Genomic DNA, 72089 nt, shown 5'->3' with positions numbered 1-72089 from the left:
AATTCGATCAACTTATTACAACATATAGTCCTGATCCACCGGAAGATATACCAGAAACCTCAGAAGCTAAACCACTTCTGGTAACAATTCCTTCTGTAAATCTGATAGATAAAATTATGATTCAAAAATGGTTCGTTCAGGTCACCATAATAGTAGTAGAAGATTATCGTTTTCAAACATTAGCTTTAATAGACTCAAGTGCTGACCTTAATTGCATCAATGAAGGATTAGTACCGTCAAAATACTTTGACAAAACAACTCAGATCCTAAATACTGCAGATGGAAGTAGACTTTTTATCAACTATAAATTATCTAATGCTTCTGTTTGTAATAATCACCAATGTATCAATACACCATTTATTATGGTCAAAGGACTAAGCCAAGCAGTTATACTTGGAGTCCCATTTCTCACAATACTATATCCCTTATCAATCGATCAAACAGGAATATCTTCGAATTATCAAAATGTACCAATACACTTTGATTTTATTCATAAACTAAAATTAAAAGAAATCAATAACGTCAAAAGTCAATTACACAATAAAGAAAAATTTCTTTGTACTTTAAAACCAGAAATCAAATATAAATATATAGAAGAACAAATACAGAATCCTTTGATTCAACAAAAGATTCAATCAATTCAACAACAAATAGAAACTTCTATTTGTAGTGAGCATCCCAATGCTTTTTGGAAAAGGAAAAAGCATAGTATTAGTCTACCATATGAATATGAATTTGATGAAAAACAAATACCTACAAAAGCTAGGCGTATACAAATGAATACTACTTTATTAGATATGTGTAGAAAAGAAATTGCTGACCTCCAAACAAAAAAGTTAATAAGACTAAGTGCATCACCATGGAGTTGTGCAGCTTTCTATGTCAATAAAAATGCTGAAAAAGAACGAGAAGTTCCTCGATTAGTCATTAATTATAAACCCCTCAATAAAGTATTACAATGGATTAGATATCCTATCCCCAATAAAAAAGATTTATTAGATAGAGTAGCCAATGCTTGTATCTTTTCCAAATTTGATATGAAATCCGGATATTGGCAAATACAAATTCAAGAACAAGATAAATATAAAACAGCATTTAATGTACCTTTTGGACAATATGAATGGAATGTAATGCCCTTTGGTTTAAAAAATGCTCCATCAGGATTTCAAAAAATAATGAATGATGTCTTTAATGCTTATTATCAATTTATGATAGTTTATATTGATGATGTATTAATCTTTTCTGAATCTATAGATGAACATATTAAACATATTAATAATTTTATTCATGCAGTCCAGAATGCTGGATTAGTTGTATCGACAAAAAAGATAACTTTATTCAAAACCAATATTAGGTTTCTAGGACACAATATTCATCACGGCACTATAATTCCTATAGATCGATCTATACAATTTGTTGATAAATTCCCTGATCAAATACTAGATAAGAAAGAACTCCAAAGGTTCTTAGGATGTTTAAATTATGTTAGTGATTTTTATCCTAATCTTGCTATAGACGCTAAACCTTTACATAATAGATTAAAAAAGAATCCTTCACCTAGGACGGATATTCATACTAAAGCAGTTCAACTAATCAAACAAAAAGTTAAAACTCTAGTGTGCCTTTCTCTTCCTCATCCTAATGCCTTCAAAATAATTGAATGTGACGCCTCTGAATTGGGATTGGGCGAAATTCTCAAACAACGCATTAATAATCATGAACAACTACTAAGGTATACCTCTAAAGCTTGGAATCCAACCCAACAAAACTATTCTATGGTCAAAAAAGAATTACTTGCCATAGTCCATTGTGTTACGAAATTTCAAAGTGATATTCTCAATCAACAATTCCTTATTCGAACTGATTGCAAAGCCGTTAAAGATATTCTGTAAAAAGATATTCAAAATCTTGTTGCCAAACAAATATTTGCTCGCTGGCAGGCTATTCTGTCCGCTTTTGATTTTACTATTGAACACCTTCCCGGGTCTTCTAATTCTCTGCCTGATTTTCTCACCCGTGAATTTTTGCAGGGGGGCAACACTGACGCCAACGACGATTCACCACTATCACTTGCACTACAGCTCTTTGCAGCCAATAAAAATAATACTACTCTATCCAATCCACCTACTCTCATGGGCTCTCGTAGCAATTCTTCTCGCAATGAGAAACGCCCACTAACTATAATACCATTTGAAGGAAAAAGCCCGCCTTTGACAACCCTTTCACCTTCCATTTCTCCTATTCACCAAATCACTTACCCAGAGGCTAATACATCCACTCCCGCCTATACTCCAGCACAATCAAGACCAAACCAGAGGCCGACTGTTCTTAGATATGCATACATTGAAAGAGCATAGCTTATGGACATCACCATTAATGATCACCATACAAATATGGACCCAATCAAACTTGCTCCATTATACCTGATAAATCATTTGAATCCAACTAATGGAGTCAAAACCAGAGAGTACTATGAAGCAATTCTCATGGAAACAGGATCCATCTCTGTTGTCCACTATTATCAACAAAATACAAGAGTAATTGCATATTCCAAAATCCAGATCAAAAAACTACTTTCTTATGATTAGTGGGGTTGCAATCCTGCTCAAGGGGAAAAACTACACAATCCTGATTTTTCATATAAATACTACAAGTATGCCGAATACATCGAAGCATGGCATAAAATGTTTTATTACCAAAATCCAAACAATACTCATAGTTGGTATATCCAGTTTCGTTTACCCATTTTAGAAAGATTCCCCAACTGGTTTAAAAATTGGTTCTTAGTTTGGGGCTCAACTACTGCAATTTTACCTTCTGCTTTCCAAAAAGTGAAGGAACAATTCGTGATATTCAATAATAGTGATAATAATACAGACAATCACTTATACTTTGTTGCACTATACCAACTCCCGTGGATTATGAAATGGGAATACTCAATCTCTGTCAATAATACAGCCGACCATACCTATATTCCAAGACTGGGCAAAACCATCTCAGTTAAATGCTGGGACATCTTTAATATGGATCTCATAACCATAGTCCCCAAAAGAATACCTCCACAAAAACCCATATATAATCCAAGTCCGAGTGAACATAATACAGCCAATACTTCATTTGACTTCCCCACATATTTACGAAATATGCTCCAATCAAACCCAAAGGCTTCCAAAGAAACCTTGGAACAACAAATGAAAGAAATCTTTGCAGAAGCAGGAAGAAAACCGGTTGCATTAGATGAAACCGTACAATCCTCACCAACACACAACAATAGATACTTCCCACTGGAAGAAGAAGACCCAGAAGAAAAAGAAGACCCAAAAGAAGAAGAAGACCCCAATGAATTCAGTCAAAGACCATAAAGTTGCTACACCAAACCATATACTGTACCAAGATACTTTTAGAACCATATGTCATTCTCAAGCTACTATATACAGATACTCTCCGTACCAAACATTGTGGTTACCCACACATACGACAAAGTAGGTACTGTGCTGCCGACATAGACACTATGGCTGACGACACATACGACAAACCCGACACTGTGCTGTCGACATAAGAAGACAAAAATATTACTGTGTAAGATGCTGCTATAAGCATCTTTCTCTTTTCCTTTTTTGCTTTACGTCTCTTCTTCCCTCTTTAGTCAAATCAAATCACTTTCCTCCTCTTCCTTCCTCGCTAAGTTACCTCAGCCTTCGCCTATATAAGGAAGCACCCTTCTTCATCCTCAGCAGGTCTCGGAAGTCTCAGAGCTTTCTTCTCTCTCTGCTCTCTTCACTTCTCTACTCCCTTCATCTCTCTACTCTCTTCATCTCTCTGCTCTTTTGGTCTCAAGACCACGACTCCCATATTGCTCTATAACTGCTGTCCTGACCTCACAGCCTGAACCTATCTCATGCTATCCAGGTTTTTTCCTATCTTTCTGATGCTCCAAAACCAGGTTCTCTCTCATCCTCTTATCTTATATTTCTTTGTATAAATGTGTGACTGTAACTTCCATAAACTCCCATCATACTGTCCTCACAGCTGGAAGTTATTCTTCAGTTATTGTCTCTATAAGCTGTAAGTTTCTGTTTATGTAAAATCAGTTTGCTTCTATACAAATGGTTTGTAATCCTTCTGTAAACATTTGGTTTGTAATCTAATGCAGTTTAAACTTGTATTTAGTTTAAAAATAGGTAATCACACACACAACTCGTGGTTTGTGATCGATATTTCTGTTATTCCTTTTATCATAATAATCTTATTCTGCCTAAATTATATTCGTATATTACAAGAATTAGTCAAATATAATAGTATGTTTTTTTCTTACCTATTATAAAATACATGCTTTGAAATTACTGTAGATCTTTTTTCTGCAAATAAGTAAGGTAGACCAGCAATAAATTTTTCTTTCCAATGGTCTAGTTGACAATCTTCTAGTATTAATAATCTTGAGAAAAAGACATCCTTGTACCATTTATAATGGGATAATGTAGGACAACGAAGATTAGATAGCAGATCTTCTGATCTTGTTGCCAATAAGGCCGTACTTCCTACAAAATGTAATGTAATGGTAAATATTAAGGTGTTTACTGCATCACTTTCAGTATAAATTATTTCTTGATTTTGTTCATTTCTGGCGGTCCATTGTCTTGTATTGGTAAGGATTCTATTTTTAGTTTCATCATCCACATAGAAATCCCACTAGCCTCTTAACCAGCCAGTGAATCCATTTGCTATTGCTTTAGCAACTTCTTGGTCTGGATTGCCTGCCATTTTGTTTGTTGACGCAAACATTGTCATATGTCTCATGACATCTAATATTTTTAATTCGGATAAACCATCTATTGTCCAATTCACTATTGATCTTCCTGAATATGAAACAGCTTGTTGTATGGCATCTTCTTCAAGCTGTACATCAATAGGTGCAGGTCTCTTATAATATGGCAAAGCTGTGATTGGTTTCCATATTTTACCATAGGCGATTCTGTTTATATCAATAGGTGTAGTATCCATAAAAGCAGATTCTTGGTTTTGTATGGTATCTTCTATAACTGATTCCACTTCCTAGAGCATCATTGTTTCATGCTCTGGTATTTTTTATTTTCCCTTATCTAAAGATTCTAGTAAAGGAACAAGTATATTGGGTATAGGAATACTGAGTTTGGGAGAAGGAATTCCTTTAATGTCTAATTGGGCTAATTTGGCTATTACCGGATCCATTAAGGTTTTATTATTTTCGTCGATGTGGAATTTATTTTTATTGAGTTCTGGAGGTGGTTTAAACAGAACTGCTTTAGGAAGAGAAGGAGTTATTCCCTTAGATTGAGAAGTAACTAATCGTTCTATACGTTCTGCTTGTTTTCTTAAAGATTGCATATATAAATTAGTATAATTGTTTTGTTCCACAATATGCGGTATTAATTCTTGTTTTTTATTTATTTCTTTAAGTAAGACTTTATATGGTGTTGCAATAATATCATATAGAGATTGTGGTGGTTCTCCTTTGCTTAATGGGGTTATGGCACCTTTGAGTATTATACTTTTCTCAGGAGGGTGTGTACTGGCAGTAGTGGTACTATCCGTACTAATATATATTTTTTCTTCTATGGTCTGAAGAGTATTAAATGGAGGAATGTTTATTTTATATTGAGTACATATTTCTTGTGACCATATAAAAAATCATTTTGTTTTTCTTTCTCTTTTCAAAAATTTATTATATTTTTTATGAAATAATTCTATTAACCTAGGTTGGAAGGTTTGAAGCTACCATTCTCTAATTCCTTGATTTTCTGGGGAAAGATAATCTCTTTTGAGATAATCAATATCTATTTTTCTTTTTGATTTGGCGGCTAAATTGGTTGTTATATATGTATTCATTTCTTCTTCTATATCATCTTCTATTTGTAATGTAAGTATTTGAAATTCCTCGATATCAGGTTCAAAAGTATATGTTGGAATAACTACATGATCAGCTGTTCTTTTGACTCCTTGTAGTTGGAAGTCTGAGGATGGTGTAGATATTGAAGAAGAAGGAAGTATGATAACATCAAGAGTAGTATGACAGGATTTTCTAACAGGTATTAATGGTTTTTTATTTTTTTTCCTATTAATATTTATATCATCCTGTATTATAGGTTGCAGAAATTTTATTTCTATATTTCCATCCTGATGTTCTATTATTTTGTTTGGAATATTATTTCTAGGTACTTCCCTGGGCTGGTTTGCATGTTGCAATGCCCATGATTGAGGTAGAATAATATCGGACCAAGTAATTGTTTTTGGTATAATCGCATTTGATTTTTCTATATTTGTTTGAAATAATATAGTTTGATTCTTTTTTATCAGCTTGCATAATATTAGGGCAAAGCGTATTCATTACATTATAATAAATTCTATATACTATTGCTAAATTCTGAGAACCATGTATCATATTGAATCCATGAGTTTTTAAATTTATAGTTAATATATCTAATATATTTGGGTCTGTTAACGAAACAGAAAAATTTGGAAAGCAATTAAAATATATAGGTCCACTACATAGGCTGAATTCTACCATGCTTAGGAGTGAATCTGAGAAATTATTATGTCTTGTATGTCTTAGGCATACAAGCACTGAAGTGTTTAACCCTAGACGGGTTAAAGGTTTAATTGCCATTTGGATTAATCCAATGTGCAAATATTTATAATTATTTTTTTTATGTTTTTAAATAATTTTTCTTGATAATAATTGAAAGTCTTCTTGGTTTTGAGTTACAGATAGACTTTCTTCTACTGTTTTTATAGCATAACCTAATTTGAATTTAAATGATCCTTTCTGATAAATATCTTTTATTGGTACCTTAGGAATATTCCAATTTTGGATATGATGTTCAATATCGTTTATAATAATCTCTTCTTTGTTTTTAACTCTTAAAGTTTGAGATTGAGTTGCAGTATTACCTTTAAGATTCCTAATTAAATTTGCCATCTGTAGGTTGCGGATAAGGACGATCTGGACGATCACAGGTCCAGCGTGTTCCCCTAAGCGGCTCTTCCTGGCCTTGGCGGGTACTTTGCCTAGACTTGTCCGTTCGTCTCTTGCCTTAACTCTCGGACCAACTTTCTTGGATGTAAATTTAAGTAGGTTTCTACAGTAATATTGTAACTTTTACTCTTAACAGTGTATTGTATGGCTCTGATACCAAAACATCTACAGTAATTTCAAAGCATGTATTTTATAATACGTAAGCAAATAGCATACTATTATATTTGACTAATTCTTGTAATATACGAATATAATTTAGGCAGAATAAGATTATTATGATAAAAGGAATAACATAAATATCGATCACAAACCACAAGGTGTGTGTGTGATTACCTATTTTTAAACTAAATACAAGTTTAAACTGCATTAGATTACAAACCAAATGTTTACAGAAGGATTACAAACCAAATGTTTACAGAAGGATTACTAACCATTTGTATAGAAGCAAACAGATTTTACATGAACAAAAACTTACAGCTTACAGAGACAATAACTGGAGAATAACTTCCAGCTGTGAGGACAGTATGATGGGAGTTTATGGAAGTTACAGTCACACATTTATACAAAGAAATATAAGATAAGAGGATGAGAGAGAACCTGGTTTTGGAGCATCAGAAAGATAAGAAAAAACCTGGATAGCATGAGATAGGTTCAGGCTGTGAGGTCAGGACAGCAGTTGTAGAGGTCTCGGAAGTCTCAGAGCTTTCTTCTCTCTCTGCTCTCTTCACTTCTCTACTCCCTTCATCTCTCTGCTCTCTTCATCTCTCTACTCTCTTCATCTCTCTGCTCTTTTGGTCTCAAGACCACGACTCCCATATTGCTCTTCTTTCTTTTTTCAAAAATATATTATATTTTTTATGAAATAATTCTATTAACCTAGGTTGGAAGGTTTGAAGATACCATTTCCTAATTCCTTGATTTTCTGGGGAAAGATAATCTTTTTTGAGATAATCAATATCTATTTTTCTTTTTGATTTAGCAGCTAAATTGGTTGTTATATATGTATTTATTTCTTCTTCTATATTATCTTCTATTTGTAATGTAAGTATTTGAAATTCCTCGGTATCAGGTTCAGAAGTATATGTTGGAATAACTACATGATCAGCTGTTCTTTTGACTCCTTGTAGTTGGAAGTCTGAGGATGGTGTAGATATTGAAGAAGAAGGAAGTATGATAACATCGGGAGTAGTATGACAAGATTTTCTAGCAGGTATTAATGGTTTCTTATTTCTTTTCCTATTAATATTTATATCATCCTGTACTATAGGTTGCTGAAATTTTATATCAATATTTCCATCCTGATGTTCTATTATTTGGTTTGGAATATTATTTTAGGTACTTCCCTGGGCTGGTTTGCGTGTTGCAATGCCCATGATTGAGGTAGAATAATATCGGACCAAGTAATTGTTTTTGGTATAATCGTATTTGATTTTTCTATATTTGTTTGAAATAATGTAGTTTGAACCTTTTTATCAGCTTACATAATATTAGGGCAAAGAGTATTCATTACCTTATAATAAATTCTGTATACTATTGCTAAATTCTGAGAACCATGTATCATATTGAATCCATGAATTTTTAAATTTATAGTTAATATATCTAATATATTTGGGTCTGTTAACGAAACAGAAAAATTTGGAAAGCAATTAAAATATATAGGTCCACTACATAAGCTGGATTCTCAGAATTCAACTGTAAATTTAAAAACTCATAGATTCAATATGATACATGGTTCTCAGAATTTAGCAATAGTATACAGAATTTATTATAAGGTAATGAATACTCTTTGCCCTAATATTATGCTAGCTGATAAAAAGGATCAAACTATATTATTTCAAACAAATATAGAAAAATCAAATGCGATTATACCAAAAACAATTACTTGGTTCGATATTATTCTACCTCAATCATGGGCATTGCAACATGCAAACCAGCCCAGGGAAGTACCTAGAAATAATATTCCAAACCAAATAATAGAACATCAGGATGGAAATATTGAAATAAAATTTCAGCAACCTATAGTACAGGATGATATAAATATTCATACGAAAAGAAATAAAAAACCATTAATACCTGCGAGAAAATCCTGTCATACTACTCCCGATGTTGTCGTACTTCCTTCTTCTTCAATATCTACACCATCCTCAGACTTCCAACTACAAGGAGTCAAAAGAACAGCTGATCATGTAGTTATTCCAACATATACTTCTGAACCTGATATCGAGGAATTTCAAATACTAACATTACAAATAGAAGATGATATAGAAGAAGAAATAAATACATATATAACAACCAATTTATCCGCCAAATCAAAAAGAAAAATAGATATTGATTATCTCAAAAAAGATTATCTTTCCCCATAAAATCAAGGAATTAGGGAATGGTATCTTCAAACCTTCCAACCTAGGTTAATAGAATTATTTCATAAAAAATATAATAAATTTTTGAAAAAAGAAAGAAAAACAAAAGGATTTTTTATATGGTTACAAGAAATATGTACTCAATAAAAAATAAACATTCCTCCATTTAATACTCTTCAGACCGTAGAAGAAAAAACATATATTAGTACGGATGGTACCACTACTGCCAATACACACCCTCCTGAGAAAAGTATAATACTCAAAGGTGCCATAACCCCATTAAGCAAAGGAGAACCACCACAATCTCTATATGATATTATTGCAACACCATATAAATTCCTACCTAAAGAAATAGGTAAAAAACAAGAATTAATACCGCATATTGTGGAACAAAACAATTATACTAATTTATATATGCAATCTTTAGAAAAACAAGCAGAACGTATAGAACGATTAGTTACTCCTCAATCTAAGGGAATTACTCCTTCTCTTCCTAAAGCAGTTCTGTTTAAACCACCTTCAGAACTCAATAAAAAATAAATTCCACATCGGCGAAAATAATAAAACTTTAATGGATCAGTTAATAGCTAAATTAGCCCAATTAGACATTAAAGGAATTCTTTCTCCCAAACTCAGTATTCCTATACCCAGTATACCTTTTCCTTTACCAAAATCTTCAGATAAGGGAAAATAAAAAATACCAGAGCATGAAACAATGATATTCCAGGAAGTGGAACCAGTTATAGAAGATACCATACAAAACTAAGAATCTGCTTTTATGGATACTACACCTATTGATATAAACAAAATCGCCTATGGTAAAACATAGAAACAAATCACAGCTTTGCCATATTATAAAAGACCTACACCTGTTAAAGTACAACTTGAAGAAGATGCCATACAACAAGCTGTTTCATATTCAGAAAGATCAATAGTGATTTGGACAATAGATGGTTTATCCGAATTAAAAATATTAGATGTCATAAGACACATGACAATGTTTGCTTCAGCAAACAAAATGGCAGGCAATCCAGACCAAGAGGTTGCTAAAGCAATAGTAAATTGATTCACTGGCTGGTTAAGAGGCTGGTGGGATTTCTATGTGGATGATGAAACTAAAAATCGAATCCTTACCAATACAAGACAATGGACAGCCAGAAATGAACAAAATCAAGAAATAATTTATACTGAAAGTGATGCAGTAAACACCTTAATATATACCATTACATTACATTTTGTAGGAAGTACGACCTTATTGGCAGCAAGATCAGAAGATCTGCTATCTAATCTTCGTTGTCCTACATTATCCCATTATAAATGGTACAAGGATGTCTTTTTCTCATGATTATTAATACGAGAAGATTGTCAACTAGACCATTAGAAAGAAAAATTTATTGCTGGTCTACCCTACTTATTTGCAGAAAAAGTCAAAGATAGACTTAGAAAGAAACATAATGGAATTATAGTATACTCAGCTTATACACTTGGAGAACTCTCAGCAGAAATATGTGCTGAAGGATTAGCTTTATGTACTGATCTTAAACTCAAAAGACAGCTAGATAAACAGCAAATTACCAAGCGTAAAGAACTTGGTGATTTCTGTGAACAATTTGGATACTATTTAAATAAAAAAAATAAACCTGAAAAGTTATTTAAGAAAAAAAAAATATAAAACAGATAAATATAAATCCAAATCCAATAAAGTACATAAACAATATAAAAAGTCTAAACAAAAAATTATAAACAAATTCTCTCCAAATACAAAAAGTAAAAGAAAACTTCCAGTATGTTATAAATGTGGAAAAATTAGTCATTACAAACACCAATGCAAATTAAAAATGAAAATAGAATCATTACACATAGATGAATCAATCAAATCAAAATTATATAATATAATCAACTATGATTCTATCCCTTCAGATTCTACTGAATCACATATAGAACATATCCAAGATGATGATCTTTTATGGACAAAATCATCTGATTATTCAAATTCTTCTACAAATACAGAATCATCCCATCCAATGAACGAATCTAATTGTACATGCCCAATACCTACGAATCTAATTCTACATGCCCAATACCTACACATAATCTTCATATGCTTACCCAAGAAGATAATCTAATATTAGATCTTATTGAAAAAATTACAGATCCAGAAGAAAAAAGATCTGTAATCACCAAATTTATTACTCTAACTAAAATAAAAGCAAAAACACCTCCTATTAATAAAAACACCTTCTATTCATAGGTCCACTATATAGGTTGGATTCTACCATGCCTAGGAGTGAATCTGAGAAATTATTGTGTCTTGTATCTTTTAGGCATACTAGCACTGAAGTGTTTAACCCTAGACAGGTTAAAGGTTTAATTGCTATTTGGATTAATCCAATGTGCAAATATTTATAATTATTTTCTTTATATTTTTAAATAATTTTTCTTGATAATAATTGAAAGTCTTCTTGGTTTTGAGTTACAGATAGACTTTCTTCTACTGTTTTTATAGCATAACCTAATTTGAATTTAAATGATCCTTTTTGATAAATCTCTTTTATTGGTACATTAGGAATATTCCAATTTTGGATATGATGTTCAATATCGTTTATAATAATCTCTTCTTTGTTTTTAACTCTTAAAGTTTGAGATTGAGTTGCAGTATTACCTTTAAGATTCCTAATTAAATTTGTCATCTGTAGGTTACAGATAATTACAATCTGGACGATCACGGGTCCAGCGTGTTCACCTAAGCGGCTCTTGCTGGCCTTGGCGGGTACTTTGCCTAGACTTGTCCGTTCGTCTCTTGCCTTAACTCTCGGACCAACTTTTTTGGATGTAAATTTAAGTAGGTTTCTACAGTAAAATTGTAACTTTTACTCTTAACAGTGTACTGTATGGCTCTGATACCAAAACGCGCCACGATCTACAGTAATTTCAAAGCATGTATTTTATAATAGGTAAGCAAATAGCATACTATTATATTTGACTAATTCTTGTAATATATATATATATATATATATATATATATATATATATATATATATATATATATATATATATATATATATATATATATATATATATATATATATATGATTTTGAACTCTTTTTTTCTTTTTTTTTTGGCGAAGATCACTATTGCTTCAAAGTAGTCTTATTACAATAAACTATTGCTTCAAAGAAAATAAAACTAGCAAATATAAGATATTTATAATCCTGATGCCACTAAACTAATTCTCTTTAAACAAAAAAAATAACCACGATTCTTATGATTGGGAATATAAAAACAATACAATTAAATATGGTAAGAAACAAAAAGAGAGTATCAGATATTATCTCAATGGGGTTTTTTACACTCCACACCGAGTCACCACCATCCGATGGTGCAAGACCAACAATCAACCTTCAATCTCAATCTAGGGAAAGCAAGTTTAGGTCAAACCCTCCAATGTAATTTTGAACTACTCTTGATCACAAATCTCAAACTTAGGTATAACTCATAAAACCTAGTTTAAGAGATATAGCATCTACGTACTTCTATCCAACCCCTTAGATCATCACAAAACAAGATGAGAGAGAGAGTTCTATCTAAGTGGGTTGTGGCCTTTAATTTTCCAAAAGAGAGAGAGAGAGAGAGAGAGAGAGAGAGCTTTCTAAAAATCCTTTCAAAGCTTCCTCAAGGCAAAGGCTTTCTAAAACATCACATAACTTTTTTTTTGAGCCAAAGCTTGATCCAACAAAATTGGAAGGCTCCTAGGAGTGGGGCGTGCCACCTTAAGTGGCAATCATGAGCCCCACCGACAATGCAATGGTGGGCCCATATAGCTTATTGGGCCTCCCATGCAATACTCGAATCAATTAAAATATTATATGCTTTTTAAAAATTCATAAAACTCAATTTAAATAATTAAATCAATTTAAAATCAATATCTCTGTCTTTATAAAGCCAAATTTGATAGATAAAATATTCAGAAATCTAGAAAAAATTCAAACAACAATTCTAAAAATCATATATCATTAAAACATACATAATTAAATTCATTAGATGGGAAAAGGATTCATTTGGTCTAGGAATTAAATAAACACTGGGGCACTTCGCCTTTAATTATAGACTACGGTTCACACTTGCTTTCTCAAACCAACACAATGTTGCCCATGAATATATATATATATACATATATATATATATATACATATATATATATATATATATATATATATGTATATATATATATATAGAGGATAATCTAAACTTCACAACCCTTCAAATTACAAAGGTTCAAGATAGAGAGAGTTGTAAATGGTGGATTTATTAATTTTGTAGTCTATTTTTTAAAAAAAGTTACTTTTGTGGGGTAATTTGGTAAATATTATTACAATACAAATGATACTTTTGTCCTCTCTATAAGGGGTAAAGTTGTAATTTTAACTAAAAGATATGGGTACTCTACAAATAAAATTTTAGGACACTAACTTCCATAATGCCATTGTACTTTTGTGAAAATTTCAATTTTTCCCTTGCTTGACAAACCTTATATATATATATATATATATATATATATATATTTTACCTCTAAAGCATGGAATCCTACCCAAAAGAATTATTCTACTGACAAAAAAGAATTACTTGCTATTATTCATTGCGTATGTAAATTTCAAACTGATATTCTTAATCAACACTTTTTAATTCGCACTGACTGCAAGGCCGCCAAAGACATTCTACAAAAGGATGTCCAAAACCTTGTATCAAAACAAATATTTGCCCGATGGCAAGCTATCTTATCTGCTTTTGACTTTTCTATTGAACATCTTCACGGTTTTTCTAATTCTCTACCTGACTTCTTAACCCGTGAATTTTTGCAGGGGGGACCATATTCTAGAACCTAAGGACAATACCATCTCATCTTACGGTTTTTCCTCCTACGGTTTGCAACTCTTTTTCTCAAATAAGATACCATCTCATCTTACGGTTTTTCCTCCTACGGTTTGCAACTCTTTTTCTCAAATAAGAATAGCAATACAAATATGAATCCTCATTCTTCAGATCCCAAAGGAAAACATCCAATGGAGTTAGTCCCAAGCAATAGGTATGGGCCTCTTATGCCCATCCATTCCTCTCTCAACCCAACACCTATGTCACCCCTTCGATCCACTAATGTACCAGAATATCTTATACAGACTCCTCCACAAAGTCCATCATCCACTCCAAGTCCGGCATTTTCCCCGGCATCATACCCACAAAAACAAACCTCAACCTCTGCCAAATCCATTTATATAGATACTGCTTTTTTACCAGAGGTAATCATTTCTGATGATCATGCTCAACTCGACCCATATAAAATAGCTATAATCCTCGGCGTCCCTTTTCTTACTCTGTTATATCCTGTCACAGTTTCTCATACTGGTCTTGAAACAAATACACATGGTACAACTATTAGATTTGAATTTCTTGATAAACCAAAGATTAAAGAAATCAATACTGTTAAACAGAATATGAAATACAAAAAAAATTTCTTAGGATCTTTATAACTTGAAATCAAACATAAGCTCACCAGCGAAAAGCTCCAATCTCCTAAGATAATACAAAAAATACAACATCTCAAAAGCTTTATTGAAAAAGAAATATTCAACGAATTACCAAATGCTTTTTGGCATAGAAAACAACATATTGAAGGGTTACCATATGAACCTAGTTTTAGCGAAACAAAAATACCAACAAAAGCTAGACCAATTCAGATGAATACCGAATTATTGCAAACATGTCAAATAGAAATAAATGACCTACTCCAAAAGAAATTAATACGTCCTCGTTCATCCCCATGGAGTTGTTCTGCCTTTTATGTCAATAAAAATGCTGAGCAGGAACGAGGAGTTCCTCGGTTAGTCATCAATTATAAACCTCTTAATAAAGTTTTAAAATGGATTAGATATCCCATTCCAAATAAAAAAGATTTACTTGATAGATTATTACATGCTGTAATCTTCTCCAAATTCGATTTAAAATCCGGGTTTTGGCAAATCCAGATAAAAGAAGAAGATAAATATAAAACAGCCTTCAATGTCCCTTTCGGACAATATGAGTGGAACGTTATGCCTTTCGGCCTTAAAAATGCTCCATCTGAATTTCAAAAAATAATGAATGAGATCTTTAATCCCTTTTATAAATTTATGATTGTTTATATTGATGATGTTTTAGTCTTTTCTGAATCAATAGAACAAAATTTTAAACATCTTCATACTTTTATTCACACAGTTAAAACAGCTGGATTAGTTGTTTCTGCTAAAAAGATAAATTTGTTCCAAACAAAAATAAGATTCCTAGGACATAATATTAATCAGGGAACAATCATTCCAATTGATCGATCAATACTTTTTGCTGATAAATTTCCTGATAAAATCTTAGATAAAACTGAATTACAACGATTTTTAGGATGTCTTAATTACATAAGTGATTTTTATCAAAATCTGGCTTTAGATGCTAAACCTTCATATGATCGGTTAAAAAAGAATCCTCCACCATGGACTAATATTCATACTTTAGCTGTACAGAAACTTAAGCTCAAAGCTAAAGAACTTCCATGTTTAAATTTATCTGATCCAACAGCTTTTAAAATTATTGAATGCGATGCTTCTGAAATAGGGTTAGGAGGAATATTAAAACAATCAATTGCCTCTAAAGAACAATTAATACGTTTTACCTCTAAAGCATGGAATCCTACCCAAAAGATTTATTCTACTGTCAAAAAAGAATTACTTGTTATTATTCATTGCGTATGTAAATTTCAAACTGATATTCTCAATCAACACTTTTTAATTCGCACTGACTGCAAGGCCGCCAAAGACATTCTGCAAAAGGATGTCCAAAACCTTGTATCAAAACAAATATTTGCCTGATGGCAAGCTATCTTATCTGCTTTTGACTTTTCTATTGAACATCTTCACGGTTCTTCTAATTCTCTGCCTGACTTCTTAACCCGTGAATTTTTGCAGGGGGGACCATATCCTAGAACCTAAGGACAATACCATCTCATCTTACGGTTTTTCCTCCTACGGTTTGCAACTCTTTTTCTCAAATAAGATACCATCTCATCTTACGGTTTTTCCTCCTACGGTTTGCAACTCTTTTTCTCAAATAAGAATAGCAATACAAATATGAATCCTCATTCTTCAGATCCCAAAGGAAAACATCCAATGGAGTTAGTCCCAAGCAATAGGTATGGGCCTCTTATGCCCATCCATTCCTCTCTCAACCTAACACCTATGTCACCCCTTCGATCCACTAATATACCAGAATATCTTATACAGACTCCTCCACAAAGTCCATCATCCACTCCAAGTCCGGCATTTTCCCCGGCATCATACCCACAAAAACAAACCTCAACCTCTGCCAAATCCATTTATATAGATACTGCTTTTTTACCAGAGGTAATCATTTCTGATGATCATGCTCAACTCGACCCATATAAAATAGCTCCCCTCTACCTTTCAAATCACATGAATTAATCTTATGGCATTAAAACCCGTGAATGGTATGAAGCCATCCTCATGGAAATTCGTTCCGTATCCATTGTTCACTTCTACCAAGGTACTACCAATGCATATTCGAAATTCCAAATCAAAAAATTGCTTTCTTACGAGGATTGGGGCTGTAATCCCCTCCAGGGAAAAAGGTTATTAAATCCAGAATTTCCATAAAAATCTTATAAATATTCTGAATATATTGAGGCATGGCATAAAGTATTTGCCTACCAAAATCCAAATAATACTCATTCCTGGTATTTCCAATTCAAACTTCCTGTCTTAGGAAGATTCCCCAGTTGGTTTCGCCACTGATTTCTGATATGGGGATCTCAAACCCAAATATTGCCTGATGCTTTCCAGAACCTACAAACAAAATTTGCTCAATATAATACTTGCACCAACCTAGATGATTACCATCTCTACTTTATGGCAATATATCAAATCTCTTGGATTCTTAAATGGGAATACTCCATTTCTGAAAATAATACCAACAACTATGAATATATTCCTCAATTAGGCAAAACTGTGAAAGTCAAATGGTGGGACATTTTTAGAACTAATCCTACCACACTTCCTTTGAAAAGGATGCCTCCACAACCTGAAACCCTCAAACGAGTGTCAAATAATACAGTCAGTCTTCCTACCTTTTCAGCTTACCTCAAAAAACTGAAGCAAACACATCCTAATGCTACATTTGAAGAAATAGAGCAAACACTACTCCATGTCTTTGCTCCTGATACAACCAGGCCAGAAACTTCAGAAGAAACAGTCCAATCCGGGAATCCCCTATTGGAAGATTTTAGCCAGAGGCCCACAACTGAATAGCCCGACCCGATGGTTCGTTTCCCTCCTTCAGCACTGATATGACTGCTACAGTACAAAGATTCCATTTTATCCTTCTGCATAAAACGACAACAGAGTCATAAGCAAAGATGCCTTTTGTCCGACCACGACAAGACAGTAAATAGTGCACGATTCCTTCCCAATAGTAAAAGAGTGAAGCAACTCGTTTAATGTCACATCCAGAAGCACAGTAAAGATTCCCCTTCCGTACTATTCACGAATATGACAAAATAAAAGGCCACTAACTTGTCTCCTTCCCTCTCAAGATGACTCACAAGCACCACTCGCACAATACTAAAGATTCGCCGGTCGCCATCACCGACGCCCAGAGCCTTCCTGCTTCCGCCACGTATCCACCTTCGCCATCAGCAACCTTATCTTCAGATTCTTTCCTCCTCAAGGAACTCATAAGAGCCACATGAATTTCCTTCACCCCGAAGCAATTGTTGCCAACCACATATTCCCCATCAGGAGTCTCCTATAAATAACCACTTCGGCCAGAAGACAAGGCAGACTGCATTCAAGGAAAGACCAAGCCTCTTCAAGCAAGAAGAAAAGCAAGCATAGCTTCTCATACTATCTCTTCTATCTCTTCTCATACTATCTCTTCTCTTCCTCCTTCTTACCTTCTTCACCATTCTGTAGACAGTAGGTTAGATTTTATTCAAGTCATCGACATTTGTACATCATCAAAGTCGGTAACTTCTATGACTTCTTTTAGATAAAAATATAATATGTGTGATTGTAATCTATCTTCTTTACCCTCTTATTATCCTCCTGAGTGGAAGAAATTTGCAAGTCTCTGTATATGTAACCAGTAAGTTATGCAATTCAAATTTGTCTTTACATTTAAAATTTGCGATTATACTCATACGTCGTGGATCATATTTGATATTTCTGTACTTCCGATCTTAATCATTTTATTTATGTTTTTATATTACATCACTATTTTTCAACAGTTAGTAGCCTATAATTCAGCAATCTTTTCATATTTACTGTAATACTAACACGTTGTTACTTAGGGTAGATTTTGGGCAAAATTGGTATATATATATATATATATATATATATATAAGTTCATGTTTGCCAATGTGCATACCGCTACAGTAAACATCCAACAGCTCAGATTGAATATGGGCCGATCAGACGGTCATGGTTGTCTAAGAGTGTTTGAATTTTAATGTTTTTTTTACAAATTAGAATTTTTTGAAATTTGGAGCGTATGTTCATAAAAAATAGGTAAATCTACAAAAAAAATATAAAAGACATTTTACATGAAATAAATTGATCAAAATACCCCTGAAAAATTATAGGGGTATTTTGGTCAATTTATTTCATATAAAATATGTTTTTTATGTTTTTTGTAGATTTACCTATTTTTGATGAACATACGCTCCAAATTTCATAAAAGTTTGATTTGTATATAAAAAATGAAAAATAAAACACTATCAGACATTCGTGAGCGTCAGATCAAATTTGATATGGGCCGTTCAGAATTTATTGTAGTGGTACACTAATCGGCATACTGTAGCATCTTTCATATGTATATATATATATATATATATATATATATATATATATATATATCTAAAAAGTGGACTTGAGCATAAATATAAAATATAGATGTTTACGATGCAAATCAGAGAGATCTTCAGAGGAAGATCCCTTAGATCCTTACCACAAACTAATTTTTTTTAAAAGAGTGATATAGAGTAGGGAAAATCAAATTTTGATATGAAGTCTAATCTACTAAAAAATAAGTAGATCTACTCTTAGATCAGTGACAGAGCCAGCATAGATCTAAAAACACAAAATATTGAATGAAATATGAATAAAAACCTAGATCTAATAAAATAACTAAAAAATAAAGAAAACGATGATGACAAATCCAAAAGCACGAAATATTGAATGAAATAAAGATAAAATCCTAAATCTATCAAAATAATTGAAAAATGAAGGAAAAGATGATGAGAAAAATACCAGGCCGGGCGAGTTGACCTGGCAAACCCGAGGCTTCGAAGCCCTGCCCGTATCAGGACCACGGTGGCTATGTTTACACCTGGGATCCTCTTTGTCTCTCTTTAATGTTGACCAAGCCTTGGCTTGATTGAATGGCTATCTTGGATCTGTTTTAAGTTTAAGGTTGCAAGTTTAATGGCTAGGGTTTAGCTCGAACTTGTCTAGATCTAGTATCTCTCACGTTTTTCTCTTTGGTCTCTCCAAGGCTCAGGTTTATTGGCCTATGGGTTAACAAAGTCCAACTTAAATGGATTACAAAATGTCTTTATGTAAAGGCTTGATTAATACTAGAATGGATGTATATCAATTTCAAACAAATTTGCCAGCCAAATTTCCATTTTGGGGATCAAAGGGAGCTTAAATTTAACAAAAATTAATAGTTGCATTTTTGTGATGTTGTCTACCAAAAATCAGGTAAAAGTAAGTTGTTTTGCTATTTTTACTTGATTTATTATTAAAACAATGGTCTTAATTTTAGATATAATCAAATAATTCTCCAGAGTTATTTGCCTCGAGCAAGGGCTAAGTCATGAGCGTGAGCTGAATATTTAAACATTGACCATAACTGCGATAATTCTTTTAATTAATTTGCATTTCCTTGAGTCTGCTCGCCATGTTTGAGTAAAGTGATCTATTGCTCTAAGTTATTTATTTATTTATTTATTTATTTATTTATTTATTTATTTACTCTATGGTAGTCTTAATCATAGACTTCGGTAATTATTACTTTTACAACTGAGGTCCATTGTGGTTATAATTAGTGTTTGAAAACTAGATTGCCTGGGCAAACCAACCTTCCCAAAATCTAGTCTGGATTGGAAAACTGGCGATCCAGATCGAAGAACCAGACCAATTCTCTGGTGTCAGACTAGGGCCCAAATAAAAATTACATAATAATTTGAATTTTGACAATAGTAAAATGAAAATAACAAAAATATTAAAATTGGTGATGACTCGGTGATCATAATTGCTGGGTGAACTGGTCTTTTGAAAATCTAGTCTGGATCGATGAATTAGTGATTTAGAAGTGATAATATGTCCAATCCTCTATTGTGAGAATCAATCCCCAAAAAAACTACATAGGAATTTTAACTTTGAAAAATGAAAATAAAAATATACTGAAATATAAAATAGGTGAGAACTTGTGTCACTCAAGCAATCCAAATTGCCTGTTTCCCTAACAACTCACCCACTTTTCTGACGGAATGGGGGTGTGAGTCCATCAAAATCGAATCAATTCTCTATTTCAACCAGGAATCGATAGGTCTTTATTGATTTCCTATTTGCATTAGTGAAATTTAATATACTAATAATGATCATAACTATGGATTTGTATGAACAGAGAGAGCGGGACGACCAAAATTTGTTGTGTAGAGAAAGAAGCTAGTAAGATTGTACTTGTATAAAGAGGCATAGAGAAAGGGAGAAAGAGAGAAAAAAGCTTGTAAGATTGTATTTGTATAAAGGGCCATAGAGAGAGGGAGAAAGAGAGAGAAAGATATTGGTACCACTGACTTGTTAGAGATAGAGAGAGTAGGTTTTGTGGGGGGAGAGTAAGAATCTGAGCTGAAAGAGTAAGCAATAAGATTTGTTGTTGAGAGAGAGAGTACAAAATTAAGACAAATAAGGTTTGAAAAATAAATTTGGAAGTCAAGCTCATGTTTATTCATTGGTGCTCCCTTAGTAATGAATGTGCATATAAAAGAAGCAACTCCAGAGTGTCTACACTACAGTTTAATAATATAAAAAAAAGTTTAAAATAAAGAAAAAATATACTCAACCTCTCTATTTTTTATTTTCATATATCAATAGATTCAAAAGTTCAAAATATATCTCCTAACCCCCTAACTAGCTTACCCACTTTTTTTTTTTTTTTTAACCCTAATAAATATAAAAAAAAACTTGCTCATTCTGAACCATTCCTCTCTTTATGTGATATATTCCCCCAAATTTCGCTCTCTCTAAAATTCGTCATCTTTGTCTCTCTAACGGAGGATAGGGGAGAAGAGCGAGTGGGAAAATAGGTAAAAAGAAAGATTTAAGGAAAAATCACGTGAAGAAAGAGAAAGGATGGGGTTTAGAAATGAATATGTTTTTCTTATATTTGTTTTGGAAAAAGAACTAGGTTTAAAAAGAATAAAATTAGCCTAGGGAGTTAAAAAATATAAAACTTAGAATTTTTATGACCTAATGTATGTTTTGAAACTTTAGGTCTATTAAGATATAAAACATAAAAATGAGTGGTATGAAGATAATTTTCCTAAAATAAATATCGCTATGGGCCTACATTATTTGAACACAAGAAAAGATAGATTTAGCTTTTCTTGCTTTTATGAGAAAAGCTCAAATCTTTATTGTACATAATACATTTTTTAATTTCAACCAACACAATTAAATTAAACCATTTACCTTGATTTGGTGGAAGTTGGGGTAGCAAGCAAGCTCACGTCAACCTTTGAAAAAGGCAATAAACATATCATGAGAAGGCAGGCTCTCCTTCACAACCTCAACGCTTATAAACTCTTCAATCCAAGAATGAATAAGTGGGGTCTTCTCAGCATCATAATACTCAATATTTGCAGCTTCCCCTATAGCTCCCATCCACAAGCTTAGAAAATTTACAATGATGTCTACAAATCCAATATTTTCTCCACTGAAAAACTTCCCCTTGAGCCCTTCTTCTAGGGTTTTTCGGCCCTCTTGAAATTCGTCGAGGGCTTTCCCCTGTTTCGACTCCTGTGTGCTGTAGGCAATCCAGCAGCAGGCAAAATCTATTGGAAAAAAGAAAAATATGCATTGTATTAAATGGACCTGCAAAGTCAATCTAGGAGGGTGAATGGATCAGCACAGCTAATCTAGGAGGGTGGATGGATCAAAGGTTTTTGAGTTCCAAATTTTGTTTTTTTATTTTTAAATTAAAAGTACGGACATCATGGGTCAATTACCAAATGGGAAACTCATTTATCCAAAATTACGAGCATCACTTTTTATTTTTCTAAGTTGTGTCTTGGCAATACAGATACCGACATGAGGGGAACTATTTTTTTTTCAAAATAAAAGAGTTATCCAATATTCGAAATACTGAACAACTATACGGGGTTTTTCTTATATGGCGTGATAACCCCATGTGGAGTGATAACAGAAAAGAAGAAGGTTTCCATTGGCAAAAAAAACCACGGCTAAAAATGGTTGAGATTTGGGGGAAAGAGAGTGGCTGGAAAAGGAAAGAGAGTGGCTGGAAAGAACCGGTATCGGCTGAAAAATGGCCTCCCTAAAAGGGTCTCTCTCTCTCTCCTGCGTACAAGAAACCCTAGGTTTCCCTTTGTTTAGCCTCAAAGCACCTAAACCCATTCAAAAACCATTTCACGTGTCTCTTACATTGGCCCCGTTTCTTTCCCTGCGGATTTTATACGATTTCCCTAACTTTTATTGCCTGAATTCTTCTCCCCATTTTCCCCCAATTCTTTTCTCTCTCTAAAGAATAGGTTAACCGTACATGATAATAGTGTCTTCTTAATTTCAAAAATTGTCTTCCAAAATTTTCCATTTATAAATAGAAAAGGGCGGATGGGCTGAGGGAGGGGAAGGAATATAGAGGCAAAGAGCGAACCAGTCTCAGAGGGAGAGAAGCTTTTACTGTTTTGTCTGAGAGAGGAAGACCCGTTATTCAGAGAGTGAGAGAGAGCGCCACTCACGCTGATCGAGAGAGAAAAAATCCCATACAGATCTCTGGTACTTCGAATGTCGGTCATCAAGCAACTAAACAAACTCTGTCCGGTAATTCAAACCCCCAAGCAACTCTTTCACTTTAAAAAAAAGAAAATTACATAAAAACCGACAATACTACACTTTCTATATAACTTACCTTAACCTAATTTTTTTTTTCACATTTTTTTCCAAAATATACAATTTTTTCCCAAAATATACGATCTATGCAAATGCCGCCAACCAAATAAAAAATAAAAAAATTCCTAAACTACCCTCCCTTAATTTTTTTTTCTTACTCACGTTTCTCTCATCTATCCCACCAAAATAAGGGCTCGGGCACCGTGTAAAGTGTGGTCGCGAAGTAGGGCTCCGGTACAAAGTGCGGTCCAGTAGTATGGCTCTGGCAATATGTAAAGGGCAGTCCAACCGTTGCAACGTGCGGTTCGGCAGTTGGAAAGGGTGGTCCGGCAGTTGCAAAGGCCGGTCTGATAGTAGATGTTACTTAATTTCAAGCTCTGGCACTATGTAAAGGTCCGGCAGTTGCAAAGGGTGGTCCGGCAGTTGCAAGGGGTGGTCCGACAATTGTAAAGGGCGGTCTGGTACTAGATGTTACTGGATTTCAGGGCTTCGGCACTATGTACATGGCAGTCTAGTGCGGCACTTGTGCGCTTTGGCAATGTGCTACTGGGTCCAAAAGTCAACATCAAGGCCAAAATGAGTTTTGTATATGAGAAAAGTATTTCTGTTTAAAAAAAAAAAAAAAATTTTCTATGAAGGTATTTGCATAGAAAGTTTGTTTTGGGGAAAACAATGAGAGAAAAAATTAGATTGGAAGCAAGTTGCATAAAAAGTGTCAGCTTGGGGTTTTTTGTAATTTTTTGAAAAATTATTACTAATCCTATCGGGTACTTGTATTGCCATAAAGGAGGACAACTTTTGAAGAAAAACCCTATGAGATTGGGGAGGTGATGCTTGTAATTTCGGATAAATAACTGTCTATTTGGTAATAAAAAAGTGATCGTCCTCTAGAAAGTGTCAAACCCACCTATCCAATTTAAATAAAATAAAAAATGTACAAACTTATTTCTACAAGAAAGATAACAACCTTTAATATACTTTTTTCCACTAATCAAAGGCTTTGAGAATTAAACGGTCATTCAAATTACCTAAAGTGGTCGTTCGGCGAACAAGTCTACATTGTGGTAATGTGGGGCCACTAAATACTTTTCCTATAACATTGTGTTCCAAATCCGTTGAGTGAAAAATGGGCAAATAAACATATATATATATATATATATATATATATATATATGAACAAATTAGTCAAACTCCCGGGCATGAAAGGAAAAAGTTTATACCGAGTGTGATGCTCTAAACATTCAAATTAGAATGCGCCTCAAAAATTCCATTACAAATGGTTGTTTTGAAGCTCAAATATTTTCAAATTATCTCAAATATCTTGAACCTTTCATTGACATCATAACAATGGCATGGAAATACAATTCATCTTTAATTGCGAAATTTAAAGCTCCAAAATTATGCAGTTAGCGTACATAACTGAAAACTTAGAAATATTAAAAATAAATGATTCAGTGAATGTGTTACAAGATGCACTTATTTTAAATCTTGAAATTTATTTTTTTAATATCAAATATATACGACAGTTTAAATGGTCAATTAGAGAGATCTCTAGTGTCAAAATTACTTTTTTTTTATTGGATATTTGAAATTGTATTTTACTTTTATATTATACGAAATTTAAAAACTATATATGAACTCTTTCTTAGTTTAATCCTTCTAATAATATTTTCCAAAAAAATAAAAAGAGAAGTAAATCACCAATGACGTAGTATGTGCCACTATGTCTAATACAATCAATCAGCAAAGAAGAAGAGAGAGGAGAGAGTGAGTCTTTTTTTAGTTTTTTGAGTAATATCCATAGAAGAAAACATACCCCTAACTATTTTTTAAGTAAAGTAAAAGTAATTTTTTAAAAATTATTAATAAGATGATATTCATGGAACCACATGATAATGATTAGGTTGGGAAGTGCTACCGTCCTGAACAAACCCCTTACCAAAAGATCATGCATGGCATAATTCATGACGTAAATGCGTGCCCTTTACGAGAAGATCATGCATGACATAATCCATGACGTAAATGTACTAATCAATTGTCAGGAGAGAGAGAGAGTAGGTGTAAATTTTTTTTGACCTCAAAGGACCCCAATGCTGTCAGGCTCAAACTTTCCAATAACACAGCCTTTAAAGACCATATTTAGGGCTTCCATGTATAAATGGGGGCAAATAATGGAGAATATCAGCACTAATACTCAACAATGGCAAAGAACGAGCACAAACTGAGATTGTTGGGAGCATGGGCAAGCCCCTTTGTTTACAGGGTTGGATTGGCCCTCAAACTTAAGGGTATTGAGTACATGGAAGAAGATCTCAAAAATAAGAGCCCCCTTCTCTTAGAATCCAACCCTACTCACAAGAAGGTCCCTGTGCTCATTCACGGCAACAATCCAGTGTCCGAATCGGTGGTAATATTAGAACATATAGAGGAAACATGGCCCGAAAACCCCCTCATGCCACAAGACCCCTACGACAGAGCCACAACTCGTTTCTTGTCGAAATTCATTGATGACAAGGTAAAAGTCGACACTTGGGTAATTTGCCCTACTATTTATTTTAGAGGTTATCTAATAACAATCATTCATTTTTTTTTTTTGATACAAGGAGATCAAAAATACCCTTGACCATTACTATGAAATCGGATGGCGGAGTGTATATGTCACTATCCTGCCTCGAGGATTTTTTGAACTCTTTGACATATTCCAAGCTAGTGTTCTAAAACATATGCAAATTGCTCGGGCAAATACGTGAAACTCGCCCGAGTCTATCCCGAGTTTATAAATATAATTTGATTAAAATATACTATATAAAATATAGCCTTCACATTTTGACATCATATGTTGAAAAGCATGCTAATTATTATGTATCCACACTCATTTTCTATCTTTTTTTCTTTTTCTTTTTTTTTTTTTTTAATTATTAGAGGTCCTGAGTTTAATCATTGTTTTTTTTTCTTTTTGTCTTTGAGGAGCTCCAATGTTGCGAGCTCGAACCTCCACATCATGTTGGGGCATGTGCATGGCACTGCCCAAAGAGTCATTCAAGCACATGTGTGATAAAATTTACATATTAATATAAATAAATTTTTCAAACATGGTGCACAACCCACTTACCCAAAACTCACCTTGCCTTTAGGGTGAGGACAAGTAACTCGGCCAAGTCCAAGTGGCATCGACCGAGTCTCTTAACACTTCTCCAAGCAATCCAATTTTACATGAGACTATTCATGTACCCATGGCGGCATTTTACAGTTTCAATCTTCTCACTCTGTCGTTTTTTTTTTTTTTTTTTTTTTTCTCATAATAAGCATCAATGAGAAGAACAAGTTTGTTTGTAAAATAATTGGTGTTGGCGTGTTAATATTTTCCATTTTGAAACTTGGCGTGTAGCATGATTTCCAATTTGTTTCTCTCCAAAAAGAACCATAGGTGCCGATGATAACTTAAAGGGTGGCTCACACTTTTTCCCTTTTACCTCAGTTCATACCAACACTTGGGATGGTTCTCAAAACACAGGGGGAGGAACAAGAAAAGGCAATGAAGGAGGCAGAAGAGGCTCTTAAAACCCTAGAAAGGGGCGGCATCAAAGGGAAGTTCTTTGGTGGAGAAGCAATCAGCATTGTCGATATTTCTGCTAGTTGTTTAAGCATCTGGTTGGAAGTGTTTGGGGAAGCAATTGGCACAAAATTTATGGATTCTGAGAAATTTCCACTCATTAGTTCTTGGATTGAAGAGTTCACAAGCATTGATCTAGTCAAGGAGAGCTTTCCTCCTCGTGATAAGCTTCTCGCCTACCATAAAAGCTTGCTATGAAGACATGCCCGCAGCGAAATTTTCTCCGAATTAATGATATCAGTCTGTGAGTTTAAGGTTTTCACGTGGAGTCAAAAAATAATAACAAGCAAAAGTGAAAAGAGTTGGATTGTGGAAGATTTCTTTGCTCACAATTTGCATGTAGAGTTGAGTACCTAAGGAGATCGCATCTTAGGCCACAGTGATTGTTACTTAAAGAATTTATGCTAAGATGCTTTGACCCTCCATTTATCTAAAATGAATCATCTAAAATCCTCAAATAACAGAGAGGTTCCTAGATAGGTCATTTGTCTTGAAATATTGGACAGGTGAAACAAGGCCGTAGTATTTGGTTGAGGAAGATTTAAGAAAATACAAAGAACGATGGATCTTTTTTTCTCCTACAATTAGCCTATATTTTGCCCCCTTACTGTAAGAATCACTTAACAAAAAGGCGGATTGGGCAAACTATTCCTCGGAATATCTTGAAACAAAATGACACAAAAAAATCGCACCAATAATTGCATTAAAAAAAGTGAGCTTACACAGCGTTAGAGTTGCCTCAATGTAGAGAGAAATCAATGTAGAAGGAGCATGATTTAGAGAACCGGTAGAAACGTTGGAGAGAGAGAGAGAGAAATGAATACTAAAATAAAATGAGGAAAACAAAACTCTATTTATAGGTTTGTAAGTGTCTTTTTCTGGTAAAGGAGTTGCAAGTATCTTTTCATGACTAATTGTTATAGAGTATAACTATTTATTAATCAATCGTGGCAAATTTTCCCTGGATTTCCGGGATAGCATTGGCGCTTGGAAATGAATTCACAATTAGGAACAAATTAGTCAAACTCCCTTACTGTTTTCAGGCATGCATGCGAGATGATATTTGCCTCCCCTTCAATATTGTTAAGGAAAATACAAGTGCGATGCTCGTAACAATCAAATTAGAGCATGCCTTAAAACATTTCACTACAAGAGGGTGTTTTGAAGCTCAAATATTTTTAAATTGATCATCTCGACCTCAAGATGCATGAACGTGAGAAAAAATTAGATTTCAAGTTTTGAAAATAGTGCATCTTGCAATGCATTTTGGATCGTTAATTTTCAATATTTTAAAGTTTTTATAAATCTGCCCATTTTTTTTTTTAGAATAACTTCTTCACAATTAGCTTAATTTGGGATCATGTCTCTATATTGATTTTCTAATGGAGCAAGTTTCTTATACGGAACGCCAATAAAATTTCAATTCAAAACAAATGGTCTCCCTCTATTCCTCTCGTGCAATCTTAATATCTTACTAAAAATGAAGGTTTGATGTTACTCATGAACTCCCTCTTTTTGTCTTTATTGCGTTGTGCTTCTATAAATTATTGATTTTTATACATACTTTTTATGAGGAGTGCCTATCTTTAATGGCGAGAGAAAATACAAGCTTTTTACAAATCAAATGTGCTTAATGAAAAAAATTCAATTTATTGTGATTTTGTCATCCAAAAAATCAAGTATCTTAAATCTAAAAAATTTCTAAAACACAGGAAGATAAATTAAACATGCACAAAAAGACAAATATCGAGATAATATATAATTCAGATATATGAAAAGCAGGCAATGTTTTTATTTAAAATTTTAAAATTTTGAATATTCTAATTTGCCAAACAGGCCCTAATTTAGGAGATCCCGACATGCAACAATAGAAGATAATTGTACCATTTGCCAGCATTGGAAACCCATTCCACGACTATGAAAATATAAAATGGGAATAATCTTTTTGGCTTTTGAATGAAGCCAGGGCAGCCGATATAACTCATTTAATATGGTGCGGTAAGAAAGGTTTTAGTTTTTTCTTGCATGAGAGACTAAAGGTTCGTTTGGTTCATGCGTGTATAAAACAGTTTTCATATGTAAACAGTTCACTGTGTAATAGTTTTTCAATTTTATTTTTTTCCCATGTTTGGTCAACATATCTAAAATTCATGTGCACCAGTTTCTTATGTTTGGTAATCCATTGGTAAACTGTTCCCAGATATCGCTCTCTTTCTCTCTCTCAAACCCATTTTCTCTTTCTAAAAGTCCAATCTTTATTTGTTTCTCTAAAAACCCGATCTCTCTTTCCCTCTCTAATTCCTAAATCTCTCCCTCTCTAAAAACCTTCTCTCTCTAGAAACCAAATCTCTCTTTTTCTCTCTAAAAACTCATTTTCTTTCTCTAAAAACCCAATATCTATTTCTCTCTAAAAATCCAACCTCTTTCTCTGTTTAAAACTTATTCTCTCTATAAAAACTCAATCTCTTTATTTTTAAAAACCTAATCTTAACCCATTTTCTCTATATAAAAACGAATCTCTCTCTCTCTCTCTCTCTCTCTTTAAAAATCCAATCTCTTTTTCTCTCTAAAACCAAATCTCTCGTTCTCTCTAAAAACCCATTTTTTCTCTCTAAAAATTCAATCTCTCTAAAAACTCATTTTCTCTCTCTAGAAACTTAATCTCTCATTCTCTCTTAAAACCCATTTTCTCTCTCTAAAATCCCATTCTCTAAAACCTCAATCTCTCTCTCTTTAAACTCAATTTCTCTCTCTAAAAACCATTTTCTCTATAGAAACCTAATTTCTTTCTCTATAAAAACTCTCTCTAAAAACTAGCTTCAAAACAGAGAGCGAGAGATGGCAGATGGAAAAGATTTTTTCTTTTTCTTTTTTTTTGGTTTTACTCCCCACCTTTTAGGATGTAGATGTCTTTTCACACCATTCGCTCCTTGTGGTAGTAGAACCTTTTCCTATGGAAAAAGTTTTCATCTGCTTTACGCTTGAACCAAATATGTGTAATTGCATGTTTCATATGAAAATCGTCTCATGATGCACGTTTTCATATGAACAAAATGAGCCCCAAGTAACAAGCCCATTGATTTGGTTTGAGAAACTAGGTGGCAAGCCCATATTAGTCCCCACAAAAGAAAGAGTTTCTTCATACGAATGGCTGGAGAAAGAAAGTGTTTGGAATGTGGTCATTCTGTCAAGAGCAGAATGGCTGTTGAAGCACCAGGGAATCCAATACCAGTACATAGATCTTTCTATCAAAAGCCACTCACTTTTACACTGCAACCCGGTTTACAAGAAGGTCCCCTACCTCTTACATGGCCAAATCCAGTGGCCGAATCCTTGTTGATCTTAGAATATATACAAAAGAAACATGGCCACAAAAACCCCACCTTGGCCAAACATCCTCATGAGAGAGCAGTGCCTCAGATTTGGGCCAAATTCTGAGATGATAAGATAACCCTTCTTCCCTTGCTAATCACTATAGCATATTCTAGTTTTTCAGAGTTCGGATTTAGAAAGTTTCTGGTAAAGCATCTGGAGAGGATGAACAGTAGAGATTAACAATGACCAGGTGGATGACTACTCTCTGCCGTCTGTCTTGGAGAAAGAACGGTGGATGCCGTACAATGTCGTGTACAAGAACGGTGGATGCCGTACAATATCGTGTACCATTAGTGGTGTAAGGCTACTCTTCTAAATGTACGAGGAGAAACAAATAATGTTCCATGTGGTCATAGTAAGAGCAATGACCATAAGGTCAGCCACTATTCGATCTATATGTTGGATGATGATGGAGGGATATAGGATTGCATCGATGAAAAGGTTAGTGGGACATACAGAGTCCTCTCCACCAATATCCAACCCACTGGTGAGACGAGAAAACCTCATGGTCATGCTGTTATGATGACCACATAGATCATTATAATTCTACAGATCCATATAGTAGTAACTGGGCAAATATGCATTACACCACTACCAGCAGGCTCTCAGTGATGCACAAACCCAAGTAAGAGTGATCTCTTCAGTCTGTCAGTAGGAACAGACTGGTGGATGCTACCATATGTGTTTTTCTGCTGGATTCCGGTGCCAGAATCTACAAATAAAAATGTCCATTCTGCATACCCTATGCCATACAATTCTGTATGAAATGTTTCTCCATAGTACCTCTCTCTCACTCTCTGGCCAGTGCAAATGCATAAACATTCTATGATTCATACTTTCCTCTTTCCATTGTCATCAAGTGCCAAAACGACACAAATTTCATGCAAATTAAGGCTGTACCAGACAACAATATGCGTGACCAATGAACCTCTATGTGAAAATACTACATTCTATCTCATACCTCTCTTTTCTTTTTGGCTTGTAGAGATGCTTCCTCTTCTATGGAGAATGTCATACTCAGAGGGAGATGAACAAGAGAAGGTGGTCCAAGAATTGCTCTAGTACCTTTCAATTTTGGAAGAAGGCCTAGAGGGGAAGTTCTTCAAAGGCAACATGATTGTACTTTCCGATATTCTTCAGCATTGGGTTTCATGTTGCCCTCAAGTTCTCACGGAGGTTGGGAGTGTAAAAGTTCATCGAGCCTGGGGATTTTCGTCGGCTTCGAGTATGTACCAGTGATTTGTTGGATGTTCCATTAATTGGAGAGAACCTACCACCTTTTGATCCGATGCTCACTAGCTTTCATTCGCAATGACAGGCTGGGCTCGCTGCCAAGAACAAGTCTCGAGAGAAAGTCTTTTCTTTTGGATGACTGTTGAGCAGTAAATAAGCGAATTTGAACCGTAAGATCGGGTGATTGGGTATACGATAGCATGTTATACGTGTTTTCCTTAACAAGTAGGCGCTCTCTTTCTAATAGGTCATCGCATGCCTTTATATTACTTGAGAAATACATCTACTTGCTTAAGAGAATTGATGGAGGATGGCCATAATCCACATCATGCAAAACAAACAAACAAAAAAAGACATCAAGGATTTTAAGTTCTACCAAAAGAAATGGCATACCTCCTCATCAAGTGAAAAGCATACCACTGAAATACGACCAGTGACAGCCTTACTATAACAAACTTGGAAGTCCTTGTGGCCCACTGGCATCAACAACCTTCATCATTGCCATGTTTCAAATACAAAGACTTCGCTCCATATACTCCAAAAATTTACTTTTTCATGACTTATCAAACCAAAATGCATTTACAACAATAACAACAATTTGATGCAAGACACATAGAATAGTGCATGTTATAAAGTACAAGGGAAGAAAAGAAAGCAATTTTTTCTAGGGAAAGTATAAAAGAAGACCATTTACATTTGATATAAGGAGGTCACAATTACCGTCGGACATTGGACATCAAATCAGGTGGTTGAATGAGTGCCATTGACTTTGTGACGCACCCCATAGCATTAGAGTTTACAATCGATTGTTAAGGATGATTGCGACGTCCTTATACCAAAGGTGAATGGTCTCACAGTATACAATCCCCTTTCCAATTAGTAGCTACCACGTGAGTGAAATAGATGTATGCCACTGGAAAGATTTGCCAATTTTATCTTTGCAAGTCATACTTGAATAGCTGTGTATATCACCAAGGACATTTAAGGCATGTTTAGTAGATCACGCTTCTCTCCCTCATCATCCCAAATTGAGTTTCGAGATGCCAATTGTGCTGGACTTTATTTACTATTGTCAAAAGTGTAAGATACAAACATACCATTTAAATCCAATTCAAATCAGGGTATCTGAGTTGCCTTCTACCTGTAGTAAGGTTATTTGTTTACATGGGTTACAAAGATACAAATTTCTCATGACAACTCCAACTCCAATTTGATATTCCAAGTTCGGTCCAAGTTTCCTTTAATTCAGTTTTCGTGGAAGCACAAAAACAATTAGGGAAATAGCCACTTAAACTAAAGAAATTTGCTCATGAACATATGCATCTTTCTTATAAATACCTGTCCGCAGACAAAGCCACTCTCAAATCTTGGTCAACAAACTGATGTTCATGAATAAAGAACATCAGTGTGAGAAAAGCAAGTTGGTAGTCACAGGGAAATAGTGTCATTTTACTTGTATTTCCATCTATTTCTGTAGTACATGGCTTTATGTACTCTATCTCTTTATCCATGGGCATCAGAGGAGAGAAGTGCAGAACCCCAGAGAAGTGAAGCATAGTTCCTCACGAACTCGTGCATCTTCACATGCCCCCCTTTCTCTGCACAAACTTCTTCTTTTTGTAGAAGTCGTAACACCCAAACCTATAGATGTTCATTTTGAAAAAGAGAATCCAAAATTAGTGTTGTGTAGAAGGTTTACAATCATGTTATTTAGTATACGTATGAGGAAAAAAGATGGCATTTGGAAAAGGAATTTAAGGTTTCACAGTCTGGCTAGTTGGAAACAACACCTTAAGAGGGCCTGAAACACGTGACTTCTCTCCTTGTCCATTTTATGACTGCGGTGAAAACCCAAGGAAACTTCTTTGAAGTGCATCAAAAACTAGGTCCATTGAGGGTTCCCCCACAGTGGTGGTCTGCAGAAGTGAATCATTGTAATTTTTGGATGCTAATATTGTTTTACAATGCAGCAGAGGAACCAGTTCTGGCAATGAAACAGTATCTCATACAAGCTTGTAATTTTTGGATGCTACTATTGTTTTACGATGCAGCAGAGGAACAAGTTCTGGCAATGAAACAGTATCTCATACAAGCTTCGACTAACGTACTTCCATGTTAAGTAATCACAATGGAACCAACATAATTTTACATGCAATGCATGTCACACATGCATATGTTCAAAAAGCACATATTCTTCAAAGTGAAGCATGTTCTTCAGCTTTCGCAACATGTAGAAGAAACAAGGATCTATTAAAATTTAAATAGAAAACATGACGAGAATAAATGCATATACAATCAAGAATCAAAGTAAATCATTGAGCACTAGAAACAATTCACCAAGGATGACATGGATATGGTTGACAAACATGATTAATTTTCTGGAGGCAAGACAAATCATAATTAGTCTTATACAAAAGATTAAAAAACAAAAACAAAAACTGCATGGCATACATAAAAGGAAAAAACCGCAAAATAAATGTTCCATGTTTGATATCAATGACATATATTTTCACTCTGTTCATATTAAAGAAAGCCAAAAGGTTCCATGCTCCCGTGGGAGCATAGTCTGCATTTATCTCATCAAGTAAAACCCAATCTAGGAGTATTTTTAGGACCCCAAATTTTGGGGATGTAAAGTCTTCAACCTATAGACTAACCTCAAGAGAAAAAAAGAAAGAAATTCCACTATATGCTTGAAAATAAAATGCATCAAGATTGAATAGAGACCATCCAATTGTTTTAGGGTGGGGTCCAAGTGTTTAGAGAACTCAAAATCCACAGTTTTTATTTTGAAATAAATCAAATAAGGATACTTAGTGTTTCCCAAATTTTGAGATCAAAAAATCCTCATAAGTCTTCCTGGAGGAGTAAATGCAGAGTATGCTCTCGCAGGAGCATAGTACATGTGCTCTTAAAGTATTGCCAACAATAAGTTGTAAACGTTACCAAGGTAGAGAGCCAAGGTTTTCAAAGCACCACATAAAACAAAGTCGCAAGTGAAACAAAATAAATAATGAAGCAGAAGTAGTAGTCCAAATTTGGCTCTCAATTACACTCACAAACCCAAGCATATTGGCCATTGCTAAGCTTGGAAGAAGAACTCCAATCAACTCTTCTGGCCTACTAGCTCAGTTGGTAAAAGGAAAAAGGACTTGGCGCTATACTCAGGGATCACTCGGGATCCACTATTGCGTCCATTTCTAAATTCATAGGTTATTCCGACTCTATGGAGGCAGAGGAAACCACACGACATGAGGATGTCAAGCTCCTTCCTCCCTTCACATTCGAGTCCCTCACCATTGAGGAGACTCCAAGAACGTTATTGCTTGGGCTTCCAAATATTCTCCCCTACACTGAGTCCTAGCTCATATTTTTTATGAGATTAACCACCTTTGTAGGGATACGCAGGTCTTATGGAGGTATAGTTGGAGGGAAGGAAACCAAGCGGCAGACACACTCGCTAAGGAGGGAGCGGCACAAAAGATGGCTCTTAGGACTGTTTTTTGGGATTGGCCTCTTCCCGTGATTGTGTGTTTCAATTCATGTTCATAACAATATTACAAGATGATTCGCCTGCCTTTTTATCCTTCACCCTTGTTATTTATAAGCCCTGCACTGAGTTTGTTTTGAAGTGTTTTATGCCCACAAAATGGAGGCAGAATTGCTTGGAAGGCAGCACATGGGAACAAAGAGCGAGCAGCCATCAGGAATTGGCCCTTGTCCTGGGTGGTCAATGTGGCAGAGCCACCATGTAACATCAATGATTCCATTCCTACCTGTTAACATGTCAAAAAAAAAACCACCACAAAGAGCGATCGTCATATGTCCATTTGGATCATTCCAGAAACTTCCCAAGAGCTGCAGAGGACTAGCAAGTCAGTGTCACATGGACTTTGAGATTTTTATGTCATTGTGAACTATGAACAATTGCAAATCAAAATGATGCCCATCATCAGAACCACAGTCCATCCCCATGATCCAACTTTGGAATCTAAAGTGGATGCACTCATTGCTAACCGTGTAGCCATGCAAAAGATGCACGAGTATCCTTTCATCATCTATCATCATCAATGGAGACACCAGCCATCCACTGCCTATCATCGTCAATGGGCATCCAAGACAAACTGCTGTTACTATGACAGACAAAAGTGGACTTGAGCAGAAAAGCCACTAATCTCTACAGTCCATTAGTGATGACAGAAAGTGGATGGTCGGTCTGTGTACAACATTATTATACACATGCGCATGTACTTGTTTTAAACTGTTTATCTTGTGTTGAAGAGGAAGTATCCATTGTACAAGCAATGGGTAAACCCACAAGTTGGGTGCTCTGTATAAAATTTTGCCACAAAGGAGAGTCCCAAAAATGCTTTACCGTAGCTCTTTTAGGTACGAAAAAATTGTGATCCAGGAACTTAATGCGGTCTACAAGGGCCCCATCTTGGTGCTGCGATACTGCTGCTTTAGCCAGGGCATCTGCTGCTGAGTTTGCCTCGCACCACGTATGTCACCATGAAACAATAATAGGCCTACAAATATGGAAGATCTTGTTGAAGATGTGAGACAACCTCCAAGGGCACGGGGAAGAGCGAGAGGACCAGGAGATGACATTTTTTGCATCCCCTTCTATGATTAGAGTCGGGCCCCGACTGAGGTTGAAAATGCATAGCCCTTCGAGGAGCACGATGACATCTGCCATGATGGAGTTGGTGTGGCTGATGGATCTGGAGAAGGATGTCAGCATGACACCAAGATGGCCTCTAAAGATGCCACCAATCCCAGCTGGGTCTGGGTTCCTGAGTGAGCAACCATCAAAATTCAGCTTGACCAGGTTCGGGGTACACGAGCAGGACTTAAAATGAGCAAAGTTTGCCAATAAGAAAAAAATCAGCACAGGCAAGATGTCGGAAAAGGTTGTTGTTATTGGCCCAAAAGATAATCAACGATCTTATCTAGGCCTTAAGAGCTTCAATGGTGGTCCTCTCTCCCTTAACGGTTCTGTTTTTGCACTCCATCCAAAGAACCCATAGAGTGGCTGCAATGGAGGCACACCACAGGAGGGAACCTGATTTCAACCATGGGACAGGGTAGAGATATTGGGTAAAGGTGGGGAACAGATCGCAGGGTGACCCATGACCAGTTAAATAATTGGAGTTTGTCTCCCCAGAGGGTCAAGGCCACTTCACAGTGGATGAAGTGGTGGGCATTGGTCTCTGCATCTGCTGTACACATTACACATCTGTTGGCGATGGGGACTCCCCTCCTTTGGATCTGGTCGACAGTGATAGGTCTTTCAGATAGGGAAATCAGGGAGAAGACCTCAATTTTGGGGGGAATGAAGAAGAAACAAGCCTTACTAACAATAGGGGGAGAACAGGATGTGGGAGAGGAGAGGGGATGGAGTATGTTGTAGAAAGAGGAAACTGAGAAGTGACCCGAAGTGGAGGGGGACCAGATTAGTTGAACCCCTCCAAATGCAGAGAGAGAGATAATAAGTGAAGAATAGAAATGGATGGAGGAATTCTTCAACCTCATGGTTGTTTACTGGCCTGCGGAAGTTTGGATTCCAGAAGTGAGAACAACCCTGGGGTACAAAGAGGTCAGACACCATGGACTCCGTTTTGAGAGTCACTAGGAAAAGAAGAGGCAATAGGTCCTTTAGGGGAGAACTGCCCAGCCAAATATCGTGCCAAAACTTGACCCTGTTGGCCAACTGGGGGTGGAAGTAAATGTGAGCCTTAAAAAGATCAAGGGCGAGGAAGGATAGATTTCCAGACCCCAGAGGATCTACAGGTGATTGTGGGATCAGATAGCGTATGAGGTTAGTGACAAAGGTACTCGTGTTGGAGCACCTCAATCCATAGTTGGCTATCCTAGATGAGAAAACGCCACCACCATTTACCTAAAAGGGCCAAATTATTGTTTCTCAGGTTGCAAATTCCTAAGCCTCTGGGTGCCTTGGTTGGCACACTATTTCCCAAGAGATGAGGTGAAATTTTTGTTGCTCATCCAGACCAGACCACAAGAAATTCTTCATGAGCTGCTGTAGACAGTTTGCTACAGAGGCAGGCATATGGAAGAGGGACATCTGATAAATTGGGATGTTAGAGAGGGTGGCCTTGATGAGCGTGACTCTACCTGCCGATGATAGGAATCTGCCTTTCCAACCAGCCAGTTCCCTTTCAAACTTGTCCAACAATGTAACTCCATTGTTGCTTTCTAAGGAGTCCAGTACTGAGGGGTACGCGAAGGTAGGTGGACGGCAGGCTATTCACTTGGGCATCAACGGATACACCAATCATCTTGGATTTGGCCATATTGAGCCTTAAACCAGTGGCCAACTCAAAGCACTTGAGAAGAAGTAAGAGGGAGTCCACTTGTTGAGTGGTGGCCCAGCAGAAGAGAAAGGTGTCGTCAGCATACTGGAGTGGGAGATGACCTGGCCTTGACTCCCAATTTTTAACCTTTCCAGCAGTCCACGTTGGTGCATCCTTTCAATGGACCTGCTGAAAACCTCTGCCAACACGGAGGAAAGGGGATAGGGGATCCCCTTGTCGAAGACCTCAAGAAGAAGGCAAAAGACCTCTCAGGGCGCCGTTGATTAGGATAGAGAAAAAGGGTTTAGGAGATACAACCTTTTAATCCAAGTCCTCCAACGTCTACCGAAACCCATTCTAAGCATCCAGGAGATTCCAGTCCACATGATCGTAAGCCTTCTCCCAATCAATTTTGATAACAATTCCAAGGATTCTGCAAGGTGTCTAGAGTGTATACATTCATTAACCGCTAGGGCTCCATCTAGGATCTGCCTATCCTTGACAAAGGCCCCTTGTTGGGGGCAGATGACCCAGTCTAGGACCTCTCTTAAGCGAGAGGCAAGAACCTTGGATAGAATTTTATAAGAGCTATAAATGAGGCTAATGGGTATGAAGTCCTTAAGTGCCTCCATGCCCTCTACCTTAGGTACCAATGCAACGAAAATGGCATTCAAGGCCTTATGGATAATGCCTCTAGAATGGCATTCCTTGAAGAAGGATAGGATATCAGGATGGATGTCCAGAAGGTTTTGAAGAGTGCTATCGGGAAGCCTTATGGCCCAGGGGCTTGGTCCAGGCCTAGGTCGTTGATGACTTTGAAGATCTTGTCTTCGGTGAAAGACTGTTGAAGCCATGCCACTTTGTCAGGTTGAATGGACCTGAAGGAGAGATCTGCCATCCTTGGTTTAGGGACCGAGGGAATAGAGAAGAGGTTGCCAAAAAACTCAATGATCGCCCCTTCCACTTGAGAAGGTTGTCGTAAATGGAGTCTCCCACTTTAATCTGGGTGATCGTGTTGTCCCGCCTATGGCAATTGGTGGTTTTGTAGAAGAAGGCAATGTTAAGATCATCATGCTTCAACCTTTTAATTCTCAAACATTGATACCAGAAGATTTCCTCCTCACAGAGGAGCAGCTGGTATCCAATTTGGGGTTGGGTTCTAAGGTTCCTCTTCTCACGGGATAGAGGCTGGTATTCTTCGACCAAGTCCCAACTGTGGAGAGCTTGGAGTTGCGCTTCTTTGGGACTCTGAAAATTCCATGGGATATGTCTACTCCAGGACAACCAACATAAAACTTTGCCAAAACTTTCTATAAATCTTGAATTGACATTATCTGATGATGAAGATGATGCTTATGTCTACTCCAGGACATGCCTAACAGATCAAGAAGGCAGTCCAAGCTTATCATGGCGTTTTCACCCATCATTGAAGATCTCTTACATGTACACACATAGAATTCAGAGTTTTGATGAAATCCAGTGCAACAAGAGCTTGATTGACCACACCCAAATAATGCATCAATTCACACACCTTAAACCAGATAAACGATGTATATTACAACACAAAAAACAGAGCGAGAGAGTCATTGAATTGGCTTGTCACTGCAACTTGAAATTAGAACTGCACTGTTACAAGCATTTATAGATCTCTCTGCTATATGAAGCATGGATGCACCAAAGGGCACGCCATTGGGACATCAAAGGAAAATTCGAAGCCCTGTAAGATCTCATCTTTTCATTTTGATATGCTCAGATATAGAATGCGAAGAACTTACAAGTTCAAAACTGAAAAAGAAAAAGTGCATCTTATTCACAGATCAAATCACAGTCTAACAGGGTAGAAAAGCGTAATTTGGTTCTGCTTTCTTCATTCATTTATAAGCCTCAGGCATCTGCTGAAAATAAATATATCTTGACATAACACGACCCACAACCAGTAGGACTCATCCTTGTGCTTGAGGGAGATGGAATATCTTCCCTTCATAACCATGACCTGTGGTCTAGTCTTTATGTCAAGGAAGTTCTTTTTTCTTTGCCTAAGTGTTATAAAGGAAAAAACTAATCATGCCATTGCCAATAATTAATGCTACATCTATGAAGTGTTTGTTAAATATAAAGCAGAAATGCAACAACAGATATAAAGAACAGGATGCCATGTGTGGTGAGAGATAAATTATCTGAATCATTGATCTCTAAGACCAGCCATCATGATTTAGAGAAGATATTTAGGAACCTTATGCCTTAAGATTTGACCCATATCCACTTCTAATCCATGTAGATTATAAATAATCAAAATATATCTCTTGATTTATTTAAAAAATTCCTTTTTAATCTCATCAAAGGATATTTAAGAATTTCAAAATAAAACAAATATGGTCCAAATAATCTAGATCCTATAAAAATATCACAAAAGATTTACTTAAAAAATATTTTTTACCTAACCAAAAAAGATATTTTCTGTAATAAAATGACACCCTCAAGATACCCCAAATTAGTGAGAAAAATGGGGCATCACTCTATGTGAGGTGCATGGCCCATGGGGGCTCCACGTTCCACACCATGTGGACCCCACATGTGTAGGGGCTGGGACCTTAGCCCCCCCACGTGGGTCCGACCACATAAGACCATTATTTTGAAAACCAACCCTTTTTAGAAAAAAAAAATTCAGAAAGAACCTTTAGGGAGCATTTATTCATTGAAAATCAATTTTAAAGTTCTAAAAAATCAAAAAATCACATAAGCATAAATACGGTTGAAAACAATATTTTTAGGGCTAAATAAAAATTAAAAATACATAAAAATACCTCTAGAAGTGGATTGATATCAATAGGTCAAAAGTGACCATCAAAGCACTCCACCAATGCAAAAATCCATGATCCACAACGACCTTCTCAAACCAACCAAGCAAAACTCATGACCTATGCTGAGGCTCATGATTCGCCCGTCAAATTTAGCCAATAAATAATGGAAACATAGTCTCGTGTATGTGGATTACAGGTTTCCCCATTAAGAGCAAGTCAGATGCACATATCACTATAATGCAAGAGGATCTCTCTATGCACATGTAAACGTATTCCTCTATAGGAGCCTACGAAGCTCTCTAGACCTACAAACAATATCCTTAGGCATCTCTCCGACCTTAGCAAGAGATGACCCTCTATAAACCCTCAACGGTAGTGCTTATGCCTAAGAAAAAAGGGTTTCGGACATGGCCTGGCTCATAGACCGCCTAACCCTAGGTAAATCAACTATAGCACAATTCCACTGAAGTACACAAATCACTATAATGTATTATAATTACATGCTCTCATGGCCTTCAAAGGCCACAAGGCCCAACAAGGCATAGGCCTGAAAATAGTATATCAGGCAATTCCGAATCTCCTCCTTAATACATAGCACCTCATCTGTATCGTGTGCAACTACAAGCTTCTTGTCCACAATAAGCAGTGGGGTAACGATTCTGAATAAATTTTTAAAGGTCTGGTGGGACTTCAGAGAACAACCTAGTGTAAAACCATTAGGGGTTGCCACTAAAGGCATGCTAGTCCAATGGCATTAGAGAAGAGGCACGTGGTTTTAGTGGCATTAGAGGTTAAATCACGTTTGAGCGAATGGAGGCAGGAAGTTCTTGTGTTGCATATTCCAAAAGGCCAATACAGTCATGCACCTTCCCACCTACCTCTTATATAGGTAATGCCATTATACAAAGGGAAATTGATTTGCAATATAGTAAACTTACAAATGAATACTTCGATTGTGAAGGAGACCCAAGTCCAAGTTTTAACTTACAGTGGAGAAACTTACAAATGAATCAGAATACTGGAATGAGCTTTCATTTTCAAAAATAGCCACGTGTATTGAGAGAGATAGAGAGGTGGCAGGTGAGGGGAGAGGATGCCTAACATATTTCCATGATCTGGAAGAAACCAATCGGACTTGGAAATCCCTCTCTAATTTGGCTAGGGAAATGGTTTGCGTAGTATGATGCAAAAACAGAAGAAAAGTGGTGCTGTAAATTGATAGAACCACATAAAACTGATTCATGCCATAGGCATCCGAGGTGCTAAATACCTCCAAGGCATTGAGGATACTACACATTCCCCTAATCTATTTGCTACATCATTAGTCTCTCTAATAACACAGCAAGTGCTAACCATTGCAGAGTGGCTAAGATGGAGAATATCTTCAATGAGGTTCACTAGTCTTCAAGCATGTGCCTGACCTCAGCACACCCAATGGATGTTAGATGAATCCTCCTCCAAAAAGGCAGGTCTAGAGATAGATTATGTAAAAAAGCTTAATTGGTCAAGATGGTGGTGGCTTCAACAATAGTGGCATTGTAAAGCTCCACAAGCCATGGGTTCTGATAAGGTCAAACAAATAGCCTCAGAGCAGTCTTTAGAAAGTCCTTCAGTGCTAGTTGGGCCCCGAGTTTCCATACCATTGTTAGAAAAACCGAGCAATCTAACCGCTAACCGCCCAGTTAGATCGGAATCGGCCAGTGGCCAGTTCCGTTTTTGGGCGATTTTGGTGATCAATCGGTATTTTTTAAGAACAAAATCAAAAAAATGTACATAAATTCCCAAAAATAAGGAATTTGGTTTGTAATGCATTTTTTAATATTCTTCACATTATGGTAAAGATTAAAAATTGTTTTTGTCATTAATACTCACTTTAATTCAAAAATCGATTCGTTAAACTCTATTTTTGTTCATTAATTTTCAACTTCATTTGAATGTATTTTATTTTAATCATTCTTTATATGCTTTTCATATTTTAGCAGATTTTTTTTTATCTTTTTTATTTTTTAACAAGTTTTTGACCGCCCGGGATTTGCCGGTTAGAATGGTTAAATCGGCCAGTTTACCGGTTAGGCCGGTTAAACCGCTTCTAGGCTCATGTCCGATTAACCGTTCCGGTTCGGATTTGCAAACACTGGTTCATACAACTTGTCAATAACATTAAAGCTTTGAGGTGCCATATTGGACAGACCCCCAAAAATTGTCTTGAGATTCAATGTCAACCACCAAGTACCAGTCACTAACAAAATTTGGGGGCCTGAAAACTCGGAAATCCTCTCTAAATCCCAGGCAATGGCTAGATCATGAATCCACTCTCTAATAGTGCCAAACAGTGCTTGTTCCTCACTTTTCATGGGCTCCACAATATAGCAGTAAATCAAAGCTTCAGAAATAGACACTATCTCCAGCTGGGAAGTAAGAATCCAGCAGCAGCACAAGAGGTAATTCACTGAGAAAGGCATCATTTCCCCATAAAATGGTGAATTCCCCCAACTTAATCAATTCTAAAAAAAGATAACTCCAATTTTAAGATGTCTTGTTACTAACTAAATGGTAAAGACATTAGAACTACCAAGCATAAATCTGGGGAACTTAACAGACTTGATAAAATCCTAGAGAAAACTTTCAACAGTCATGTGGAATGGTTAAGAATCTTAAGATTCTTGTCATTCTACTTCTATTTAAATTTATGAAGGAGACCTGCTTTAATTACAAATAAAAGCAAGTGAAATAGAGTACTGCAAAACAACATAATTTCACAGTGGCATGGAGAAACAACGGATTTTTTGACACTGAATTAAAGAGGATTTAGAAAAAAAATTGCTAGCGGAATGACAATGTGTGAGAAATTCACAAAAACAAGAATTTGGTTATCAACCATATCAAGTAAGAAAATCCTACGAATTTGAATACTTCATTGCTTAGACTTCTCGCAAGCCAATCAAAAGTTCAAGACTTAGCTCTGATCAATGGGCTCTCTTTTGATTGACAGCCACCATAATTTGACTTTTCATCAAAAATATTAAATATAAACGCATTTCTGCACTGTCACTAAAGTGCCCAACATCTAGTCATGCAGACAAGGGGGAAATCGTAGTCCCATTCAGTGATGTTATAATGGTGCAAAATGTAATAATGCCCGTATGAGCTGTTTCATGTTACCAAACAAAAATAAATAAATAAATAAAACCTATGAAATGGATTATTGTAAGAAGACTCTCAGCTTGTAGCTCTACCAATAGGAACCGCAAATTGGGAATCACTTTTTGAATACTTGAGACATATTACGCCATTTCTTGACATTTAAATATTCCAGCCTCGCACCAGATTTCATTTAAAGTAACGAACAGAAAGGAAGTGCAACAAGAAGTGAGATCACTTGGGTGCAATTGTGCATTTCTTTAATGAGGTTCTGTCAAAACGAGAAAGGCCGTACCCCATACAAGAATAATACCTGCAGGCACAGCGATATTTATCAATGCAAATGTTTCAATCAGAAGACCATCAGAAATAAATGTTTTCAGTTTTCCACCAGAACTTATATTATCCTTATTTCAGACAAAAATCGTCAATGGACAAGCAACACACGAATTAGTTGCATAGTTTAACTATTTGCAGGTGTCCGGAAGAAAAAGAGACATGATTTTTAATAAACTATAAATACTTATTGAATATCAACTAAACAAGCTAATAACTATCCCTTGATCTTTTAAAGAGAAACCACTAGGAAAGGAAATTTACCAGTAGATCACATGACCAAGTACAACACATACCTCACGAGCCCCAAAGCACGATCTTGATGCACACATTTAAATGTGTTGTGCTCATCTCCTGGTACACCGGAGGAGCTCAAATATCTGAGAATCTTTTGGACTGCCCGTGCCATGCTATATCACCCCTGACATGGAAAACCCATGTCTATGAAGCAACTTTGGGAACCAAATGGACTCTAAGAGGTGCCCAATGAGACTTCCATGTATGAAATAGCAATGAAATCTCTACCCTATATTGCAGATTCTATACCCATGCTATGCTTCTTTAAAAAGGCCCTTCTTCATCAATTCAGTAATAAGGGTACGATAGGTACAAGCCTTACTACGGAGACCCTTTTCTGACATTTCCTCATAGAGATCAAATGCAATATCCAACTGCTTCTCTTTGCAATATTTCGTTATAAGTATGTGCTATGGTACATGGTCAAGAGCACATCCATTTTCTTCATCTTAACCAAAAGCTCATGGGCTTCATGTGTTTTGCCACTTATGCAAAGCCCACGAATCAACTCTGTATAAGTGACTGTGTCAGGGTGGTACCCTCTTCTTAACATTTCATCGTGCAATTGAAATGCAAAATATACATGACCAAAACTACACAACCCACCTATAAGCAGGTTGTACGTAACCACATCAAGAAGAATCCCATTTTCAAACATCTCTTCCTTCAACATGAATGCTCCTTGAAGATTTCCTGCCTTCACATGAGCATGAATAAGGGCCTTGTAGGTGAAAATGTTGGGCGCCACACTTAATGCTAACATATGATATGTCACCTCATATACAAGCTCTATTTCTCCACATCTTCCATACCCATCAATAACTAAATTCCACACAAAAGGGTCAGGAAGGATAGAATCATCTAACATCTTGTGGAGAAGCTGATGTGCTCTGCATACATTTCCGTGCAAGCAAAGGCCTCGAATAACCAGTGCATAAGAGATGTGATCAGGTAAAACACCATTAGAAGACATTTTAGAGAGCATGATCCATGCTTCTACCAATTTCCCTTCTCTACAATGTCCATTTATGAGAGTACTATATGTCACAATGTTAGGAGAAATTCCCTTCTTAAATTTCAGAGAAGAACTTATAAGCAAAGCTCATATCGCCTCCCATGCAAAATCCATTAATAATAACATTATATGAAACAACCTTTACCAAGATACCTTTTCTCAACATTTCATCCCATAATTCAAGAGCCTTAAGCATATTCCCTTCCCTGCAATGTCCATTCATAAGAATGGTCATAGTGATCAGATTAGAGGCCTTGTGCTCAGTTAGTAACTTTGCTAAAAGCTTATTAGCATCTTCCAATTGACCCCTGTTGCAAAGGGCATTAACAAGTATATTACAAGGGATTCTGTTGGGTTTGATGCCATTCATCACCATAAAATTTAGAAGAACAAAAGCACCATCTATATAATTAAATCTACAGAACCCATCAACTAATGTAGTATACGTGACACAATCGGGGATCAACCCCAATTCCATTATCTCTTTCAAAAGCCTATTTGCCTTTGCGAGATATCCCAGTTTGCAGAGACAATTCATCATGTGGTTATAAGTACCAATATCAGGAACAACAAGCAATTTTTCTCTCAACCTAAGAGCAACTTCTACCTTGCCTTTGTGACACAACGCCCTGATCAAGCCAATGTGCTTGCAAATATTGGGGTCCAATTTATTCCCTGAATACTCAGTGTACCCATCCCCTGCACCAATTTTCTTCAACCTATTTAAGGCATTGTTTTTCGGACGTTTATTCTTCAGAATAAACTTTCTAGAGCCCAAATTTCTTGATGAATTTTTACCCATACTTTTTCCTATGATCAAAGAATCACCACCCAATTGTTTATTCCATTGATACTCCCCAAATTCTTTGTGCACCTAGTAAATGAGGAGAAAATCACATGGTTCAAATCGAGAATCCCCTTGTTCATCTTCAAAAATCTCACCAATCTATTGCAATATTGGAAAGGAAGAATATAACCATGTCTATTGATCACACCGACCACTAAAACAACTTCCTCAAACATCTGAACCCTTACCAGAGAAACAATAATCGTATCCAAAACCATCGGTTTTACAGAGTGATTGACAAGGAAATCAACAGCTTCAATTAGAAAAGACTTACTGTGATTGAATATGAGCCTTTGGATAAGAACGAATATGCCACTTCTCAAACCACCATTGCTCAAGACCAGTAACGTTGTGCAATAAGTCTCAACTGAGTGCTTGAATCCTGGTTGGTCAGAGACCCATAAAAAGAATTGAAGAACCAAGTAGTGATTGCTAGAGAGTTTAGATAGAATAAAAGCAGCCATTGATGGATTCATCGAAGGAAACTCAGTTTTGAGAGAGATCCACTGATAGTTTTGGACCAAGTTGCAGGCCCGGTCGATAATAGAGATTTCAAATTCCATAGAAGAGACAGAAGGAAGTGAGAAAGAGGAAGTATATGGCATACGGGGGAAACCCAAATGAGGTGGGATAGATGGAGGTCTGAAAAGGTGGTGGCCTTGGCCGTTGAGGAGGGATTTGAGGAGTTTTCTCATTGTTTTCTCTCACTTCTGTGATTTGGAAGGATGCAAATTGGTGGGTATAAACGTTTTCGGAGTGAAGATTGTGCACAGTGAGGAATGAGTTGGTCGTGAGTAATGAGTTGATTGTGGAGAGAGACAACCTGCCATTCACCGATTTCTCTTGCGGGCCTGCTGCGCATCGTAGCAGCTCTGTATATAAAATAAATTGGTGATATGATAGCATGTAAGTTAAATATTAATGATTATATAAAATTTTAAACTGAATAAAATTATAAAAAATGAAAAACAATATATATATATAATATAAAAGGAAAAGATAGGGATTAGCTCACACATACGAGTTCAATGGTCCAGATTGAATCTGGGTCAATCTGACGATCACGAATATTCAATAATACTTGAATTTTATTTTATTTTCTACAAATGCAAATCACTTGTAATTTGAGGTGTGTGTTATTCTCATCAAGGCGAACCTAATAAAAATATAAAAACAAATAATTCGTGAAAAATAAAATAACCAAAATGCCTTTAAAACTTTTTGAGGGTATTTTGGTCAATTTTTTTTATGCAAAATATTTTTTTGATATTTTTTGAAGATTCATCTATTTTTGATGAACACACGTCTAAAATTTCAAATGATTTGAATTTGTAGAAAAAAAATCTAAAATTAAAATACTACCGCACATCCGTGATCATCAGATCGGCCCAGATTCAATCTGAGCTATTGAGCTCATATGTTCATAAGAGCTAGTGAGCTAATCACATCTTTTCTCATATATATATATATATATATATATATATTTCGTTCAATGTAATATTTTATGAATCCATCTTCACTATTAGATAATAATTAATTTTTATATTTTAATTATATTATCTTTTAACCTACTCTAAAATTAATATTAATTATATTAGTAAATATATTATTTATATATTATTCTAGAATATTAAAAAATAAAAATATAAAAACATATCAATAAATTTTAAAATATAATTATAGTTCTATTTATAATTACATTTTGAAGTAATTGTTTTTAAAATCAATTTCAATTATATTATTTGGATTGAAGTGAGAGATAGATATAGATATCTATGCGTATACCAAAGAGAAAAATACAAAATGATTTATCTTTTTTTTTTGTATCGATCAATACAAGTATTACCCTTTTTTTGTTTTATATATTAATATATTATTAACTTATATAATTCGTATATTTAATTAATTATTTCCTATTTTATTTTTTGTATTTTAATTATATTATTTTTAAAAATAATTAAAATTATCTTCAATTATATTAGTAACTGTGCTATTTACTTATAAGTATCAAAAAACTAGAAAAACATGTCGTCACATGATACATGGAACAAATAACTTACACTTTTTAGTTTTTAAAAAATCGAAAATCTCTAATTTTAGGTTTTTTAAAAACAAAAATCTCAAAATTTTGGTTTTCTAAAAACCTAAAAATCTCAAATATTTGATTTTTCAAAACCAAATATCTCAAATTTTTTATTTTTAAAAATCCAAAAATATCAAAATTTCTCGACCCAAAATCCCCTCTAAAATTGAGTTCGTAATCTATAGATCTTATCATAATATGGAAACTTGTGATAGTATAATGGAACATATCCTATAAGTCCCTTCTTTCCACAAATTTATTGAAGAACTTGCAGCCCAGCTACCCTCTTGGTAAAAGATATCCATAATAGCGAAATAAATCAACTTAATTTAAAAAAGAAAAAAGTTTATATAGAGCCCAAACCCTGAATAATCAAATTAGAGCCCACTTCAAAAATTTCACTAAAAAAGGTCGTTTTAATGCTCAAATATCTTCAAATTGATCATCTCGACATAAAGATGCATGAACATGAAAAAAAGTAGATTTCAAGTTTTGGAAATGGTGCATCTTGTGACGCATTGTTAGACTGTCAATGTTCAAGATTTTTATGTTTTTATAGATTTGTTGGATCTACACTATTTTTAAAGCTTTAAATTTTATAATTAAAAAATTTATATATTTTAAGGCTAATAACCACATTTCTCCATACCATTTGAACGTGAGCTTTATTTTGATTGTTTAGAGCTTGGGCTCCATACAAATTATAGTTAGCAAGTTGGGGACTATCAAAATCATTTTTTTTTTAAAAAGTCGGATGAAAAAATAGGATAAAAAATACAGATCAACAAAAATACTTCATGTGAAGTTATCGCCAATATATCGGACTAGGCTCAAAAAATCTGAATAAAAAAATCGGATAAATACATATACACCATATCAAACCTACTTAAATACATATTTAAAAAAATCATTAAATACTTTAGCAAATATCACACCCACTTAAGTACATACCAAAAAAAAAAGACACGATTTATTTTATCATCAAATGCTTTAACTATAAGATAACGACTTTATAACAATGGTTAATGATTAGGAAACATATGCATGCTTGCATTTGGGTTTGAGTCCTCTTGTTTCTAGCTTTTAGAGAGAGAAGGGATAGATGAGAGAACAAAAAAATGGGGGAACTGCTACAAAATTCGTGGAAGGGGTTGAATTTTTGTGAGTGGAAGGGAGTGTAGTGCCATAATTCCTCTTCTCATGTTGTAAGTCTCAGAGCAGATGCATATGCATTCAATATCGATGCGCAACCATACCTTGTATTTTCAGGATTATGGAAGGAACTGCTACAAAATAGGTTTACGAGCAGTAAGAGCATCGAAGTTTCAGAGAGAAACCACCAGCTTAAGAGCAAGATTCATGCAAAGAAGGTTTGTTCTACTCCTCATTAAGGTTCCTGTTTATTCTTCTTCTTTGTAATTTTCCAATGGGGTTTTTTCTCTATAATTTGCAGGTTTCAAAGGTTGAGGTTCTAGAGAGAGAAACAGGGCCCTTTTCATTTTTTTGGATTTTTCTTTGTAAAATCAGTGAAAAGACTGTGGTTCAATGGGGTTTTTCTCTGTAATTTGCAGGTTTCAAAGCTTGTGGTTCTAGACAGAGAAACATGGCTCTTTTTATTTTCTTGGGTTTTTATCTGTAAAATCAGCAAGAAAAAGAACGTTTTTTTTTGTCTCGTTTTAAACGTTTTTAAAAAAACGCTCCGTTTTTTCTGAAAAAATCGGCTATTAATCACCGATTTGCTGACTATGATACAAACCGCACCCTTTATAAAAATAAAAGAATAACATCAAGTCTTCATATTAACTTTAAATTTGACCTCAATCAATCTCAATATCCGGACTGGTTTCAACAAGTTTCTCTTATCTCTTGAAGCCTGCTTAGCCTATGTTATTTGCGTCGCTTTTATTATCTTTTCAGGTAACTCTTCTCTATATATAAGACTCCCCTCTTACATCTATTTTTTTTGAAATTGTATCATAGTGTACATCTATTCATGAGCCAAATGTTTTTTTTTTGCTTTTTCTTTTAAAGTGTGATATCCATTAGCCACCTCTCTTATTATTGTTTCTAGTTTGCAACATGCGTTTTGTTATAAGCTTGATACATATAGCCATATAAAAAGAATGGGAGTTGTTTCTATCAAGAAATGAAATATACAAATTCACATAAATAAAAAGGATATGTTTCTATTAAGAGATGAAATGTACATATTCACATAAATAAAAAGGATATGTTTAAAAAAGTTCTAAGAAGTGGAATATGGGTAGTTTGGTTACCCGTATTTCATGTTTCGAGTAAAAATAAACGATGATATTCCTGTTTGCAATCCTTATATTTTTGGGTTTTTGAAAAACCAAAATTTTGATATTTTATATTTTAAAAAAACAAAAAAATTAATATTTTCGGTTTTTGAATAATTAAGTATTTGATATTTTCGGTATTTCAGAAACTAAAATTTTGAGATTTTCAATTTTTGAAAACCAAAAATTTGAGAATTTTGATTCAAAACTGGAATTTTTTGACATTTTTTAGAAAAAGTTTGATAACGGAAAAAAAAAAAAGGGTATAGAAGTAATAACGTGAACTATGAGATAATTTTGTAATAATGGTTAAAAAATGAATATATGTGTATTTTTTTCTTCTTTTATTTTTGCATTCTCAAGTGTATAATAATTTAATAATTGTCAAAAATCACAATGTAAAAATATAATTAATTCCCTTTTTTATTATTTAAAAAATATTTAAAATCATTTACAATTGTATTAGTAAATATATTATTTACTTGTAAATAAATATTATTATAAAAATTAAAGAAAATGAAATTACCAAAAAAAAAAAAAAGCCATGCATTTGCATTACATAATTGTATTTTTATATATTTAATGTATAATTATCTCTTTTAAATATTAACTTTATGATTATCTTTACCAATATAATAATATACTCAATTAATGAATAAATACATGTTATTTTGGCAATATCGATTTAGGCCAGATTTAATGGGACATTAATTGAGAAGCAAAGAGAGATTAATAGATATTTAATAAGATGCAATTGAGAGATATTTATGTAGAGATTAAATAATCAATATGGTATAAAATTATAAATAAAACTTAAATGGGCAAATTTGAAATTAAAAAAGACACTTGTCAAAATATATAATAGAGAGATTAATATATATCTCTCACCGTGTGTGTTTACTTGATTCCTCGCAAGTCTTTTAAAATCGAGCGATCGAGATTGAGGAATATGGATCGGGAGACATCGGGATTGGAGTTTGGCTGTGATTGAACTAGTTCCAAAAATGTGGTATCAACCCGGTTCCCCCATCTAGGGATGGCAATGGGTCAAATGGCCTGTCTTGGTCGGCCTGGCCCTAAAAAATTAGGGCATGGGCCACAAAATGTGTCCTAAGGGCTGGGCCTGGGCCTGGGCTAGCCAAGATAGGCCCAATCCCGTTTGGCCTGTCCCAATCTTTGTTTTTTTCATCTTTTCTATATTGTTTTCCTTTAATTTTACCCGGCACAATATAGCCCCATCAAAATAGGGTCAGGTAGGGCCAAGGCCCCGGCCCATTGCTAGCCCTAACCCCAACTCAACCCAACCCCAAAACCCCTCTTTCGTACATTTTCCTTTTTTTTTTTAAAAAAAATCATTAAATTGGATGAAACTCCTTGTAAAATAATTAACGGGATTAAATTATCTTTGTTAACATTCGAGGACAATTTTTTCTTTTTCATTTCAAATCGATGACTTCAAGAAATTTTATAAATACCCAAATTGACCAAGTTCAATATTTGGAATGTGTAACATCATAGGAATTTCTGTGATGTAACCAAGAAGCTTCAACCAAATCATCATGAAAATACCCCTAGTTGTTTTGTAGCATAAATAAAGAACACATTATTCAGTATTACTAATAAGAAACAATTAGTTATATTTTTCTCATTCAACACTTAGGGCATGTTTAGTTCTCCAAAACATATTTGCCATGAAATATTTTATTGTGAAAAAATTCCCTCAAATAGTATGCGTGGGAACATTTTCACATTAATTAACTGTCCATTGGTGTGTGGAAAGATGTACTCAAACCAATTGGTATAAAATATTGTCCATTGGTGTGTGGAAAGATGTACTCAAACCAATTGGTATAAAATATTCCTACGCCTATCTACATGAGCAAATTCTTTCATATAAAAATATTTTTTGGGAAATATTGACGTGCCCTTAAGTACTTTACATGGATCTTTTTCTTTGAGGTGAAACTTTGTATGCATCAAATTACAAAAAATACCTTTAGTTCTTCTACATTATTAATATTAAACAATGTGTCCCTTATTCCATGTAATGTGGAATAATTAGGAGCTTTACAAAACTACTCCTAGTTCCACTGCATTATTAATATTAAACAATGTGTCCCTTATTTGTAATATTAAACAATGTGTCCCTTATTTGTAATACATTTTTGTTATGTGGATGAGGCATCTTGGCAAGTCAAATTACTAAACTATCCATTATTATTTTTCGTTCCGGTTACTGGATGAGGGCAATTTGGGTATTTTTTTAAAAAAATTGAGAAGGTATCTAAGTGAAGTGTAAAAGAAAAAGTTTGCCTCAAATATTAATGGATGCAGTTAGCAATTGGGCCAGGCCCGCATATGTAGAAATGTGGCTCTTCTTGAAAACCTATTTTTCAGATGGATTTTTTTATTTAATATTTAAAGACATGTAATCTCTAAAATGGAGATCATGAATATGAATAAATAAATAAATTATAAATAATAATTCTATTAAGAAAAATTTGGACCGATAGTTTCCATTGAATTTAGATGGATCTCCTACTTTTCTGGACCACATATGTAGAAATATGGTCCAACCCTCATGAAACAATTTTCCATTATTAATAGGGATACTTGGACTACATTTTTTTTTAGAGAAGTTTACGTAGGGGCAAATACGAAAAGAGAGGGGTTCAATTTCAAATTGAAAATGCGTTTGTTCCAAATTACAGGTAGCATCTCCCACTATGGTTTTTTTTTTCAATATCCGATAAACGGAACATCAAACTGATGGGTTTTTTGTATTTAAACAAAGATAAGTGGTCAGGTGTGCGAATTACCGGAGAGCTCTCCGGCTCCTTTCAAACGATGAAGCCAAAGTGTCACTCCCAATGGAGGAGAGTTTAGAGAGAGCGGAGGAGGAGATGAGAAAGAAAGAGTAGAGTATTATTTTTCTCTCTCTTGAAAACAAGTGCAGGGATTGAGAGGAAGATGTATGTATGGAAAGGAGTGGAGCAAAAGATGGGCTTCCCATTCCACCTCCCAACTCCGTGCATATGGAACCCAGTTTACACGCTCTGATCTCCCATCATCCAATTTGCCCTGCCCCACCACGGACGAGAGAATCTCTCATCTCTGTGTAAGGCATCAACCATCAACGTACTGCATTTCTCATAGCAAAGAGCATAGCCGGAAGAAAAACCAGGTAAATCATAGATAAATAGCGGCATTAACCAAACCAGATACTGTAGAAACAGAAGCAAATGCCCCAATTTATGGTAGGTTTATTCTGCAAATCTCTTCCTTCACCATCTTCCAGCCCAGCCGATCTCTTCTCTCTTCCTCTACAATCCCAAACCCAAATACCTTTTTATTTTTCCAAGTAGATCTGTAAACCAGCCGATCTCCTCTCTCTTCCTCTACAATCTCACACCTCTCAAAACCCAAAACTATTGTTCTCTCTCCCCCTCTTTGTAAGTTACCTTAGCACCTATTATACCACTTCTGCACAAGTGGTTGATTGCGAGGGCTTTGCCAAGCACCAAGCCATGACAAAGCCTGCATCGAATGGGGTCCTGCAAAACTCCTCTATGTAAGTCAAATGAGCGCTCTCTCTCTCTCTCTAAACCAACAAAGCTTAGAAGGGCCGACCAGTAGTTCGGACACCGGACAACATCTTTTCGTAAATACAAAAAAAACCTGTCGTGTTCGGTTTACAGGAGAAAGGGTAACTTGAAAAAAAAACTCCAGCCGAGGGGAGTATCTCCCCCATAATTTGTAACAAAAATACCTGGACCCCCAATAGTACCCATACACAAATTTCTCTTTCTTTTAAGCTTATCTAAATTTTCTTACGTTCCCCTAAATCTCTGCCTTATAAAACCCTTATTTTAATTTTTTTTATTTTTATCTTTTATATTTATTGGCTCATCGTCGACCGAACGATCCGACATGAATATGTGGCATGGACCACAACCCCACCGATCTGGGTTTTGAAACCTTGCTACCAAGGTCTAAAAGGTCGGCTTGTGACACTGAACCGACAACATGCAGAGCTCAGATCGACTCGGACTTGTTCGACCACATCTAGCAATATTTAAAAAAAAAAATTCATATAATTTTAAAAACTAGAATAATTAAATATATTGAAAATTAAATGTATTACATATTTAAATGAATCATTAAGAAAATGCGAACATTGAGTCCTAAATGTAATATATTTCAATAAGGATTGTATAAGGAGGTTACAATCATTTTTAGCCATTAGATGTAAAATTTAATAAATAAAAATGTATCATAATATTCAAGAAATTTTATTTTAGACTTTGTGTCAAAACAATGACACATCCTCAACCACCAATTTCAAATCTAATGGTCAATAATGCTTGTAGCTATATAAAAAGTAAATTGAATATCAATATTATATATTCATCTCTACATTATTAGGCCACAATTAATGTGTGGAGATGTCGCTATCGTCATCATCATTATCACTCAAGCCTTATCCCAAGTGATAGACATGTGTGCAAGAATAAAGCAAGACCATCTCTAGAAAAGATGTAGGTCATGTGATTTTCAAATAAAGAAGCTTGGAGCATGATGCATAGTATCTTTCTCTTTTTTTTTAAATAACAAATCCTATTTTTTGGATAAAAATATTTTAGGATAGTAAAAAAAAACAAATGTACTTTGATAAAATTTAGGAAAGAAGTATATCATGCATTCTATATTATTAAAAATATATGAAAGTGAAAATAATTATATTTTAATATATTAGATAATTTTTCATTAAATATATCATGTTACAAATAAAATATTATATTATGAGTAACATATGACAAAAAAATCATATTCATCATATTGCTATTTATAACAAATATTTATTTAATAAAATATTGAATAGTTACTAGTTTAATGATAATAATAATAGAGAAAGTATATAATGAGACCATTTACATTTAGTACAAGTGGTCACAATTAACTTTGACCATTGGATATGAAATTGGGTGGTTGCATTTATTTAATAAACCAAGCTCAAAGTTCAAACTTTGTGACAAACCTAAATTATCAAATTACACATTGGATGGTTATAAGTAATTGTGACCTCAATGTACAAAAGTTAAATGGTATATAATCCTATAATTTAAACAATGGTTTAACCTGACAAAAGATACAACCAACGTTGAAACAAAATTGCATATTTTAAGGTTTTTCTCACCAAATTATTTCACTGCAGACACTTGTGCTTTGTGAAAACTAAGGGGAAATAAGAGAGTGAAGATTTTCGGTATTTTTGGAGATCGAAATTTATAGCTTTTTATTTGGAAAATTTACATAATTATCTCTTATATTTTGTGCAATTTAAATATGGGAAAAATTTATATAGAGCCGAGGCTCTAAACCATCAAATTAGAGCCTAACTCAAAAATTTCACTAGAAAAGGTTGTTTTGATGCCCAGATATCCTCAAATTGATCATATCGGCATCAAGATGCATGGACATGAGAAAAAAACGGATTTCAAGTTTTGGAAATAGTGTATTTATTAATACATTTTGGACCGTCAATTTTCAAGATTTTCAAGTTTTCATATATCTATTGATCTACACTATTTTTGAAGCTTCAAACTTTATAAATAAATATGAAAATATGCTCTAAGGCTATCACAATGATTTTCAGTATTGAAACCATATTTCTCGATACTATTTGAAAGTAGGCTCTAATTTGATTGTTTAGAACCTAGGCTCTATACAAACGGCACCCTTTAAATATTGCCTTTAATATTATTAATTAATTATAGGCAATTGAAGAAGGCCTTTTTAGAGGGCCAGGCATCTCTCTGACATGAGGACTAGTATCTCCTCCCTGCCCACCTCTATCAGCAGGCCCTTCTTTTGCAAGACTTAAGAAGGTCTCTCATGGCCTAATTTGAATTATTTCAATGTTCTCTAAGATTGAATTCGGGTCCTTTGGGGTCAACCCCACGGCTTCTCATGCTTTAGAGCATGCATCATATTTGAATGTTACTTTTCTGTAGATCTAGTCGAACTTAAAGTTTTGTACACGCTACTCAACATATTGTACCAATGAAAATATAAAAAATAATTTAAGCAAATTATTAACCAAGTACCCCTAAAATGTGTTTGTATATTTAAGTGATTTTTTTTATTTAATTATTTGTTTTGATGGTGAGAAGGATAAACCTAATCAATTTGAGCTCAATCCGATGTATATAAAAAATATAAAATCGAAATACTCTTAATAATTTGGGCATAAATGTGAGATATAAAACATGTGAGACATTTTTCTAAAAACAAAAAGCTATAAAAATGTTTGCATAAGTTACCCATTCTACTTTATATAAATAGTTTGGGGATTTAAAGCAACCATGGAAGACTTACATTGCTCGATGTTATGGTAAGCTATTCTTTAAAGAAGTGTTATAACATGACCCATATACGACACACCTGGCTGGCTAGGGACCATACTAGTAAAAACACACTCTCGGACATGGCTTAGCCTTCCATAAAGAATAGGATGCTATGCGATGGATACAGTAATTTAGATAACGAGTGCGTAGAAGTTTAGTACCACATCGTGGAGAATATAGAGATGTCACGGGCAACACCACAATAAACTACGGCATCGTTGACATGATTAGGCACGGAGCCGTGTGATGAGCACAGAGCGAACTATTCTTTCGCCTTTTACTAAAGAATACCGTGTGCTCGTCACTCGAAGCGGCATACGCCTATTTTTGAAAGGGTGTCTCTATCGAGACTCACCCTAACAAACCAAATGAAAATATTCTCTTAATTTTTTCTCTCTCTATCTCTCTTATTTATTCTAAATTTCGAAAATTTATTTACCTTCCAAAGTCCATTTACGTTCCTCCTCATGGGTTGGGTTGACCCCAACCTGTGTTTGGTTTTTTTTTGGCGTGTTTGTTTCCTCCTCTCATTGGTGGGAATGGGTTGGATCTTGGTCGCTCCCAACATCACTAGGGGTCTTGGCGTTTTTTTTTATCTTAACTTTTTTTTTAATCTTAAAGATATTTTTTCTTTTTTCTTAAAGATATCTCACTAGGGGTTTTGCCGTTCTTTTTTTCTTAAAGATATCTTTTGGGTATTTTTTTTTTTTTTAAAGATGTCTTTTGAGGGTGCTTGATTTTCTTAAAGATATCTTTTGAAAAGCTGATTATGGGTTGGGTTTGGGTCCAAGATATCTTTTGGAAAGTTGAATGTTATGGGTTGTCGACTCCAACCTCACTATGAAAGATATCTTCCGGAAAGTTGAATGTTATGGGTTGTCAACTCCAACCTCAATAGGGATGTGTTTGTTCTTCCTTAAAGACATCTTCTGGAAGGTTGAATGTTTTTAAATTTTATCGAAAGCTGAATGTTTTTGCTCTGGAAGGTTTAAATAACTTGAGTAGTATGTTTAAATGTTTTGTTCTGAAAGGTTTAAATAAATTCTAGATATTGTGTTTTATAACCTGCTAGAATGTTAAGAAGGTTCTAGATATTGTGTTTTATAACCTGCTAGAATGTTGAGAAGGTTCTAGATATTGTGTTTGATAACATATATATCTTATTAACGTATATATATTTTATTAATGTATATTTGTATCATATATAACATATAATATATTATTTATTATAATATAATATAAGATATTTATATATATTATGTATAATATAAATATATAATACATAATATAATTTATTATATATTTATTATCATAAATATATATTATATATAACATATAATATATAATATTCTATTATATTATATCTTATTAATAATACTAATATTATGTATTTATATTATGCATAGTGAGTAGTGATCAACAAAAAAAAATTCTAAAAGATTAAGTTCCTAACCTCCCATGAACTTAATCTTTTACTTTTTAACAAAAGAATGTGAACTTTTGTAGAAAGATTAGTTTCTGAACTTTTCATGGAAAAGGTGAAACAGACGCAGAACTTTTTCAAAATATGAAAGAATACTTTCAGAAAAGTAAGCACGCCTTAGGTGTAGGACCCGGACCGAACCCATTGGATCGGGGGTTCGAGTCTACACACTTCTCTCTCTCTCTCCCGCTTGGAAGTTCTTTCCTTCAATTATTCTTTGAAGTTCTCTCTCGTCGTCATTATGACTTGGCGTTAGGGTGGCAAATGGGTCTGGTTGGGTTTGGATTCAATCGGTTAGTTTTTGGATATTGGGTTCAGGCCGATTGGACCCCCACCCGACCCAAATATATATAAATATATATTATATAGCATATCAATTAAACTTTTTATTTTTAAATTTCAAGAACCTAGACCAGGTTGGCCAAAAGAATTATGTGGGAGGACATGCCATGGACGGTTAGAAGATGCACAAGCCTTTTGATAAGTCCAAATTGAACTAATTTCATCCTAGTGCCAAAATTGAATTTTGTTTTTTTTTTAAAATGATACTAATATGAAATTTGGGCCATAACTGCTTTTTTATAATTAGAATTGAATAAAAACAACAAAAATATTTGAAATACGCAATATTAATGATAATAAATTAGGAGTATTAAATAAGCATGTTCTATTTAAAATATTTTTAATCATTTTTATTTAGTTAAATTTATAAAAATGCACATACACCACAAAATTCAGATAAATATCTTATTTAAATAAAAAATACAAAAGAAAATGGAAGACTAATTGTTTATCATTGGATATAACCTTGTGAAATATCAACCATTAAAAGTGTGCTTGTGCACCCGTCCATATGATGTGGATGGGATACTTTTTTTTTTTATTTTAATCCAAAATTATTGGATCTATCTAAATATCACCTGATAATTATTTTCAAATAATCAATTGGACTTTAAGTTAATTAGTACCTCGATCTTGCGCTCTAAAATTAGACCTCTTCTTTTCAATCTTAGTACATTAATTAATTTTTTTTTATTTGAAGTTGGTTTTTGAGTTCAAGAGGTCGGGGCAAACACACAGTATACTCCAATTTTGAAATTTCTAGATGCAGCAAATAGTTGCTATTTCCAATGCAAGCTATTGAAGAGAGTTTCCCCGGTGAACATTAGCCAAAATATGAGGGCAAATGGCAAACCCATCATTTTTATTGTATATGCCGCCTGTGCACGTAACAAATAATGGGTGAGGTTTTCAAAAAGCATCAATCTTAAACAATCTAAGTAAGGTGCGTCTTAAATTTATGCTGAAAGATGCTGTTTCAGTGCCGAAAAGTCTTGCGATGGCATGAAAACGTATTCTAAACCTTAATTTGAATGCTTTAATTTGAATGCTTCGAAAACTGTATCGATTAAGTAGATTTATAAACAACTAATTTTTTTGAAAATGGACTGCCCTGACAAGATGTATTACTATTTCCATTATTGGAAACCTTTTTTTTTTTTATATTTGTAAATCTAGTGATCGAGATGATCAATTTGAGGGGTTTCTAGCATCAAAATAAACTTTTTCGATGAATTTTTTAGGTGTCTTACTTTAATCTATATTGACACGTTATATGGACTTTTTCCAAAAATAATTTCAACCACCCAATTTCAATGATCAATTTGAGGGGTTTTCCAAAAATAATATATTAACAATAATACTTTCTCAACCACCCAATTTTAAATCTTTGTGAGCTTTTTGTATTAAAAAGTAAATAGTCTCATGTATACATTTCCATATTAAATACTTTAGCTTATATTTTGATAAATTTTCATTTTCCAATTCTTTTTTAAAAAGTTTTATTAAGGTGCGGATAGGCTGAAGTAGTTTTGAGAAAAGTTTAATATGCTATTTTGAAGATTGTCATCTTAAGGTTTTGAAATCTTTTTTTTTTTCTTTCCAAAGTCTATTACCATGGAATTGGAGATGATGGCAAAACTTTTGGCACCAAAATTGGTTCTTCCGATCAATTTCGAGGTGCCGTTGTATGCAACTGCAATTGCACTAAATGTCACCTGAATTTCTGCATAGCGTAATTCGGAGCCTCCTAATAATCTTATCCAACTAAATAACAAAGTTTGGAGAGTAAACTCAGCGTTTGAATATTGGGTTCTGTTAGGGTACTCCAAACCATGGTGTATTTCCTTAAAGAACTCAATATTGAATGGACATGCATTACTTTTGTTTTGTAATATAAAATTTTGTGAATAACGTCATTTTTCATCATTAAGAAGGGTGAAATAGATATTTCAATAAGAAATAGTCGTATTCGATAGTGATTAAGAAAAATTAATACTTCATATAGGTGATGTTACAATTCGTGTGGATGATCTCATTCTTCACTATTATTAATAAATATTTTTCTTTATCTCAAAAATTTTTTCTTTACCCTTAATTACTTATTTAAAATACCTCTAGATAAAAAAGTTACTATATTGTAGGATTAGTGAATCACTCTATCAAAAACACATGAGCACTTGACGGCCATCTAAGAAGCATAATCCCACATGTCACCCCCCATGGAAAGCATAAGGAGCAATGGTCCTCTCTGGTAACAACACCTAAAGGGAAGTTCTCCTTTAGCCCTTTGGAAGGTATCACCAATATTTGTGTTTTAATCATCCCTTTCGAAAAACGATACTTATAAATAGCATTGGGTGGCTTGGTTTCTTGTTTAGTATATCGGAGGAGGAGGAAAAACGATACTTATAAATAGCATTGGGTGGCTTGGTTTCTTGTTTAGTATATCTGGGAAGGAGGAAGAGGAAGAGAAAAGTGCTTTTGTATGATAAAGTAATTAAAAATGTCCATTAGTCATTAATGCAAATAGTTTTTTTTATTTTTTTATTTTCACAATTTTAGGAAATTAAAATTAGGGTTTGGGTTTCTTTTAGATTTCTATATTTTTTTAAAGATATTTTTGTCTATTTTGGTTGTAGATATTTTAAGGATTATATTGGAAATTTGTTTTGTTCAGTGTACAAGAGACCTGAGAGAAAAAATAGTTTAAGGGATTCATATGAGGTGGAGAGAGTTGAAGATAGAGATTTACATGAGATAAAGGGAGAGGAGAGAAAGGGAATATGCGAGGAAGAGAGATTTTTTTTTTTTTTGTGCTTTTTTAATTCTTCTCTTTATGGGTTTCTTTTTTTTTTAGTTCTTTTTGTTTGTATTTAAATAGAAGATGTATTTTTTGGAGAACTAGGTTATTTGAGAATAGATAAACTGTTTTTGATATTGTGAAAAGATCTTTGAGATGGACTCCTTTAAAGGCCATGGTAAGGTACAATTTCTCAACTATTTATGTTTTTCTTTAATTATCATCATCATCATAACCTTTTCCTAATTAATTGGAGTCAGCTATATGAATCTTGATTTTCCATTATACTCTATTAAATGCCACACCCTCAGTTAGACCATAAGTCCCCATATTTTTCTGAACTACTTCCAACCACATCCTTTTGGGCTTACTTCTTGTCCTTTAAGTTCTTCAACTTGAACTAACTCGAACCTCCTAGCAAATGCTATACTTGATCGGTGCCACATATGACTAGCCCACCTAAGTCTACTCTCTCTCATCTTATCACTATTGGTGTCACACCTGATTTCTCTCGAATTGATTCATTTTAAATTCTATCCCTTCTTATTTTGCCACTCTTCCATCTCAATATCATCATCTATGATACACCCATTCTATGGGTATATCATTTTGTGTCCGCCCAATACTCACCTCCATAGAGCAAAACTGGTCTTACAAATATCCTATAGAACCTGCCCTTCAGCTTCATTGGTATGTGCGATCACATAAAATTCGAGTTGCACATCTCCCTACATTATTTTTTCTTTAATATTTTTATTTATTAGTTTTTCCCTACATTAGTTGGTATTAGAGCTTTGAGATGTATAAAACATAATACTTTTACAAACAACTACTAATCCAGTTATGAAGTGTGTGGATCAAGTAATTGAGAAAGCCAAAGAAGACCTGATAGAAGGCCTTCACAAAATAATGCAACTAGTGTTACAAGATTGGCACATGAAATGGCAACAAGAGGAAGAAGAATAATATGAAGAGGTAAATCTCAATATGAAATATGTTGACAACTCAAAAGCATTACAAATTTCGATAACCAATTACGAAGAAGAAGATACACTAGTTGTAATACATAAAATATAACTATTTAAGATCGAAGGAGAAATCAAGATTAAGTTTGGTGTCCAGATGCCTATTACAAGCCAGATATCAAGTGCTTGATTAATTATTTTATTTAAGAATAAAAAATATCCAACAAATGGTGGGACTTCATCACCAATTTTGAAAAGGCCTCTAAAGCATATGAATTTAACAAGCTTAGGGTAAAACTTCTCCCAACCCCAGGAGAATGAAGTAAACATATTTTTTATTTTAAAATTATCTTAATAAATTAAAATTGGGGTTTGTGGTTGTTTTAGATTTCTAGTTTTCTGTACGATTATGTTTGTTGTTTTTTGGCTGAAGATATTTTTAGGGCAGTATGGGAACTTTGTTTTATTTTAAAAGATAAAGTAGTTAATGCACTAGAGAGAGAAAATAGGTAAGATGAAGATTGGAGTGATTTATCGGATTTATGTGAAGTTGAGAGAGAGAGAGAAAAAAAAAAAAGAGATTTAGAAGAGGGAGAAGAGAAAGGAAAATGTGGCGAAGAGAGATTTTTTTTAGGGGTTGTTTATTCTATTTTTTTTAGTACTTTTAGTTAGTATTTAAAGGAAAAAAATCATTTTTTGGAGAATTAGGTTATTGAGAAAAGAAAGTGTTTTTGATCTTCTTGTGAAAAGATTTTAGGAATGGACTTTGTTATAGACTCGAGAAGATATATTCTCTCAGCTATTTATTTTGATCATTTTTTAAGGTTAATCATTTATTATTTTCTCTGTGCATCACGTCTTACTCCTTATTCGGTATTATTGGGCCTTTTTCATTTTAAATTACTATAAATGAAAATGATGCTTATGTATATAATAAACATATATTATGAATGAATTCTCATTTGAGTACCCAAAACAAAAAAGAGTTTGGTTGATTCATGTGTTCGCCTCTGTTTTGAAGGATCTAGGTTTTGATAAACATCCCAAACTGTAAATCTATTTCCACTTTAGACTCATGAATTTAGAGCTCAAAAAAATATCAAATGATTAAGAGAATAAATGATACAATAAAAAAAATACAAAATAAATCTTTTTTTTTTAAAAAAAAAATTTCACAATAGTGTTGATATGAATGATAGACTTGTAAAATTTTAAATCCAAAATTATTTTTAAAGAAAAATTTTGGGACAGCAAACTCACTTACATCCCTAGACATATCTAAAACACTGCCCTACAAGGTACACACATATAATGATATGTATATCGACAATATACAAAAAGTGTACGGCGACACCTAAAATCTCATTTTTTTCGTACTCTCAAATAGACGGCGGCATGATGCATTGACTATGGTATGGTTGAATGGCCAATTGGCCATGAATGTGAACGCATAGATTGAAATGGAGTAGTTGGTATTGGGAGGCTTCAATTGGTTGGTGGGCCTTCATCCCTTGTTGAGACTTGAGAGAGAGAGAGAGAGAGAGAGATAGAGAGAGAGAGAGAGAGAGAGAGAATTTTATTTACGCCAGGGAGGTTGCATGAATATCTCTTATATTTTTTTAAAAAATATTTTTGATATTTTGAATTTTGAGTTTGTATTCTATTTTCTAAGAGTATATCTATTACGATCAAGCTTTCTTATGGGTGTTTCTTCAAGGAAAAAATTTAACAGTAGACAATTTGAAAAAAAAGGGTGCGTAATGGTGAACATATGTAATATTTGTAAGGAGGATGAGCAAAATTATGAGCACTTTTTTGTGCATTGTTCTTTCACTCCATCTATTTGGTAATGGGCTTTTGGTAAGTTGGGCATTCACATGGTTTTGACTAGGAATTATGGGGACTTATTGCTTCAAATAGATGCTCCAGGCTGAAATAAATGTGGCCGCATGTTATGAGTGGTTCTTTTTCGAGCAGAAATTTTGTGGGAAGCATGAAGGGAAAGAAACAATAGAACTTTTGAAGGAAAACATCGAAGCATGTCAGAGATACATGAAGCTATTCTATTCGGAGTATGGAGTTGGTTTTCAATTTCAAAAGAAAGAAGGTGGGTATTTCAAAAGTTAATATCTAAATGAATTTAAAAAATGTGGTTTTAAGTAAATCTTGGAAGCTCAGACCAAAGGGAAGGTGGTGCCCACCACAAGAGGGTTGCTTGAAGCTTAATTTTGATAGTAGGTCTGTTAGAAATCAGGGGCCAGCAGGTCTTGGAAGGACTGCTAAGATTTGCAAGTGGAGTGGTTGTTCTTTCTTATGCAGGGCCTTGTGGGATTACAACTTAGAATGAAGCGGAATTCCAAAGTATATTGCAAGGGTTGAGATGTATCAAAGGAAAATTCCGAGGGGTTGTATTTGTGGTGCAAGGCGATTCACAGAATGTAATAAATTGATGCAATAAAATGTCGAAGCCTTCTTGAAATTTTTATTTATGCCATTTTCTATGCCATGACCTTTTTGATTTATGCCATGATCTATGCCATGGTTTTTTAACGATTTTTGATCTTTTGATCTCTTTTGTTGATTTATCCCATGATTTTTTAATGATTTTTTATCTTTTGATCTCTTATGTTGATTTATGCCATGATCTTTTAATGATTTTTTATCTTTTGATCTCTTTTGTTGATTTATGCCATAATCTTTTGATCTCTTTTAATCATGTATACTGGGAAGCAAATGATATTGGGGATGGTTTGGTTAAGCATATGGTTTCTTTGTCTGAAACAATTGTTGTAAATTGAGCTCTATATGACTTGCTTTTAAGCAATAAAAGTTCGGAACATTGTAAAAAAAAAAATTAAACTATTGGGGGTCCATACATCGCATTACAATGCACTTAAAAAAAGATATAAATAATTTTAAACAAATAAAAAGACCAGATTAGCCCTAGAATGTGTACGGATATTTTGGTAATTTTATTTTTATTTGCTTAATTTTTTATCATTGTTTAAATATGTGCAACGGTGAGAAGTATGAAGATAAAAATTTGAGCCTAGTCCGATGTAAAAATAAGAAAAATGTTGAAATACAGGATGTGCCTTTAAAAAGAAGAGAAAATCATGTACAAACACTATTGGGATGGGTCAATTACCAAATGAGCACTCATTTTTTCAAAATTACGAGCACCCCCTCCCTCGGCAATTTTTTTTCTTAAGTTGACCCTCCTTGTCCAGGAATGCAAACATGGGGCATCCGTTTAAACTTGGGTGAATTTGTTGTCCAGTGTTTAAAATACCGGATAACTGTTTAGCTTTCCAAAACCTACGAGCCTCATTTCTTGTTTTATTTCGCTTTTCTCTAGCTCTTTCTCTTCTCTTCTCTCACTCTTTTCTAGGGAGGTAAGGGATTGGTTTTCCAGAGAAGTTTGGCTAGAGAAAAGAGCTTGGTGCGAGCCTTGAATTGGTAGTGATGGGCTATGGAGAGGCGTGGGTTCATTTGGGTGTGAGCCTTGGGTTGGTTAGGTTGTGAGAGAGTAGGTACAAGCCATAGAGAGAGAAAGTTGGAGATTTAGAGATTTCTCATAGACTGAAAAAAAATCCCCTCTCTCTAAAAGGCCATCTCTCTCTCTCTCTCTCTCTTTCTAAAAGGCCCTCTCTCTAATATGAGGAGGCGTTTCCCACCTGTGAAAAACCAACTTTTTCTCTTTAGAATGAGGATTGATTAGTAGAAACCACTTGATAGGACAAGAGGAGGAGCTTCTCACCTGCTAAAAAAAAGGAAAGCCTTTTTCTCTCTCTAAAATTATGTGTCTTTAGATGCGGTTGATGTCCCAAAGGTACTTGGTGTCTCCTAAGTAAAACCCTTGCTTCTCTCTAAAATATCTTCCGAGAATCACTTGGCAGAAAAGAAACAACCTGTAAAAACTCTTCCTTTTCTCTTTCTAAAACACGCTCCCTGTCTCAGTTCACAGTGAGATTTAATTCATTGGTAGACGTTGATTTCCGAATGGACTGGTTGAACAAGGAGATGAAACTTTCTCCCACCTTAAAAAATCCTCTCTATTTGAAACACCTTCCTCTTTCTCTAGAACGTTCCCTCTGAAATTGGTATTCCACAGTCGCACAAAGAGGGCAATAAGAAAGGTGTCCCCCACCTACAAAAAAAACTCCCTTCTCTTTTTAAAACTCGTCTCTCTAGCTCCAACATCTCTCTGTCTCTACACGTTTCCCTCTCTCTCAAGCTTTTCTATGCTATGATTACCTTATTTTTCTCGCCTGAGTACTAACCTCTCTATTTCTCTCTCTCTAAGAAACCTTCTTCTTCTCTGGTTTTGCCCCATATGATGAATCCCCCAGAGAGCTGTCCGGTACTTCAAACGCCGAACAACTCTTTTATTATTTTTAAAAAAGTAGCCATCCTCATGTCCGGTATTTAGATTACCGGATAGGAGGCCAACTTAGAAAAAAAAAAAAAAGCAGTGGGAGGGGAGATGGTGCTCGTAATTTCGAGCAAATGAGTGCCCATTTGGTGATTGACCTTCCAAATAGTGTCGGTACGTAATTTGCTCTAAAAATAATATAAACATAAAATTAAAACAAATGAGATATTTTTTAAGTTTCAAAAAACATAGAGAATTTTGCATAATTTTTCCCATCACTCTATATGCATTTTGTGAACTTTGAATGCATCCAAGCTGACCTACTTTACTAACTCTTCAACAAGCTCTCTTACACCGACTCATTGCTCTCTCTCTCTCTCTCTCTCTCTCAAAAGTCAAAGCCATACTTAGTAAGTCTCTAATTAAAACACGTTTTTTTCAAAAAATCTCGGTTTATTTTACGGGTAATGTTTCTATGTGACCCCACCCACATAAAAAAATATGTGATTGCTATTTTCCAGCCATCGGATCTAAAAGAACGGCTAGGATAATACCAATCAAAATATCACAGATTTAAAAACACACTTGGGAATTGACTCTCATCCGTTGCCCTTCCCTTACCCATCCCGCCTATCTCGCATGTTGTACTTTCTCTCTCTCTCTCTCTCCCTCACACCACTCTCTCTCCTCTCTCTCTTGCTATTCTCTCTCCTTCCCTCTCTCTCTCTCTCGAATCTTGTTCTCTCTCTAACCTTTCATTCCTCAACTGCTGGGAATCTTAACCCTCTCCATCACTTTCTCTCTCTAGCCTTAACCCTCTCTATCACTTTCTCTCTCTAGCAAAAACGAGAGGAAGAGGAAGAGATAAATTTTTTAATTAACCAAATTGATTCACATTATTTTCTTTTGATGAACACCAAATGGATTGATATTATTTTATCTTTTGATGAACAAACTGAAAGTTTGGACTTATGTAATCTAGATCATAAGAGGGGCCATGCCCCACATCTTGACTCTCTCTCTCACATAACTAACATAAGGGGGCACACCCCATATGTAGAAAGATCTCTCTCTCCCTTATCTTGCTATTTTATGGCCTAAGTGTTAGGGTGAACTAATGAGATGCTATCTCTCAACTAGGTTATCAAGAGGTTAAGCTTTAGTTTGAGATCCAAGTTTTTTTAATGGAGTTTTTGTTCTATTGGAGGGTTTGGTCTAATTGCTTTCTCAATATTGAAATTGAAGGTTGACCATTGATCCCACGTCATTGGAAGTTGGTGATTCGATGTGGAGTGTAATAAGCCCGATTGAGGTAATATTTGATTCTCTTTCTTGTTTCTTGTCATATTTACTTCTTATGTCTTTTTATTATTCCCAAGCATAGCATTGTGATTTTCTTTGGTTTATAAAAGAAAAATTTTACCGGCATCAAGTTTCAGATCTTAGATTATTATTATTTTTTATTTCTTTTCAAGACAATTATATTGCATTGGACTACTTGTGAGTGATCTAAACTGGAAAATAAGTGTATTAAAATAATGAAAAAAGTTTATATAAAGCCGAAGCCCTAAACAATCAAATTTTAGCCTACCTCAAAAATTTCACTAGAAGATGCGGTTTTGATGCCCAAATATATCTCGACATCAAGATACATGGACATGAGAACAAAGTGGATTTCAACTTTTGAAAATAGTGTATTTTATAACCTAAATTCGTTGTTGGCCCACCGAAACGTTGAAATATGGGGCCACTAAACACTTTCTTGGTTTCCAGGATGACATTGTCATTTTGTTGGAGCATGGAAATGAATTCACAATTATTTGGTATGTCTTTAGGGTCCTGAATCTTTCAAAAACCAGAGGTACGTACCTATGAGAGGAAAAATTCCATCTTCCATATGGATTTAGAATATGAAAAAGTCTAAAATTGTTTCGGATGCATTGCAACTTTCGGTACATGCTCAAAAAATAGTGCAGATCAATGATCCGCAAAGAATTACAATGAATAGTTAAAAATAGAGCACATATTACCAAACATGCACTCTTATAATGGTTTAAAAATAATCAAGATCCACACAAATAAATAATTTCCAAAAGTCGATTTAGAATAAAATGATAAAACAAGATGGCATTACAATTTAAGCTTTCTTTAAAGAGGTTGCAAACAGCCATAGCCCAAAACTAAATATATTATAAACAGAAAGTAAAAAATAGCCCTTCATAAACCTAAGATCCATCTATCCTTCTTTCTTTCACTTTTTCATTTTTATTGATAAGATGTAACATCAACCTCATGGATGAGACCTACTCAATAAGAGAAAATACTTGGTACGATTCCAATCCACAAATTCAATCTAGAAACTTGTTTATCTAGATTTAAGAGTCTTAAGACCTTCAACATATCGCATAACAACAAATTTCAAATATTACCTTCTCATCGATGAATTTTGACCAAAATCGAGCTTGAGCCCTCTTGTACGGATCCTCGGACAGAATGGGATTTTTTGGCCAGGTTTCCTCTATGTATTCTAATATTACTACCGATTCACAAATGGATTTTTCACCATGAATGAGCACAGGAACCTTGTTGTGCACAGGGTTGGTCTCCAAGAGAAGAGGAGTCTTATTTTTTAGGTCTTCTTCTATGAATTCATACTCAATTCCCTTTAGTTTGAGGGCGAGTTGTACCCTGTGAACAAATGGGCTAGCAAGAGTTCCCAACAATCTCATTATTTGCTCTTCGGACGCCATTTTATGTGTACTTTGCCCCCTTTTATAGAAATTTTGAGGGCCTCGAAACTTCAATTTGTGCTTCCTCTTTTTTCTTTTTCTTTTTTAAATGGTCATTAAAAATTCATAACTCGAGTACCTGAGCTTTTACGGCCTCTTTCCTATGGTCTTTGACGTCAACCTTCACCTTTTCGCATGTGTAATATCTAGGCTTCTTTCTTTTTTATTTTAAGAGCATGTGTCATGCTCCCTCAGGAGCATAATATATGTTTACTCTCTCTGCCAAAACACTTAATAGGGAGATTTCTTTTCTGATCTGAAAATTTGGGATCCATCTAATTATACTAGATGATAAATTTGGATTTCGAATTCTTGATCATCTAGATCATTCCCTCCAAAAATTGAATGGCTCCAGCACAAACGATGCCATTGTTTAGGCGCTTAGAGAGTGAGATTTAATTTTTTTTTCGTTTTCCTTTGTGCTTGGTTTCTGGTTCTAGATATCATATCCCCAAAATTTTCCTTTGTGCTTGGTTTCTGGTTCTAGATATCATATCCCCAAAATTTTGGATCTAAATGATATTCACAGTATAAATTTTGGCTGAAGGAGTAAATGGATAGTATACTCCTACAAGAGTAGGAATTCTGTTTTGTTTTGTTTTTGCTTATTGTATTGCTGGACTTGGCCCAAGAATTTTAAAAGAAGATTATTAGTAATGTTTATTTTACCAAAAAGATTTACTGGTTTTGTAAGGAGTATACTATCTATATACTCCTTCAATCAAAACTTACATTAGGAATATCATTTAGATCCCAAATTTTTGGGACGTGAACTATAGAACCTAACAATCAACCTTAAAGGAAAAAAAAATTATCTCCATCTATGTACCAAAAAAATAGTATCCCAAGATTGTATTGGAAACATCTAATTTTTAGAGGAAATGATCTAGATGTTCAAAAACTTAAAATTTATTTATTTATTTTAAATAATAATTTAATTATAATTACATTGATCGCAAAATTTCAAAAGAAAAATAAAAATCATAAGTGTATTGCCTGAGGGAGTAAACTTATAATATGCTTGTGAGGGGGCATAATGTATGCCCTCCTTATTATATGGGCCATCTCTATGCGTCCTCTCTAACATCTCGAGAGTTTCAAAGGACTGCAATGATATTAAAACCCCCCCCTTACAGATTAATTGCTTCCCAAGTTTTGTGATTGCGCGTATCGAGCACTTTTGGAAAATTTATTGTTTATGTTGAATTTATTATTTTTAGGGTGCGGTTTCTATAAAATTGCAACCTTAAACAATCCAATTAAAGTGCTTTTTAAAATTTTATCATAATATGTAATTTTGTTGTAAAAAATTCTTAGTATTATCTTAAAATATATTTTCATACCTAATTAGAAAATTTTAAATTTCAAAATGGTTAAAATCAAGTAGATCGATAAATATATGAAAATCTTGAAATTGGACGGTCTAGATAATTGTTGCAAGTTGCACTATTTTTGGGACTCAAAAACTCTTTTTTTCACATTCATACATTTCAATGTCGAGATGAGCCACTTGGCCCGAAGTATATTGCAAAAACATCCTAGTTTTTATTTTCTTTGATATGCAAATTTTTTTTTTTAAAAAATGCTCGTTGATATGTGTTTGGGAAATGAAATGGCCGAATGTCCAAAATATCCATTGTTGCTAATATAAACCAGAGATATTTTGTAATTCAGGAGTTCTATATTTCTAACGGCGAACAGCTAGACATGTTTGTATTATGGCTCTAGTTAATAAAATAAAATACATATACTGAGACCATTTACTTTTAATACAAGGAGGTCATAATTATCATTGCAAGTTAAATTTGAATCGGGTGGTTGAGGATGTGTTATTGTTTAGTCACAAAGTCCATGACAAATTTTCACGAATTTTGTGATATATTTTTATCTATTGGATTTCACATACAGAGGCTAAAAGTGATTGTGACATCCTTGTATGAAAAAAAAAAAAAATGGTCTTATAATATACAAT

General features: G+C 34.5%; 1 protein-coding gene, 3 long non-coding RNA genes and 1 other non-coding gene across 7 annotated transcripts; 3 read left to right on the top strand and 2 right to left on the bottom strand.

Annotated features, from left to right (window-relative positions):
- Positions 1-17341: 17341 nt before the first annotated feature.
- LOC148780422 (uncharacterized) lies at positions 17342-23581 on the bottom strand. The gene is made up of 3 exons (XR_016041742.1): positions 23363-23581; positions 22162-22523; positions 17342-18372 (listed from the first exon to the last, which is right to left on the bottom strand). It is a non-coding gene; the product is annotated as an uncharacterized LOC148780422 (long non-coding RNA).
- A 2130-nt stretch (positions 23582-25711) lies between these two features.
- LOC18424501 (putative glutathione S-transferase) lies at positions 25712-27634 on the top strand. 2 transcript variants are annotated; one of them, XM_006829087.4, is made up of 2 exons: positions 25712-26113; positions 27077-27634. In XM_006829087.4, the coding sequence occupies exons 1-2, from the start codon at positions 25799-25801 to the stop codon at positions 27407-27409; spliced, it is 648 nt and encodes a 215-aa protein (XP_006829150.1). In that variant the 5' UTR covers positions 25712-25798; the 3' UTR covers positions 27410-27634. The 2 variants fall into 2 exon arrangements, with proteins under 2 accessions (XP_006829150.1, XP_088704613.1); XM_088848487.1 differs by having other exon boundaries at positions 25725-26113; positions 27113-27634.
- A 5218-nt stretch (positions 27635-32852) lies between these two features.
- LOC110006390 (uncharacterized) lies at positions 32853-46720 on the bottom strand. 2 transcript variants are annotated; one of them, XR_016041740.1, is made up of 4 exons: positions 44711-46720; positions 44174-44391; positions 33610-33735; positions 32853-33460 (listed from the first exon to the last, which is right to left on the bottom strand). It is a non-coding gene; the product is annotated as an uncharacterized LOC110006390 (long non-coding RNA). The 2 variants fall into 2 exon arrangements; XR_016041741.1 differs by lacking the exon at positions 44174-44391 and having other exon boundaries at positions 44711-46034.
- A 2966-nt stretch (positions 46721-49686) lies between these two features.
- LOC148780421 (uncharacterized) lies at positions 49687-50252 on the top strand. The gene is made up of 2 exons (XR_016041743.1): positions 49687-50026; positions 50110-50252. It is a non-coding gene; the product is annotated as an uncharacterized LOC148780421 (long non-coding RNA).
- A 7348-nt stretch (positions 50253-57600) lies between these two features.
- Positions 57601-57716, top strand: LOC148780420 (U5 spliceosomal RNA). The gene has a single exon (XR_016041818.1). It is a non-coding gene; the product is annotated as a U5 spliceosomal RNA (small nuclear RNA).
- The last annotated feature ends 14373 nt before the right edge of the window (positions 57717-72089 follow it).

This window comes from Amborella trichopoda, chromosome 9 (genome assembly GCF_054954075.1).
Source record: "Amborella trichopoda isolate Santa Cruz 75 chromosome 9, AtrichopodaSantaCruz75HAP2 v2.0, whole genome shotgun sequence".
Classification (NCBI taxonomy): Eukaryota; Viridiplantae; Streptophyta; class Magnoliopsida; order Amborellales; family Amborellaceae; genus Amborella; species Amborella trichopoda.
This window is presented reverse-complemented; position numbering and strand designations above follow the sequence as displayed.

Coding starts and splice junctions, on each gene's coding strand:
- LOC18424501 (XM_006829087.4), top strand. CDS start 25,799: ATGGCAAAGAACGAGCACAAACTGAGATTGTTGGGAGCATGGGCAAGC. Junction 26,114..27,076: donor CGAAATTCATTGATGACAAG/GTAAAAGTCGAC, acceptor CTTTTACCTCAG/TTCATACCAACACTTGGGAT.